This window comes from Lolium perenne, chromosome 7 (genome assembly GCF_019359855.2).
Source record: "Lolium perenne isolate Kyuss_39 chromosome 7, Kyuss_2.0, whole genome shotgun sequence".
In the NCBI taxonomy this organism is placed as follows: domain Eukaryota; kingdom Viridiplantae; phylum Streptophyta; class Magnoliopsida; order Poales; family Poaceae; genus Lolium; species Lolium perenne.
The window spans coordinates 153,814,822-153,886,910 of NC_067250.2; the positions used below are offsets into that span (position 1 = coordinate 153,814,822).

At 42.1% G+C, this 72,089-nt stretch overlaps 2 protein-coding genes and 2 long non-coding RNA genes across 4 annotated transcripts; all 4 read right to left on the reverse strand.

Moving 5' to 3' along the window:
• Nucleotides 1–26,357: 26,357 nt before the first annotated feature.
• LOC139833093 (uncharacterized) lies at nucleotides 26,358–34,876 on the reverse strand. The gene is made up of 3 exons (XM_071823249.1): nucleotides 33,511–34,876; nucleotides 27,943–28,026; nucleotides 26,358–26,630 (listed from the first exon to the last, which is right to left on the reverse strand). The coding sequence occupies exons 1-3, from the start codon at nucleotides 34,682–34,684 to the stop codon at nucleotides 26,560–26,562; spliced, it is 1,329 nt and encodes a 442-aa protein (XP_071679350.1). The 5' UTR covers nucleotides 34,685–34,876; the 3' UTR covers nucleotides 26,358–26,559.
• Nucleotides 34,877–46,501: 11,625 nt separating this feature from the next.
• On the reverse strand, nucleotides 46,502–48,206 carry LOC127300932 (uncharacterized). Its single transcript, XR_007851691.2, has 3 exons — nucleotides 47,751–48,206; nucleotides 47,534–47,649; nucleotides 46,502–46,584 (listed from the first exon to the last, which is right to left on the reverse strand). It is a non-coding gene; the product is annotated as an uncharacterized lncRNA (long non-coding RNA).
• Nucleotides 48,207–51,456: 3,250 nt separating this feature from the next.
• Nucleotides 51,457–52,183, reverse strand: LOC139833739 (uncharacterized). Its single transcript, XM_071824084.1, has 2 exons — nucleotides 51,905–52,183; nucleotides 51,457–51,729 (listed from the first exon to the last, which is right to left on the reverse strand). Exons 1-2 carry the CDS (start codon nucleotides 52,181–52,183, stop codon nucleotides 51,457–51,459), a joined length of 552 nt encoding a protein of 183 aa, XP_071680185.1.
• Nucleotides 52,184–53,150: 967 nt separating this feature from the next.
• On the reverse strand, nucleotides 53,151–57,463 carry LOC127300930 (uncharacterized). The gene is made up of 4 exons (XR_007851690.2): nucleotides 57,008–57,463; nucleotides 56,791–56,906; nucleotides 55,759–55,842; nucleotides 53,151–53,212 (listed from the first exon to the last, which is right to left on the reverse strand). It is a non-coding gene; the product is annotated as an uncharacterized lncRNA (long non-coding RNA).
• Between the last annotated feature and the right edge of the window lie 14,626 nt (nucleotides 57,464–72,089).

Sequence of the window (72,089 nt, forward strand, 5' to 3'; positions counted from 1 at the left end):
TATGAAGTTAACCATGAAGAGAAGTGGTTTGGGTTTCAAACATTGAGATTTCTAAGAACCCCCCAATAGCTTCATTTTAGAATGACTAATAAGGATCTAGGCTTACCTTTTCATTTTATGTTTTAAACTTGTTTAAATCACTGTCAAACCTAGGATTTGACCAAGATTCAAATGGGCATAAAAAATCAAAAAAATCAAAAATAAAAACAAAGCACATAGCCTTTTTATGTTATATAATGAGAATTCAAGTTGATAAACATGGTCTAGACATATTAAAACAACAAAAATCATGTATCTACCCTGGCCCTAACCCTAAACTCGATCTGTCTTATGAAGTCAAACATGAAGAGAAGTGGTTTTGGGTTTCAAACATGGAAATTTCAAAAACCTGCCAAAAACTTCATCTTAGAGTGACTTAGAAGGTTCCATGCTTACCTTTTCATTTTCATGTTTTAAATTAACTTGTTTAAATCTTGGTCAAACATAGGGTTTAAGGTTTAGGGATCATCGATCGAGTGCACACACACATTATTAGAGGCACCTGCGCCTTTGCGCATAAAGTGCATGCGTATATATATAAGTGTGTTTCTTGGCCACCAACGATATATAGATCTAGAGAGAGAGATTGAAATATATTTAGGGTTTAGGGTTTAGGGTCTAGGGTTAGGGTTTAGGGTTTAGTGTTTAGGCTTTAGGGCTTAGGGTGTAGTGTTTAGGGTTCAGGGTCTAGGGTTTAGGTTTTAGTGTTTAGGGTGTTTAGGGTGTACGTTTAGGGTATAATTAGGGATTAGGGATTAGGGTTTTAGGGTTTAAGGTTTAGGGATCATCGATCAAGTGCACACACACATTATTGGAGGCACCCACGCCTTTGCGCATAAAGTGCATGCGTATATATATAAGTGTGTTTCTTGGGCACCAACGATATATAGATCGAGAGAGAGAGAGAGAGATTGAAATATATATATATATATATATCCCCAAGAATATGTTCAAATATATATTGAAATATATGCACGAATGATATGCAAGGTATGCCATGCGTGCATAGCATGAAGAGAAGTCGTATTGGTTTCAAACATTGAAATTTCTAGAACCTCCCAAAAGCTTCATTTTAGAGTGACTAAAAAAGATCTAGGCTTGCTTTTTCATTTTCATGTTTTTAAATTGTTTAAATCTTGGTCAAACCTAGCTAGTATTTGACCAAGATTCAAATGGGCATAAAATTAAAAAAAACATAAAAATGAAAAACCTAAGCACATATATAGCCTTCTTATGTCATATAAAATAAGCATTCAACAAGTTGATAAACAAGGTCTAGACATATTCAAAATAGAAAAAGCATGTATCTACCACCCCTAACACTTAACTCTGTCTTATGAAGTCAAGCATGAAGAGAAGTGGTTTTGGGTTTCAAACATTATATTGAGATTTCAAGAACCCCCAAAAGATGACTAAGAAGGATCCAGGCTTGCCTTTTCATTTTCATGTGTTTTAAACTTGCTAAAATCTTGGTCAAACCTAGGACTTGACCAAGATTCAAATGGCATTAAACATTCAAAAAAAATCAAAAAATGAAAACCAAAGCACATAGCCTTCTTATGTCATATATATATATATTAAGCATTCAAGTTGATCGATATGAACAAGGTTGAGACATATTCAAAACAGAAAAAGCATGTATCTACCCCCTAGCCCTTAACTATGTCTTATGAAGTCAAGCATGAAGAGAAGTGGTTTTGGGTTTCAAACATGGAAATTTCAAAAACTTCCCGAAAGCTTAATTTTAGAGTGAATAAGAAGGATCCAAGCTTACCTTTTCATTTTCAGGATTTATGCTTGTTTAAATCTTTGTCAAACATAGGATTTGACCAACACACATATAGTCTTATTATATCATATAGTAAGCATTCAAGTTGATAAACAAGCATATGCATGTCTAGACATATTCAAATTAACCCGACAAATCATGTATGTACCCCTAACCCTAAACTCTGTCTTATGAAGTTAACCATGAAGAGAAGTGGTTTGGGTTTCAAACATTGAGATTTCTAAGAACCCCCCAATAGCTTCATTTTAGAATGACTAATAAGGATCCAGGCTTACCTTTTCATTTTATGTTTTAAACTTGTTTAAATCACTGTCAAACCTAGGATTTGACCAAGATTCAAATGGGCATAAAAAATCAAAAAAATCAAAAAAAAAACAAAGCACATAGCCTTTTTATGTTATATAATGAGCATTCAAGTTGATAAACATGGTCTAGACATATTAAAACAAGAAAAATCATGTATCTACCCTGGCCCTAACCCTAAACTCGATCTGTCTTATGAAGTCAAACATGAAGAGAAGTGGTTTTGGGTTTCAAACATGGAAATTTCAAAAACCTGCCAAAAACTTCATCTTAGAGTGACTAAGAAGGTTCCATGCTTACCTTTTCATTTTCATGTTTTAAATTAACTTGTTTAAATCTTGGTCAAACATAGGATTTGACCAATAAGATTCAAATGGGCATAAACATTCAGAAAAAAATTAAAGATAAGAAACCAACGCACATATATTCTTCTTATGTCATATAGTAAGCATTCAAGTTGATAAACAAGCATGTCTAGACATACTCAAACCTGACAAATCATGTATCGATCTACCCCCTAACCCTAAACTCTGTCTTATGAAGTCAACCATATGAAGGGAAGTGGTTTTGGGTTTCAAACATTAAGATTTCAAGAACCCCCCAAAAGCTTCATTTTTGAATGACTAAGAAGGATCCATGCTTACCTTTTCATTTTCATGTTTTAAACTTGTTTAAATCTTGGTCAAACCTAGGATTTGACCAAGATTCAAATGGACATAAAAAATAAAAAAAATAAAAAAACAAAGCACATAGCCTTTTTATGTCATATAATGAGCATTCAAGTTGATAAACATGGTCTAGACATATTAAAACAAGAAAAATCATGTATCTACCCTGGCCCTAACCCTAAACTCGATCTGTCTTATGAAGTCAAACATGAAGAGAAGTGGTTTTGGGTTTCAAACATGGAAATTTCAAAAACCTCCCAAAAACTTCATCTTAGAGTGACTAAGAAGGTTCCATGCTTACCTTTTCATTTTCATGTTTTAAATTAACTTGTTTAAATCTTGGTCAAACATAGGATTTGACCAAGATTCAAATGGGCATAAACATTCAGAAAAAAATTAAAAATAAGAAGCCAACGCACATATAGTCTTCTTATGTCATATAGTAAGCATTCAAGTTGATAAACAAGCATGTCTAGACATATTCAAACCCGTCAAATCATGTATCTACCCCCTAACCCTAAACTAGATTGGTCATCTTAGAGTGACTAAAAAGGATCCAAGCTTACCTTTTCATTTTCATGTTTATGCTTGTTTAAATCTTGGTCAAACATAGGATTTGACCAAGATTCAAATGGGCATTAACATTCTGTATAAATTAATAAACCAACGCACATTAGTAGCCCAAAATCGAACCATTCAAGTGGATATTTTTGAACTTGATCTGTAGTAGTGGGCAAAACCCTAGATTAACCTATATTTAATCATAGATTCGTAGGTCGATTTTTCTACTTTTTTATTATTACTATGCAGCACATGTGTGTTTGCCCGTCGCGTGAAACTCGGAGGAAGAGGGATCACTCGGAAGGAGAGAAGAAGGGAGTGCATTATGGTGTCTCCCCTTTTTCGGGTGATGATGTTGACTGTTGTGCAGGTTTTGTCAGTGAGCAGGAGGTGCGAGCGAGCGAGCGAGTCGAAGCGAGGCCGAGAATGAGAGAGATTTTTTTTTGTGAGAGGGACAACCGAAGGATCCTGAAGGACCCACAGACTTCCAATACGCATCCTGATGCGTCTTCTCTTGAAAAAGAAGATGGCTGGGAGTTTGCGTACCTACTGCACGTGACTTGTGCTCACTGAAGTGTGGGACCTCACGCATGGGCACCACACGTAAGTGACAGACCTGTTGGTGTGAAAACACAGTTGATTATTATAGTGCATTAGAACAAAGTTTCCTATGGATTCAAGGGTAGGAAATCCAAGTTAAAACTCATTTACATGACATTAATTTTTCCATGAAGCAAAGTTAACACATCTATCAATTGGTACATTTTGGAGTGACTAAGAAGGATCCATGCTTAATTATTCGTTTTCACGTGTTAAACTTGTTTAAATCTTGCTCAAACCTAGGATTTCACCAAGATTCAAATGGGCATGAAAATGAAACAATGAAATACCAATGCACATAGTCTTCTTATGTCATACAGTAAGCATTCAAGATGATAAAAAGGTCTAGACATATTCAAACCAGGCAAATCATGTATGTACTCCCTAACGACCCTAAACTCTGTCTTATGAAGTAAGGCATGAAGAGAAGTGGTTTTGGGTTTCAAACATGGAAATTTCAAAAACCTCCCAAAAGCTTCATTTTAGATCTTGGTCAAACCTAGCTAGTATTTGACCAAGATTCAAATGGGCATAAAATTCAAAAAAATTAGAAAATGAAAAACCAAAGCACATAGCCTTCTTATGTCATAAAGTAAGAATTCAAGTTGATAAACAAGGTCTAGACATATCCAAACCCGACAAATCATGTATCTACCCCTAACCCTAAACTCTGTCTTATGAAGTCAACCATGAAGAGAAGTGGTTTTGGGTTTCAAACATGGAAATTTCAAAAACCCCCCAAAAGATTCATTTTAGAGTGACTAAGAAGGATCCATGGTTACCTTTTCATTTTCATATTTTAAACTTGTTTAAATCTTTGTCGAACCCAAGATTTAACCAAGATTCAAATGGGCATAAAAATTCAGGAAAAAATCAAAAGAATGATAAACCAAAGCACATAGCATTCTTATGTCATATAGTAAGCATTAAAGTTGATAAACAAGGTCTAGACATATTCAAACCAGATAATCATGTATATATCAGCCCCTAACCTTAAACTCTGTCTTAATTATGAAGTCAATCATGAAGAGAAGTGGTTTTGGGTTTCAAACATGAAAATTTCAAAAACTTCCCAAAAAATGGTACATATTAGGGTGACTAAGAAGGATCCAGGCTTACCTTTTCGTTTTCATATTTTATACTTGTTTAAATCCTGGTCAAACCTAGGATTTGACCAAGATTCAAATGGGCATAAAATTCAAAAAAAATAGAAGAATGAAAAACAAAAGCACATAGTCTTCTTATGTCATATAGAAAGCATTCAAGTTGGTAAACAAGGTTTAGACATGTGTTCAAACCAGACAAATCATGTATCTACCCCCTAACCATAAACTCGGTCGATCTTATGAAGTCTAGCATGAAGAGAAGTCGTATTGGTTTCAAACATTGAAATTTCAAGAACCTCCCAAAAGTTTCATTTTAGAATGACTAAAAAAGATCCAGGCTTGCCTTTTCCTTTTCATGTTATAAAATTGTTTAAATCTTGGTCAAACCTAGCTAGCTAGTATTTGACCAAGATTCAAATGGGCATAAAATAAAAAAAAACCAGAAAAAAAATGAAAAACCAAAGCACATAGCCTTCTTATATAGTAAGTAATATGAATCTAAAAATGATTTTGGGGGATTTCTATGACCAAGTTATAACACACCTACATTTCAAATTTGAATTACTTCCAATAAATCAGCATATAGTCATTTAAATGTGTGAAACTGGCTAAAAACACTAAAAATCGTAAAGAGTTGGGAATTGGCACTAAAATATGTCATAGTTTATCTTAAAAATGTAGAGGCGCCATTTTGACCCGTATCTTATGTACCCCATTCGTTAAATGATAAACTATCACGAATTACCTTTTATTTTAGGCATTACTTTTCACGGTAAAATGATAAAATATATCACGAAGTTCCATTTCTGTCAAAATAGTCAGCGTTACTTTTTTGTTGAGATAGAAACCCCCACAACGGCCATCTCCTCCTTAATTTATTGTGTAAAACCCCCACAACGGTCACCTCCTCCTTAATTTATTGTGTTAACCCCTACAGCGGTCATCTCTTCCTTATAAACAACCACAACGGCCATCCCTTGTGTCAATAGGTTCTTCCTCTCTCTTCTTCGTTCACATACACTTGATCCCATTGCCATGGCTTCCACGTCTCATACGCCGACCAGAAGGGGAAGGGGAAGGGGAAGGGGCGGTCGGGGTGATGGATCATCATCATTGCCACCACCACCGTCAACACTGCCTTTGATCATAGAGGAGTTCTTCATCGTCGTCTATGAAGACCCTTTGGTCAAGAAGGTACGTACGCGTTCCCACATATATGATGCATGTGATTGATTATGGGCATGTTCTAAAAAACCTTTACTTTCAAACGATTGGCGCTCGATCTCTTTGCAGGCTCTCCCAAAAAAGTTTGCGGACTATCTTGACGGGCAGGAGCCAGCTAAGGTGTATCTGCGAGCAGCTGACTGCGGTCCTCGTCTCTGGACCGTGGAGGTCCTATTTGACGGACAAGGCCGGATGTACCTCGACAAGGGCTGGGAGAATTTCGCCATCGCGCACGGTGTGGATTTCGGCTGCTTCGTACACTTCAAATATGAAGGCGATGATGTGCTCACAGTGAAGGTGTTCGACGGAACAATGTGCAGGAAGTACTACTACTCGGACGACGAAGATAATGACGATGAAAGCGACGATGACGTGAAGCCATGCATCCATCATCTTTAGATAAGGGGATTATGACCAAGAATATATATGTAGCCGCTACATATGCATCGATTTTAGAGGTGGATAACTGGAGAGAGAGAGAGAGGGAGAGAGAGAGTCTTGATGCGTCTTCTCTTGACAAAGAAGATGGGAGTTTGCCTACCTACCTCACATGACTTGTGCTCACTGAAGTGTGGGACCTCACGCATGGGAACCACACGTAAGTGACAGACCTGATGGTGTAATAACTCAGGTGATCATTATACTGTATTAGTACAAAGTTTCCTATGGATTCAAGGGTAGGAAAGCCAAGTTAACTCATTTACATGACATTATTTTTTCCATGAAGCCAAGTTAACTCATCTATCAATTGGTACATTCTGGTTATATTCGAAATTTTACTAGAAACTTGTTGGTCATGCCATTTTACTACTCGCCTAACACTTTTTCCGCGCGTGAAGGGAGGGGGTGGGCAGTATGCTACCCTGAATTTGTGTGACCCCCAAAAACTAGCAAATACGAGAGAGGCATCGAAAGAAACACACTCGTCCCCTACCCCCCCCCCCCCTCCCCACTAAATTTGAAATCAAGCCAAACAAAAAAGGCAATCGAAAAGCATGGATTGTTCATCTTTTTCTATATAGTTAGGGTTAGGGTTTAGGGTTTATAGAGATGTACATACTTTCATTTTACATTTGTGATGTACCATAATACATAGGTAAGATACCAAGCATGACCTTTGTTAGAATAACCATTAACGTGTTCTCTCACCTTTAGATTCAAATGGGCATAAACATTCAGAAAAAATCAAAAAACAATGAAAAACCAAAAGCGCACATAGTCTTCTTATGTCATATAGTAGGAATTGAAGTTAATAAAAAAGGTCTAGACATATTCAAACCAAACAAATCATGTATCTACACCTAACCCTAAACTTTGTCTTATGAAGTCAAGCATGGAGAGAAATGGTTTTGGGTTTCAAACATGGAAATTTCAAAAACCTCCCAACAAAAGCTTCATTTTAGAGTGACTAAGAAGGATACACGCTTACCTTTTCATTTTCATGTTTTAAACTTGTTTAAATCTAGGCCAAACCTAGGATTTGACCAAGATTCAAATGGGCATAAACATTCAGAAAAACAAAAAATGAAAAACCAATGCACATATAGTCTTCTTATGTCATATAGCTAGTAAGCATTCAAGTTGATAAATAAGCATGTATAGACAAATTCAAACCTGACAAATCATGTATATACCCCCTAACCCTAAACTATTTCTTATGAAGTCAACCATGAAGAGAAGTGGTTTTGGGTTTCAAACATTATATTGAGATTCAAGAACCCCCCAAAAGCTTCATTTTAGAATGACTAAGAAGGATCCAGGCTTACCTTTTCATTTTATGTTTTAAACTTGTTTAAATCTTGGTCAAACCTAGGATTTGACCAAGATTCAAATGGGCATAAACATTAATTCTAAAAAAACAAAAAATTAAAAACCAACGCGCATATATTCTTCTTATGTCATATAGTAAGCATTCAAGTTGATAAACAAGCATGTCTAGACATATTCAAACCCGACAAATCATGTATCGATCTACTATACCCCCTAACCCTAAACTCTGTCTTATGAAGTCAACCAAATGAAGAGAAGTGGTTTTGGATTTCAAACATTGAGATTTCAAGAACCCGCCAAAAGCTTCATTTTTGAATGACTAAGAAGGATCCATGCTTACCTTTAAACTTGTTTAAATCTTGGTCAAACCTAGGATTTGACCAAGATTCAAATGGGCATAAAAATTCAAAAAAATCAAAAAAAAAAAAAAAAAAAAACCAAAGCACATAGCCTTTTTATGTCATATAATGAGCATTCAAGTTGATAAACATGGTCTACACATATTAAAACAAGAAAAATCATGTATCTACCCTCGCCCTAACCCTAAACTCGATCTGTCTTATGAAGTCAAACATGAAGAGAAGTGGTTTTGGGTTTCAAACATTGAAATTTCAAAAACCTCCCAAAAACTTCATCTTAGAGTGACTAAGAAGGTTCCGTGCTTACCTTTTCATTTTCATGTTTTAAATTAACTTGTTTAAATCTTGGTCAAACATAGGATTTGACCAATAAGATTCAAATGGGCATAAACATTCAGAAAAAATTAAAAATAAGAAACCAACGCACATATATTCTTCTTATGTCATATAGTAAGCATTCAAGTTGATAAACAAGCATGTCTAGACATACTCAAACCTGACAAATCATGTATCGATCTACCCCCTAACCCTAAACTCTGTCTTATGAAGTCAACCATATGAAGAGAAGTGGTTTTGGGTTTCAAACATTGAGATTTCAAGAAATCCCCAAAAGCTTCATTTTTGAATGACTAAGAAGGATCCATGCTTACCTTTTCATTTTCATGTTTTAAACTTGTTTAAATCTTGGTCAAACCTAGGATTTGACCAAGATTCAAATGGGCATAAAAAATCAAAAAAAAAACAAAGCACATGGCCTTTTTATGTCATATAATGAGCATTCAAGTTGATAAACATGGTCTAGACATATTAAAACAAGAAAAATCATGTATCTACCCTGTCCCTAACCCTAAACTCGATCTGTCTTATGAAGTCAAACATGAAGAGAAGTGGTTTTGGGTTTCAAACATGGAAATTTCAAAAACCTCCCAAAAACTTCATCTTAGAGTGACTAAGAAGGTTCCATGCTTACCTTTTCATTTTCATGTTTTAAATTAACTTGTTTAAATCTTGGTCAAACATAGGATTTGACCAAGATTCAAATGGGCATAAACATTCAGAAAAAAATTAAAAATAAGAAGCCAACGCACATATAGTCTTCTTATGTCATATAGTAAGCATTCAAGTTGATAAACAAGCATGTCTAGACATATTCAAACCCACCAAATCATGTATCTACCCCCTAACCCTAAACTAGATTGGTCATCTTAGAGTGACTAAAAAGGATCCAAGCTTACCTTTTCATTTTCATGTTTATGCTTGTTTAAATCTTGGTCAAACATAGGATTTGACCAAGATTCAAATGGGCATAAACATTCAGAAAAAATTAAAAAACCAACGCACATTAGTAGCCCAAAATCGAACCATTCAAGTGGATATTTTTGAACTTGATCTGTAGTAGTGGGCAAAACCCTAGATTAACCTATATTTAATCATAGATTCGTAGGTCGATTTTTCTACTTTTTTATTATTACTATGCAGCACATGTGTGTTTGCCCGTCGCGTGAAACTCGGAGGAAGAGGGATCACTCGGAAGGAGAGAAGAAGGGAGTGCATTATGGTGTCTCCCCTTTTTCGGGTGATGATGTTGACTGTTGTGCAGGTTTTGTCAGTGAGCAGGAGGTGCAAGCGAGCGAGCGAGTCGAAGCGAGGCCGAGAATGAGAGAGATTTTTTTTTGTGAGAGGGACAACCGAAGGATCCTGAAGGACCCACAGACTTCCAATACGCATCCTGATCCGTCTTCTCTTGACAAAGAAGATGGCTGGGAGTTTGCGTACCTACTGCACGTGACTTGTGCTCACTGAAGTGTGGGACCTCACGCATGGGCACCACACGTAAGTGACAGACCTATTGGTGTAAAAACTCAGTTGATTATTATAGTGCATTAGAACAAACTTTCCTATGGATTCAAGGGTAGGAAATCCAAGTTAAAACTCATTTACATGACATTAATTTTTCCATGAAGCAAAGTTAACACATCTATCAATTGGTACATTTTTGAGTGACTAAGAAGGATCCATGCTTAATTATTCGTTTTCACGTGTTAAACTTGTTTAAATCTTGCTCAAACCTAGGATTTCACCAAGATTCAAATGGGCATGAAAATGAAAAAATGAAATACCAATGCACATAGTCTTCTTATGTCATATAGTAAGCATTCAAGATGATAAATAAGGTCTAGACATATTCAAACCAGGCAAATCATGTATCTACTCCCTAACCCTAAACTCGGTCTTATGAAGTCTAGCATGAAGAGAAGTCGTTTTGGGTTTCAAACGTTTAAAGCAAAAGCCCCATTTCAAATATTTCAAACTTATTCAAATTTGGTTCAAATTTGAAAGACATACAAGTTATAGCACACATAGTGCATACATGTTCACACATACTGCACTAGATGCTAACCCTATAGTTTGAGGCCATTGGATGAGGTCAAAAAAATTCTTGGATTAGAAATGGGGTTGTTCGAACCCTGTAGTTGGATTTTTTTGAACCTTGATCTGTAGTACTGGGCAAAACCCTAGTTTAACCTATTTAATTATAGATTCGTAGGTCGATTTTTCTACTCACCTTTTTATTATTACTATGCAGCACATGTGTGTTTGCCCGTCTAGCTAGTGAAACTCGGAGGAAGAGGGATCACTCGGAAGGACAGAAGAAGGGAGAGCATTATGGTGTCTCCCCTTTTTCGGGTGACGATGTTGACTATTGTGCATGGTTTGTCAGTGAGCAGGGAGGTGCGAGCGAGCGAGCGAGCAAGTCGAGCGAGGCCGAGAATGAGAGAGATTTGTTTTTTTTTGTGAGAGGGACAACCGAAGGATCCAGAAGGACCCACAGACTCCAAATACGCATCCTGAATCCTGATGCGTCTTCTCTTGACAAAGAAAATGGCTGGGAGTTTGCGTACCTATTGCATGTGACTTGTGCTCACTGAAGTGTGGGACCTCACGCATGGGCACCACACGTAAGTGACAGACCCGTTGGTGTAAAAACTCGGTTGATTATTATAGTGCATTAGAACAAAGTTTCCTATGGATTCAAGGGTAGGAAATCCAAGTTAACTCATTTACATGACATTATTTTTTCCATGAAGCAGAGTTAACACACCTATCAATTGGTACATTTTGGAGTGATTAAGAAGGAACCAGGCTTACTTATTCGTTTTCACGTGTAAAACTTGTCTAAATCTTGGTCAAACCAAATTGGCAGAAAATTCAAAAAAAATAAAATCAAAAACCAAAGCACATAGTCTTGTATGTCATATAGTAAGCATTAAAGTTGATAAATAATGTCTAGACATATTCAAACCATACAAATCATGTATCTACCCCCTAACCCCTAAACTATGTCTTATGAAGTCAAGCATGAAGAGAAGTGGTTTTGGGTTTCAAACATGGAAATTTCAAAAACCTCCCAAAAACTTTATTTTAGAGTGACTAAGAAGTATACATGCTTCCTTTTTCATTTTGATGTTTTAAGCTTGTTTAAATCTTGGTCAAACCTAGGATTTGACCAAGATACAAATGGGCACAAAAAATAAAATAAAAAAAGAAAAACAAAAGCACATAGTCTTCTTATGTCATGTCGTAAGCATTCAAGTTGATAAACAAGGTCTAGATATATCCAAACCAGACAAATCATGTATCGATCTACCCCCTATCGATCTTATGAAGTCTAGCATGAAGAAAGATCGTTTTGGGTTTCAAACATGGAAATTTCAAGAACATCCCAAAAGCTTCATTTTAGAGCGACTAAGAAGGATATAGGCTTCCCTTTTCATTTTCATGTTCTATACTTGTTTAAATCTTGGTAAAACCTAGGATTTGACCAAGATTCAAATGTGCATCAAAATTCAAAAAAAAATAAGAAAAATGAAAAACCAAAGCGCACATAGTCTTCTTATGTCATATATATAGTAAGCATTAAAGTTGGTAATTAAACAAGGTCTAGACATATTCAAACTAGACAAATCATGTATCTACCCCCTAACCCCTCAACTCTGTCTTATGAAGTCAAGCATGAAGAGAAGTGGTTTTGGGTTTCAAACATGGAAATTTCAAAAACCTCCCAAAAACATCATTTTAGGGTGACTAAGAAGGATACAGGCTTCCCTTTTCATTTTCACGTTCTATACTTGTTTAAATCTTGGTCAAACCTAGGATTTGACCAAGATTCAAATGTGCATCAAAATTCCAAAAAAAATCAGAAAAATGAAAAACCAAAGCACATAGTTTTCTTATGTCATATAGTAAGCATTCAAGTTGATAAACAAGGTCTAGACATATTCAAACCAGACAAATCATGTATCTACCCCCTATCGACCCTAAACTTCGTCTTATGAAGTCAAGCATGAAGAGAAGTGGTTTTTGGTTTCAAACATGGAAATTTCAAAAACCTCCCAAAAGCTTCATTTTAGAGTGACTAAGAAGGGTCCAGCCTTACCTTTTCATTTTCATGTTTTAAACTTGTTTAAATCTTGGACAAACCTAGGATTTGACCAAGATTCAAATGTGCATCAAAATTCAAAAAAAAAATTTAAAAACCAAAGCACATAGTCTTCTTATGTCATATAGTAAACATTCAAGTTCATAAACAAGATCTAGACATATTCAAACCAGACAAATCATGTACCCCCTAACCCTAAACTCTGTCTTAATTGTATATGAAGTCAAGCATGAAGCAGAGAAGTGTGGTTTTGGGTTTCAAACATGGAAATTTCAAAAACCTCCCAAAAGCTTCATTTTAATTAGACTGACTGGTTAATTAAGAAGGATCCATGATTAATTACCTTTTCATTGTCATGTTTAAACTTATTGAAATCTTGGTCAAACCTAGGATTTGACCAAGATTCAAATGGGCATAAAGATTTAGAAAATATCGAAAGAATGAAAAACCAAAGCACATAGCCTTCTCATGTCATATAGTAATTATTCAAATTGATAAACATGGTCTAGACATATTCAAACCAGAAAAATCATGTATCTACCCCTAACCCTAAACTCTGTCTTATGAAGTCAAGCATGAACATAAGTGGTTTTGGGTTTCAAACATGGTAATTTCAAGAACCTCCCAAAAGCTTCATTTTAGAGTTTCTAAGAGAAGGATCCAGACTTACCTTTTCATTTTCACATGTTAAACTTGTTTAAATCTTGCTCAAACCTAAGATTTACCAAGATTCAAATGGGCATAGAAATCAAAAAATGAAATACCAATGCACATAGTCCTCTTATGTCATATAGTAAGCATTCAAGTTGATAAACAAGGTCTAGACATATTCAAACCAGACAAATCAAGTATCTACCCCCCTATCGACCCTAAACTCTGTCTTATGAAGTCAAGCATGAAGATAAGTGGTTTTGGGTTTCAAACATGGAAATTTCAAAAACCTTCCAAAAACTTCATTTAGGGTGACTAAGAAGGATACAGGCTTCCCTTTTCATTTTCATGTTCTATACTTGTTTAAATCTTGGTCAAACCTAGGATTTGACCAAGATTCAAATGTGCATCAAAATTCCAAAAAAATCAGAAAAATGAAAAACCAAAGCACATAGTTTTCTTATGTCATATAGTAAGCATTCAAGTTGATAAACAAGGTCTAGACATATTCAAACCAGACAAATCATGTATCTACCCCCTATCGACCCTAAACTTCGTCTTATGAAGTCAAGCATGAAGAGATGTGGTTTTTGGTTTCAAACATGGAAATTTCAAAAACCTCCAAAAAGCTTCATTTTAGAGTGACTAAGAAGGATCCATGCTTACCTTTTCATTTTCATGTTTTAAACTTGTTTAAATCTTGCTCAAACCTAGGATTTGACCAATATTCAAATGGGCATAAAATAAAAAATAAAAAAGCACATAGTCTTCTCATGTCATATATATAGTAAGCATTCAAGTTAATAAACAAGGTCTAGACATATTCAAACCAGGCAAATCATGTACCCCTTAACCCTAAACTCTGTCTTAATTATATATGAAGTCAAGCATGAATTGAAGCAGAGAAGTGTGGTTTTGGGTTTCAAACATGGAAATTTCAAAAACCTCCCAAAAGCTTCATTTTAATTAGACTGACTGGTTAATTAAGAAGGATCCAGGATTAATTACCTTTTCATTGTCATGTTTTAAACTTGTTTAAATCTTGGTCGAATCTAGGACTTGACCAAGATTCAAATCTGCATAAAATAAAAAAATAGAAAAATGAAAACCCAAAGCGCACATAGTCTTCTTATGTCATATAGTAAGCATTACAGTTGATAAACAAGGTTTAGACATATTCTAACCAGACAAATCATGTAACTACCCCCTAACCCTAAACTCGGTCTTATGAAGTCTAGCATGAAGAGAAGTCGTTTTGGGTTTCAAACGTTTAAAGCAAAAGCCCCATTTCAAATATTTCAAACTTATTCAAATTTGGTTCAAATTTGAAAGACATACAAGTTATAGCACACATAGTGCATACATGTTCACACATACTGCACTAGATGCTAACCCTATAATTTGAGGCCATTGGATGAGGTCGAAAAAATTCTTGGATTAGAAATGGGGTTGTTCGAACCCCGTAGTTGGATTTTTTTGAACCTTGATCTGTAGTACTGGGCAAAACCCTAGTTTAACCTATTTAATTATAGATTCGTAGGTCGATTTTTCTACTCACCTTTTTATTATTACTATGCAGCACATGTGTGTTTGCCCGTCTAGCTAGTGAAACTCGGAGGAAGAGGGATCACTCGGAAGGACAGAAGAAGGGAGAGCATTATGGTGTCTCCCCTTTTTCGGGTGACGATGTTGACTATTGTGCAGGGTTTGTCAGTGAGCAGGGAGGTGCGAGCGAGCGAGCGAGTCGAGCGAGGCCGAGAATGAGAGAGATTTATTTTTTTTGTGAGAGGGACAACCGAAGGATCCAGAAGGACCCACAGACTCCCAATACGCATCCTGAATCCTGATGCGTCTTCTCTTGACAAAGAAAATGGCTGGGAGTTTGGGTACCTATTGCACGTGACTTGTGCTCACTGAAGTGTGGGACCTCACGCATGGGCACCACACGTAAGTGACAGATCCGTTGGTGTAAAAACTCGGTTGATTATTATAGTGCATTAGAACAAAGTTTCCTATGGATTCAAGGGTAGGAAATCCAAGTTAACTCATTTACATGACATTATTTTTTCCATGAAGCAGAGTTAACACACCTATCAATTGGTACATTTTGGAGTGACTAAGAAGGAACCAGGCTTACTTATTCGTTTTCACGTGTAAAACTTGTCTAAATCTTGGTCAAACCAAATTGGCAGAAAATTAAAAAAAAAATCAAAAACCAAAGCACATAGTCTTGTATGTCATATAGTAAGCATTAAAGTTGATAAACAATGTCTAGACATATTTAAACCATACAAATCATGTATCTACCCCCTAACCCCTAAACTATGTCTTATGAAGTCAAGCATGAAGAGAAGTGGTTTTGGGTTTCAAACATGGAAATTTCAAAAACCTCCCAAAAACTTTATTTTAGAGTGACTAAGAAGTATACATGCTTCCTATTTCATTTTGATGTTTTAAACTTGTTTAAATCTTGGTCAAACCTAGGATTGACCAAGATACAAATGGGCACAAAAAATAAAATAAAAAAAGAAAAACAAAAGCACATAGTCTTCTTATGTCATGTCGTAAGCATTCAAGTTGATAAACAAGGTCTAGATATATCCAAACCAGACAAATCATGTATCGATCTACCCCCTGTCGATCTTATGAAGTCTAGCATGAAGAAAGATCGTTTTGGGTTTCAAACATGGAAATTTCAAGAACATCCCAAAAGCTTCATTTTAGAGCGACTAAGAAGGATATAGGCTTCCCTTTTCATTTTCATGTTATATACTTGTTTAAATCTTGGTCAAACCTAGGATTTGACCAAGATTCAAATGTGCATCAAAATTCAAAAAAAATAAGAAAAATGAAAAACCAAAGCGCACATAGTCTTCTTATGTCATATATATAGTAAGCATTAAAGTTGGTAATTAAACAAGGTCTAGACATATTCAAACTAGACAAATCATGTATCTACCCCCTAACTCCTAAACTATGTCTTATGAAGTCAAGCATGAAGAGAAGTGGTTTTGGGTTTCAAACATGGAAATTTCAAAAACCTCCCAAAAACTTGATTTTAGGGTGACTAAGAAGGATACAGGCTTCCCTTTTCATTTTCATGTTCTATACTTGTTTAAATCTTGGTCAAACCTAGGATTTGACCAAGATTCAAATGTGCATCAAAATTCCAAAAAAATCAGAAAAATGAAAAACCAAAGCACATAGTTTTCTTATGTCATATAGTAAGCATTCAAGTTGATAAACAAGGTCTAGACATATTCAAACCAGACAAATCATGTATCTACCCCCTATCGACCCTAAACTTCGTCTTATGAAGTCAAGCATGAAGAGAAGTGGTTTTTGGTTTCAAACATGGAAATTTCAAAAACCTCCCAAAAGCTTCATTTTAGAGTGACTAAGAAGGATCCAGCCTTACCTTTTCATTTTCATGTTTTAAACTTGTTTAAATCTTGGTCAAACCTAGGATTTGACCAAGATTCAAATGTGCATCAAAATTCAAAAAAAAAATTAAAAACCAAAGCACATAGTCTTCTTATGTCATATAGTAAACATTCAAGTTCATAAACAAGATCTAGACATATTCAAACCAGACAAATCATGTACCCCCTAACCCTAAACTCTGTCTTAATTGTATATGAAGTCAAGCATGAAGCAGAGAAGTGTGGTTTTGGGTTTCAAACATGGAAATTTCAAAAACCTCCTAAAAGCTTCATTTTAATTAGACTGACTGGTTAATTAAGAAAGATCCATGATTAATTACCTTTTCATTGTCATGTTTAAACTTATTGAAATCTTGGTGAAACCTAGGATTTGACCAAGATTCAAATGGGCATAAAAATTTAGAAAAAATCGAAAGAATGAAAAACCAAAGCACATAGCCTTCTCATGTCATATAGTAATTATTCAAATTGATAAACATGGTCTAGACATATTCAAACCAGAAAAATCATGTATCTACCCCTAAACTCTATCTTACGAAGTCAAGCATGAACATAAGCGGTTTTGGGTTTCAAACATGGTAATTTCAAGAACCTCCCAAAAGCTTTATTTTAGAGTTTCTAAGAGAAGGATCCAGACTTACCTTTTCATTTTCACATGTTAAAATTGTTTAAATCTTGCTCAAACCTAGGATTTGCCAAGATTCAAATGGGCATAGAAATCAAAAAATGAAATACCAATGCACATAGTCCTCTGATGACGCGTAAAGCACACGCTCGTTGGGAACCCCAAGTGGAAGGTGTGATGCGTACAGCAGCAAGTTTCCCTCAGTAAGAAACCAAGGTTTATCGAACCAGTAGGAGTCAAGAAGCACGTTGAAGGTTGATGGCGGCGGGATGTAGTGCGGCGCAACACCAGGGATTCCGGCGCCAACGTGGAACCTGCACAACACAACCAAAGTACTTTGCCCCAACGAAACAGTGAGGTTGTCAATCTCACTGGCTTCTTTGTAACAAAAGGATTAACCGTATTGTGTGGAAGATGATTGTTTGCGTAAAACGATGAGAACAAGTATTGCGATGGGTGTATTTCAGTAAAGAGAATTGGACCGGGGTCCACAGTTCACTAGAGGTGTCTCTCCCATAAGATAAACAGCATGTTGGGTGAACAAATTACAGTTGGGCAATTGACAAATAAAGAGAGCATGACCATGCACATACATATCATGATGAGTATAGTGAGATTTAATTGGGCATTACGACAAAGTACATAGACCGCCATCCAACTGCATCTATGCCTAAAAAGTCCACCTTCAGGTTATCATCCGAACCCCCTCCAGTATTAAGTTGCAAAGCAACAGACAATTGCATTAAGTATGGTGCGTAATGTAATCAACAACTACATCCTTATAATTAGCATCAAGGTTTTATCCCTAGTGGCAACAGCACAACACAACCTTAGAACTTTTACATCCTTGTCCCCGGTGTCAATGCGGGCATGAACCCACTATCGAGCATAAATACTCCCTCTTGGAGTTACAAGCATCTACTTGGCCAGAGCATCTACTAGTAACGGAGAGCATGCAAGATCATAAACAACACGTAGATATAACTTTGATAATCAACATAACAAGTATTCTCTATTCATCGGATCCCAACAAACGCAACATATAGAATTACAGATAGATGATCTTGATCATGTTAGGTAGCTCACAAGATCCGACAATGATAGCACAATGGGGAGAAGACAACCATCTAGCTACTGCTATGGACCCATAGTCCAGGGGTAGACTACTCACACATCACACCGGAGGCGACCATGGCGGCGTAGAGTCCTCCGGGAGATGATTCCCCTCTCCGGCAGGATGCCGGAGGCGATCTCCTGGATCCCCCAAGATGGGATCGGCGTTGGCGGCGTCTCTGGAAGGTTTTCCGTATCGTGGCTCTCGGTACTGGGGGTTTCGTCACGGAGGCTTTAAGTAGGCGGAAGGGTAGGTCAAGAGGCGGCGCGAGGGGCCCAAACCATAGGCCGGCGCGGCCAGGGGTGGGGCCGCGCCGCCCTAGGGTTTGGCCACCCCGTGGCCCCTCTTCGTTTCGTCTTCGGACTTCTGGAAGCTTCGTGGAAAAATAGGCCCCTGGGCGTTGATTTCGTCCAATTCCGAGAATATTTCGTTACTAGGATTTCTGAAACCAAAAACAGCAGAAAACAAGCGGCACTTCGGCATCTTGTTAATAGGTTAGTTCCAGAAAATGCACGAATATGACATAAAGTGTGCATAAAACATGTAGATAACATCAATAATGTGGCATGGAACATAAGAAATTATCGATACGTCGGAGACGTATCATCCTCTTATGTCATATAGTAAGCATTCAAGTTGATAAACAAGGTCTAGACATATTCAAACCAGACAAATCATGTATCTACCCCCCTATCGACCCTAAACTCTGTCTTATGAAGTCAAGCATGAAGATAAGTGGTTTTGGGTTTCAAACATGGAAATTTCAAAAACCTTCCAAAAACTTCATTTAGGGTGACTAAGAAGGATACAGGCTTCCCTTTTCATTTTCATGTTCTATACTTGTTTAAATCTTGGTCAAACCTAGGATTTGACCAAGATTCAAATGTGCATCAAAATTCCAAAAAAATCAGAAAAATGAAAAACCAAAGCACATAGTTTTCTTATGTCATATAGTAAGCATTCAAGTTGATAAACAAGGTCTAGACATATTCAAACCAGACAAATCATGTATCTACCCCCTATCGACCCTAAACTTCGTCTTATGAAGTCAAGCATGAAGAGAAGTGGTTTTTGGTTTCAAACATGGAAATTTCAAAAACCTCCCAAAAGCTTCATTTTAGAGTGACTAAGAAGGATCCATGCTTACCTTTTCATTTTCATGTTTTAAACTTGTTTAAATCTTGCTCAAACCTAGGATTTGACCAATATTCAAATGGGCATAAAATAAAAAATAAAACAAAGCACATAGTCTTCTCATGTCATATATATAGTAAGCATTCAAGTTCATAAACAAGGTCTAGACATATTCAAACCAGGCAAATCATGTACCCCCTAACCCTAAACTCTGTCTTAATTATATATGAAGTCAAGCATGATTGAAGCAGAGAAGTGTGGTTTTGCGTTTCAAACATGGAAATTTCAAAAACCTCCCAAAAGCTTCATTTTAATTAGACTGACTGGTTAATTAAGAAGGATCCAGGATTAATTACCTTTTCATTGTCATGTTTTAAACTTGTTTAAATCTTGGGTCGAATCTAGGACTTGACCAAGATTCAAATCTGCATAAAATAAAAAAATAGAAAAATGAAAACCCAAAGCGCACATAGTCTTCTTATGTCATATAGTAAGCATTCAAGTTGATAAACAAGGTTTAGACATATTCTAACCAGACAAATCATATAACTACCCCCTAACCCTAAACTCGGTCTTATGAAGTCTAGCATGAAGAGAAGTCGTTTTGGGTTTCAAACGTTTAAAGCAAAAGCCCCATTTCAAATATTTCAAAGTTATTCAAATTTGGTTCAAATTTGAAAGACATACAAGTTATAGCACACATAGTGCATACATGTTCACACATACTGCACTAGATGCTAACCCTATAGTTTGAGGCCATTGGATGAGGTCGAAAAAATTCTTGGATTATAAATGGGGTTGTTCGAACCCCGTAGTTGGATTTTTTTGAACCTTGATCTGTAGTACTGGGCAAAACCCTAGTTTAACCTATTTAATTATAGATTCATAGGTCGATTTTTCTACTCACCTTTTTATTATTACTATGCAGCATATGTGTGTTTGCCCGTCTAGCTAGTGAAACTCGGAGGAAGAGGGATCACTCGGAAGGACAGAAGAAGGGAGAGCATTATGGTGTCTCCCCTTTTTCGGGTGACGATGTTGACTATTGTGCAGGGTTTGTCAGTGAGCAGGGAGGTGCGAGCGAGCGAGCGAGTAGAGCGAGGCCGAGAATGAGAGAGATTTGTTTTTTTTTGTGAGAGGGACAACCGAAGGATCCTGAAGGACCCACAGACTTCCAATACGCATCCTGATGCATCTTCTCTTGAAAAAGAAGATGGCTGGGAGTTTGCGTACCTACTGCACGTGACTTGTGCTCACTGAAGTGTGGGACCTCACGCATGGGCACCACACGTAAGTGACAGACCTGTTGGTGTGAAAACACAGTTGATTATTATAGTGCATTAGAACAAAGTTTCCTATGGATTCAAGGGTAGGAAATCTATCAATTGGTACATTTTGGAGTGACTAAGAAGGATCCATGCTTACTTATTCGTTTTCACGTGTTAAACTTGTTTAAATCTTGCTCAAACCTAGGATTTCACCAAGATTCAAATGGGCATGAAAATGAAAAAATGAAATACCAATGCACATAGTCTTCTTATGTCATATAGTAAGCATTCAAGATGATAAAAAAGGTCTAGACATATTCAAACCAGGCAAATCATGTATCTACTCCCTAACCCTAAACTTTGTCTTAATTATGAAGTAAGGCATGAAGAGAAGTGGTTTTGGGTTTCAAACATGGAAATTTCAAAAACCTCCCAAAAGCTTCATTTTTAGATCTTGGTCAAACCTAGCTAGTATTTGACCAAGATTCAAATGGGCATAAAATTCAAAAAAATCAGAAAATGAAAAACCAAAGCACATAACCTTCTTATGTCATAAAGTAAGAATTCAAGTTGATAAACAAGGTCTAGACATATCCAAACCCGACAAATCATGTATCTAACCCCTAACCCTAAACTCTGTCTTATGAAGTCAACCATGAAGAGAAGTGGTTTTGGGTTTCAAACATTGAGATTTCAAGAACCCCCCAAAAGATTCATTTTAGAGTGACTAAGAAGAATCCATGGTTACCTTTTCATTTTCATATTTTAAACTTGTTTAAATCTTTGTCAAACCTAGGATTTAACCAAGATTCAAATGGGCATAAAAATTCAGGAAAAAACCAAAAGAATGATAAACCAAAGCACATAGCATTCTTATGTCATATATATAGTAAGCATTAAAGTTGATAAACAAGATCTAGACATATTCAAACTAGATAATCATGTATATATCTGCCCCTAACCTTAAACTCTGTCTTAATTATGAAGTCAATCATGAAGAGAAGTGGTTTTGGGTTTCAAACATGAAAATTTCAAAAACTTCCCAAAAGATGGTACATATTAGGGTGACTAAGAAGGATCCAGGCTTACCTTTTCGTTTTCATATTTTATACTTGTTTAAATCCTGGTCAAACCTAGGATTTGACCAAGATTCAAATGGGCATAAAATTCAAAAAAATAGAAGAATGAAAAACAAAAGCACATAGTCTTCTTATGTCATATAGTAAGCATTCAAGTTGGTAAAAAAGGTTTAGACATGTGTTCAAACCAGACAAATCATGTATCTACCCCCTAACCATCAACTCGGTCGATCTTATGAAGTTTAGCATGAAGAGAAGTCGTATTGGTTTCAAACATTGAAATTTCAAGAACCTCCCAAAAGCTTCATTTTAGAGTGACTAAAAAAGATCCAGGCTTGCTTTTTCATTTTCATGTTTTAAAATTGTTTAAATCTTGGTCAAACCTAGCTAGCAAGTATTTGACCAAGATTCAAATGGGCATAAAATTCAAAAAAAAAACCAGAAAAATGAAAAACCAAAGCACATAGCCTTCTTATGTCATATATAGTAAGCCTTCAAGTTGATAAACAAGGTCTAGACATATTCAAAATAGAAAAAAGCATGTATCTACCCCTAACCCTTAACTCTGTCGTATGAAGTCAACCATGAAGAGAAAGTGGTTTTGGGTTTCAAACATGGAAATTTCAAAAACTTCCCAAAAGCTTAATTTTAGAGTGACTAGGAAGGATCCAGGCTTACCTTTTCATTTTCATGTTTTAAGTTTGTTTAAATCATGGTCAAACCTAGGATTTGACCAACAACAAGATTCAAATGAGCATAAAAATTCATAAAAAATCAAAAAAAAAAGAAAAGAAAAACCAAAGCACATAGTATTCTTACGTCATATATATAGTAAGCATTCAAGTTGATAAACAAGGTCTAGACATATTCAAACCGACAAATCATGTATCTACCCCTAACCCTAAACTCTGTCTTATGAAGTCAACCATGAAGAGAAGTGGTTTTGGGTTTCAAACATTGAGATTTCAAGAACCCCCCAAAAGCTTCATTCTAGAATGACTAATAAGGATCCAAGCTTACCTTTTCATTTTCATGTGTTTTAAACTTGCTTAAATCTTGGTCAAACCTAGGATTTGACCAAGATTCAAATGGGCATAAACATTCAGAAAAAATCAAAAAATGAAAACCAAAGCACATGAATCTTCATACACACGATAGTCCGTCTTGTGAAGACATTTTGTTTTTACTACCCTATCACATGTTTCTGTATATAGTAAGTAATATGTATCCAAAAATGATTTTTGGGGATTTATAGGACGAAGTTATAACACACCTACATTTCAAATTGGAATTACTTTCAATAAATCAGCATAAAGTCATTTAAATGTGTGAAACTAGCTAGAAAGCACTAAAAAACGTAAAGAGTTGGGAATTTTCACAAATATGTGGCCTTATTTATCTTAAAAATATAGAGGTGCCATTCTGAGCCGTATCTTATGTACCCCATTCACAAAATAAACCTATTTTGTCATCTAGAAATTGAAAAATGAGTTTTATATACCGAAAAGTTGAAAAGTCTAGTCAGCAACATTGTTGGGAATGTCAAGATGCACCACCATTCCCAATTTGGGCACATTGTAACAAACTATGCCACAAATATGGCCATAACTATATCATTTAGCTTGCAAACTAGGAATCTTCATACACGATAGTCCGCTTTGTGAAGACATTTTGTTTTTCACTACCCTATCACATGTTTATTATTTTCCCTGTCAACTAACACATACAAGCACACTCCATGTAGAAGGGTTTCATTTTTGAGGGTTTCTTCATTTTCATTTATTTATTTCAAAACCAGGTCAAAATGGTCGACATGATTATCTTTGCAAAGGGGTTGAATATTTTTGTACTATCACTGGTTTCTATATATAGTAAGTAATATGTATCTAAATATGATTTGTGGGGACTTGTATGACCAAGTTATAACACACCTACAATTCAAATTTGAATTACTTTCAATAAATCAGCATAAAGTCATTTAAATGTGCGAGACTAGCTAGAAAGCACTAAAAACCGTAAATTTGGGAATTGGCATTAAAATATGGCCTAATTTATTTTAAAAATGTAGATGCGCCATTTTGACCCATATCTTATCTACCCCATGCACAAAATAAACAATTTTTTATCATCTAGAAAATGAAAAACGATTTTTTATACCGAAAACTTGAAAAGTCTAGTCATCAACAGTGTTAGAAATGGCAAGATGCACCACCATGCCCAATTAGGGAACACTATAACAAACAATGCTGTCCAGGGAGAATCAAACTTGGTAATATTAACTATGAGATTGAACAAAATGTTATATTTGGTTTACCCTTTGAACCTCCTAACTTACCACAACATTGACTTCTTATTTTTATTTACAAATAGATATTTTAATATCCCATTGTTGTGCAATAATATATGTTTTTTTCTCAAATCAATTAGCATTTGATTTTCAGAAACTACCATAATAATTTATGAGAAAGCGTTGAACAAGTTTCAGAATGTAATTTTATACTTGATATGACCAATAATAGACTTAAATTAAATTGGATTTCAAAGATCAGATTTTATAAGCGAATAGAGTTTCATGTTGCAGACTATGTATTAGCTTGACGGGCACCCTAGAATAAAGTAGGTCGGTCACTTACGTGTGGTTCCCATGCGTGTAGGTCCCACACATCAGTGAGCACAAGTCACGTGCGGTAGGTAGGCAAACTCCCAGCAATCTTCTTTGTCAAGTAAAGACGCATCGTCAAGACTCTCTCTCTCTCTCTCCCATTTGTCGCTGAAAAAAAAGAATATTAGATGGGCGCGTAGCCTGCACCTGAGTCTACGGAACTGAAACCCATGTGCCAGTCAACATCACTCACCAAAAAAAGTGAAGCATTTCTTTTCACCATAAATAACAGCGGCCCCGTGAGGCACTGCTCTCCCTTTCTCTTTCTCCTTCCGTGTGATCCCTTTTGCACCTTTTATCCTTTGCACGAAACTCCACTTATTGTTGTCATTGTTGCACAGAACACTCACTTAACATGTTCTTTTGCACATATCACCAACTCATGTATTTGTTGCACAAAGGTCTAAATCTCTGGCTAAGCTACTTTTCTCTAAGGGCTCCTTTGATTCAAAGGATAGAAAAAGCATAGGAATAGGAAAGTCATAGGATGAGAATGGCATGTCTATTTGAATCCCATAGGAAGGTGAAGTGTGTTTGATTGAAGCAAAGGAATTTTTCATGAGGTATGAGCTAATGTTTTTTTCCTATAGGAATTACACTACAAGATTTCCATAGGTATTTTTCCTATAGGATATATTCCTATGAATCAAACAACATGCATAGGAATTTTTCCATAGGAACCAAATCCTACACAATTCCTATGCAAATCCTATGAATCAAAGGAGCCCTAAATCTGATGGCCGGGACCTAGAAGGTAGTGGTAATATCCATTGTCATTGTGTAGTGTGTTTTTTAGAACTCTAAAAGAATATGCAAATATTTTAGCAATTGAAATAATATAAATTAACTAATATGGGAAGTCATGAAATATATTTTCTACTATCCGGCCAATAGCAAGTGTCATGAAATATATTCATTGTAAACTTAGTGATAATCACTCGAGTTTGATATGAATGGCCTAGCTAGCTATGGGCATCTCCCATATATATGTTGTCCACACGACCAACCAACAAGCAAAAGGTATTCCATGAGGAAAGTTTCTTATGGGTGACTTTCATCTCTGCCGCAAAACACGCGCTGAAATTGTTGGCGCGTCCCATTTTCAAGCTACCCCAAAACCTGCGGTTTGCCCGTCGGCCTATAAAACATCGGTCAACAGAGGATATTTCCCTTTAGAGCACAATATTAACACCACATCTTTCTCATGCTTCTACCAGGCACACTCCCACGACGACGGCCGTGCCTCACCGCCCTCCTCACCATCACTGCTGTCGGCCCCCGAAGTTAGATACGCATCACGGAGCTAGTACCCCTCGTGACTACGTATCCGTGTCGGGGTACCAAGCTGTTGACCCTAGGAGTAGGAATACGGACGCGGAACTAGTGCCCCTCGCGTACACGCATCCAGGCCTAGGTGTCTCGCCTTCCCGTGCACTCGATATGAAACACGCACGGTGCACAGGTTACAAGGGCATAGCATCACAGATGATATCACAACATTAACTCTACGACACAAAAGAGTTAAAAAGTATATAGCAACGCTCATAGAGCAAGATAGCAAATGACACTCAGAGGACACATGTCCACAATACATCAATACATCATGCGGAAGCGAATATACGTCTGAGTACAGACAAGATGCAAAAGGGACTAAGAGTCCATAAATAAAGCAGTCGGATCCATATCCAGCAAGCCCCAGGCTGCTGCCTTAGGAGCGTCCCCTCTACTCGATGTAGTCGTCCTCGGCGTGATCAACAAAGTAGTGTCCAGGTGGATACTCATAACCTGTCGTACCTGCAAACATCGGGCCAACGGTTGCCGGAAAAAGAGAGGAAAAGCGAGGGTGAGTACCAAGGCGCGTACCCAGCGAGACTTAGAATATTGGCTGCGCTCGCCGGCTATATGGTGGGGTTTAGCGGCAGCAAAGCTTGCACTAAAACCTATAGAGACACACTCAACTTTCCGTCTGCAAGATATAGATAAGAGAGCGTGCATATAACAGTTCTAAAACTCTGCAAATATAACTCAGCCGATGCATTCCCCCTTCTACATGCTACAGGAAGAAGATGCAAAGGCACTCACACGGTGTACAGTTTTAACCAGTTTTATTATAGTTACGCTAATTACTACGCAAGTTAATTAGCGAGATAAAGGTGAAAGTTGTCTATGAACAAGCAACACTTCTCCACGTCATCCATAACCGCGGACACGGCTTTTCGAAAAGATTGTAACCTGCGGGGGTGCACTCTACGGTCTCATACGCTCGATCAACCCTCTTTGGATCAAAGCGAGTATCACGACACTACCTCTCCCTTCACCACGAGACCAAGTCCAAGAGCCACCTAACTAAGTTAAACCCGTTACGGAGTTCGGCCGAGTCTCCGAGGCGGACCTAGCCGTTGCGAGGACGGCTTCAGAGGGTCAAAACACACACAGGGGCGAATGACCCGCTTCAGCATGCGATAGACGCACGTGCCGCACCTATACATGCATACCAGAAACAAGGGATACAAGGCTCACTGGGCTTCCCAAAATAAAGAAGTAACAGGCTGGCATGCACGCGATAAAAGAGTAAACACACCAAAAACTAATTGTGGCACTTGGACAATGGAAGTAGTTCAGGAATTGGTCGAGGAGGCCCCACTGAACCCCACGTATGGTTAGTGCGCTCAGTCTTGGATCAGATAACAAGAACTCGGGATCCTAAGATATTACTGGACACAAGTGAGCCTTCTTCAAAACGAAAAAATCAGCTGACCCACCGATGCCTCTACTTAACAATTTTATTATTAGCATGAATAAGTAAGGTGTGATCTTATCGAACAGATATAACCATAACCATGTATCTCGGAACCCCCCAACAGATATAACCCAACTAGATAACAGTGGCGATAGCGATAATAGTAGCAATGTAATAACGGTACTAAGCAAGCCTACGACTCGCATGGCTGACCCTGTAACCAAACAACAGTTGTAGGTCATATGTATGGGTCTATGGCTTGCAATAGGTGACATGCGATAGGATACGTGACAAGAACGGCACACTAGGATAGCAGTAAGGTAAAGAGGCAAAAGCAGAAAATAGGTAGCAGGGATAAGTGCTCGCCTGTCAAGTCAGAAGAAGAGAAACCGACACGATCCTCCTCAAGGTAGTAGTCGTACTCCTCGCCGTACTCCTCGGTACCGACGTCTAACGAGAAGAACCAAACACACATACAAGAGAGAGTACACAATCAATACAAGAAATGAAATGCGACAATATGATGCATGGCATGTGATATGCAAGAAGGACCATGCTTAGCAAAATTAAGTGGGGCAATCTGCTAGACAAGATAATTAATAATTGCCCGCACATATCATTTAGTTTTCGTGTAATTAACCATCTGGCAGAGATAGAAAGGTCTATGATGCATGACAAGTTCATAGTTGGATTCATCTCGGAAAAACGATTGATTTTGATATAAAGTTCATCGTCATCGGAGACACGGTACTCAAGATATGATTTGGCAAACTTTTAATTATATGAAGCACTTATTTCAATTAGTCAAATTACTTGTTCCAAGAAATAGCTGTCACAGGTTCAGATTTGAAATAGGATTCAAATCCTTGTAAGTTAATAGAACTACACAGTTTAAAAGAATTTGGGAAAACAAAATGTTAAAACAGTTGACTGTACCAGAGAACAAAGGAGTAAAGGAGTGATCTTTTTATACTTGGACCAGAGGTATGGAACAACGATCCCAGGAGTAGCAGGAAAACAAAGACAAACTGGATAGATCACGTTCTGGGTGAAACTACAGGCAGCAGAAAAGAAGTTGTGTGCATCTACCGTAACTGAAGAGAGGATACTGAACTGATACGTGAGACTGTGTTCTGAAACCGAACCAGAGACGGAACAACAACACTACAGCTACAGATGCCAGATAGTTTTCGATCTCCAGGCTTCCCAGGGAATCGGCCAAGTGCTCCAACTAGCTGGGATAGATATCGTTTTGAAGAAACAAATTAATAGCAGGGAAGCAGCTAACTAGAAGCTAACTGAAGAATTGACAGCAGCTAACTGAACACGATTTAGAACTGCACAGGAATAAAAGGGGCGCCTTGCGCGCTGGCGACAACGAACGAACTTGAGTCTCACCTATGGTGCAGATGTAACCAGCCAGCCAACTGAAGAGAGGGGCTCGGTCCTTTGAAGGAAACTGCGAAACTCGACCAAGATCGACGCTGCTGCGCCTCTGGTGGCACAACGACGAACTGCAGCGACGAACAGCGGAAAGATACGCAGATGACGGCGTCAGCTCAAGAAGCGGAAAAGAGGTACGGGAGAACGACAGGGAACTCGGACGGAGGCTCACCACGTCAAGGGAGAAAAGTTGGGGAGGATGGAGACGACGGCGGGGCGAAGCGGAGGTCGTCGGCGTGCACGGCGGCGCACCAGGTACGTCTTGGCGGCGGCGGCGTTCTTGAGCAGCTCCGGCTCCGGTTCAGCGAGGAGGAAGAGGGCACCACAGCGGCTCCATCCCCGCGCTCGCCGCAGCGAGCAGCGGCGAACAACGACGGCAAGGACGGCGATCTCCGGCAGGATTTCTTAGCGGTTTTGTCTGATGAAACTGAAGACTTTCCCTCAATGTCCCTCTCTGATTTTTGTGGAGCAGCAGAAAGGAGCAGAGGGGCGGCGCAGAGGAAGAGGTCTAGGGTTTGTGGCTTGATTTGGAGGAAGGGTAGAAGGATAGAGGAGCTGGGCAGGTGACCGTGAGAAGAAAGATTGGAAGATGCTCACGTCGTCTGGTTTCTGACGGAAAGAAGACAGATGAACAGGAGCTGCGCTGGGCGTCCAAGCAGAAAAAGGATCAGACTAGGCTGCTCTCTTTTCCATTTTATTTCAAATTCTTTTCTGGTTTTTACTCAACCAAAACCAAAACCATTTTGAATTAGGATAAGAGAAAGATTTGTAAATAATTTTAATTCACTGTTGGTTTGGATTAAACCAGGCAAAGTATTTTAGTAAACCAAAAAGTTGATTATTATGTTGAATAATTACAAAATAAGAGATTAAGGAGAGGGTATAATATTAACCCATATTTACTAGAAGTTTTGGCATGACCTTTTTAAAAAGTGGTCAAGTATAGGAGTAGGATAGGTAGGCTTGAAGGTTGGAACATCTCAAGTGAGATGGAGGTAAAACGAAGAGAGAGAAACCAACACATCAAAGATGAAAGGCAAAATAAATCCAAATGCAATTTTTATAAGAACCAAAAGTGACATTATGAGATGCATGAATGCAAGATGATGCACAAACTTGCAAAAATAAAAGGGTAGCTCACTTGGGATGTTACAACTCGCCCCCCCTTGAAGGAATCGCGCCCCGAGATTCCTAAGGAGATGTGAAGAGAGCGGGATACTCGGATCTGAGAAGATCTTCGCGTTCCCAAGTTGCTTCTTTCTCGGAATGATTAGACCAAAGGACCTTGAGAAACTTGATAGAACTGTTCCTTGTCTTCCTTTCGGCTTCATCAAGAATGCGAACTGGATGCTCACGATAGGAAAGATCCTCTTGAAGGTCAATAGACTCGTGATCAACTGCACGGCCTGGATCTTTGAAACATTGCTTGAGTTGTGACACGTGAAACACATCGTGCACTTTGGAGAGATTTGGTGGAAGCTCTAGCATGTAGGAAACTTGACCACGCCTTGCAAGAACCTTGAAGGGACCGATGTATCTTGGAGCCAACTTGCCCTTGATACCGAAGCGATGTGTACCCCTCATGGGAGTCACACGGAGGTAAGCCAGATCATCAGGCTTATAGACCATATCACGATGCTTGCTATCATAATAGCTTTTCTGACGAGACTGAGCTATCTTCAGATTGTCACGAATGATTCTGACTTGTTCTTCAGCTTCTTTGACAATGTCAGGACCAAAGAGTTTCCTTTCACCGGGACCTGACCAGTTTAGAGGCGTTCTGCACTTGCGACCATATTGAACTTCAAATGGTGCCATGCCAAGACTGGATTGATAGCTGTTGTTGTAGGAGAACTCAGCATATGGAAGACATTCTTCCCATTTCATGCCGAAGGAGATCACACAAGCACGAAGCATATCTTCAAGGATTTGATTTACCCTTTCAACTTGTCCACTAGTTTGAGGGTGATAAGCCGTGCTGAACAGAAGAGTTGTTCCCATAGCTTTCTGAAAGCTTGCCCAAAATCTGGAAGTGAAGATGCTTCCACGATCAGAGCTTATTTCCAAGGGAACACCATGAAGAGAGACAATTCTAGTGGTGTAGAGCTCAGCCAACTGACTAGCAGAGATTGTCTCTTTGACAGGAAGGAAGTGAGCAACCTTAGAGAGAGACGGTCAATCACAACGAAGATTGCATCATTGCCCTTGCGGGACTTTGGAAGGCCAGTGATGAAGTCCATCTCGACTTTATCCCATTTCCACTCCGGAACTTTCAAGGGTTGGAGAACACCGGCCGGTCTCTTACATTCAGCTTTGACTCGGCGGCAAACATCACATTCGGAGACATACTTTGCTATCTCACGCTTCATTCTTGTCCACCAGAATGTTGACCTTAGATCGTGATACATTTTGGTGCTTCCAGGATGGATAGACAAGGGAGTATCATGAGCTTCTTTCATTATCAACGCTCGTAAGCTTTCGACTTTAGGAACGACCATGCGCCCTTCAAAGAACACGGTGCCTTGATCATCAAGAGAGAAAGCCTTGTACTTTGATTGATGCATATTCTCCTTGATTTTCTCGATTAAGGCATCACCCAACTGTGCCTTTCTTATCTTTTCTTCAAGTGTAGGCTCAACTACCAAGGTTGCAACAAAACCTTGGGGAACGATTTGAAGATTCAACTTCTGGAATTCTTCATGAAGAAGAGGTTGTGCTTCTTTAACCATGAGATTATTGCAATACTCCTTGCGACTCAGCGCATCAGCCATCACATTTGCTTTGCCAGGAGTGTAGGAGATAGACAAGTCAAAGTCTTTGATGGTCTCCATCCATCTCGTTTGACGCATATTCAAGTTTGGTTGAGTGAAGATATATTTGAGGCTTTTGTGGTCGGTGAAGATTTCACAACGGTTGCCCAACAAGTAGGGACGCCAAGTTGTCAAAGCATGTATAACCGCGGCAAGCTCGAGATCATGAGTGGGATAGTTCAATTCGTGCCTGCGCAACTGATGAGAAGCATACGCCACAACTTGACGTTCTTGCATGAGAACTGCACCCAAACCTTGAAGAGAGGCATCACAGAATATCTGGAAAGGCTTGGAAGTATCTGGAGCAACAAGAACTGGAGTTGAAGTGAGTTTCTGTTTCAAGAGTTCAAAGCTTTCTTGACACATTGGAGTCCAAAGGAACTTCTTGTCTTTCTTCAGAAGATCCGTGAGAGGCTTGGCAATTTTGGAGAAGTTCTCAACAAAGCGGCGGCAATAACTAGCCAAACCGAGGAAGCTTCTCACTTGCTTGACATTCTTCGGAGGAAGCCATTCAACAATTGCCTTGACTGTTTCAGGATTGACGGCTATGCCTTTTGCAGAAATGACATGCCCAAGATAGACGACTTCTGGAAGCCAAAACTCGCACTTGGAGAACTTGGCATAAAGGCGATGCTCGCGGAGCTTGGTGAGGACGAGGCGAAGATGCTCTTCATGTTCTTCATTAGACTTGGAATAGACAAGAATATCATCAAGGTAGACCACCACAAACTTGTCAAGATACTCCATGAAGACTGAGTTCATGAGGCGAGAGAACGTTGCTGGAGCATTAGTGAGGCCAAAGGACATGACTGTGTACTCATACAAGCCATAGCGAGTGGTGAAAGCTGTTTTTGGAATATCCTCCTTGCGGATTTTTATTTGGTGATAGCCGCTTCTCAAGTCCATCTTAGAGAACACAACGGCACCCGCAAGTTGGTCGAAGAGATCAATGATGCGAGGAAGAGGATATTTATTCTTGATCGTCTTCTCATTCAGAGGGCGGTAGTCAACCACCAAGCGATCAGTTTTATCCTTCTTCTTGACAAAGATGGTGGGGCAACCCCACGGGGAAGTGCTAGGCTGAATGAAACCAAGCTTTTCCAACTCATCAAGTTGTTTCTTGAGTTCAGCTAACTCATTTGGACCCATCTTGTATGGCCTCTTGGAGATAGGAGCTGTACCAGGTTCTAGCTCAATGACAAACTCAACAGCCCTGTCAGGTGGCATTCCTGGAAGCTCATTTGGAAAGACATCGGGGAAGTCACAAACCACCGGAACATCTTCAATTGAAGGTAGAGGATTTGCTTCAAGAGAGAACACTTGCACTGTTGAAGTTGGAGAATAGACTATCTGGCCAGAAGGATGAACAAGAGTGACAGACTTTGTGGCGCAATCAATCTTTGCCTTGTTAGCTTTCAACCAATTCATGCCAAGGATCACATCAATGCTAGCACTGTTGAGGAGTATGAGTGAAGCAAAGAACACATAGCCCCCAATTATAATTTGGTTGCCATGGCTCACCTTGGAAGATTGCATCCTAGCTCCAGGAGAAAGAACCACAAGATCGCTGCCTAGGGATGATAGTAAAAACCCATGCATTTGTGCAAAACTTGTGGACACGAAAGAATGTGATGCACCAGTATCAAACAGAACTTTAGCAGGAATAGAGTTCACAAGGTACCAAGCACAACGTCTGATGCCTTCTCAGCTTCCTCTGCGGTGATGTTGTTGACAGTGGCAGGTCTAGGCTTATTGTTATAGTTGAAAGCCTTGCCTGTAGAAGGAGCACGCACCATCGTCTGAGTCGAGGAAGGACGAGGTGGTGGTGGTGGAAGTTGCTGCTTTTGAGAACAAGTACGAGAAGTGTGCCCGGGCTGACCACAAGAGTAGCAAGTGACTGAAGAAGGACGAGGAGCAAACTGTCTCTGAGGAGGACCAAAAGCTGGCCTCTGCTGCTGAACAAAACCTCCGTGCTGCTGAGGAGCGAAAGCTGGCCTGTGCTGAAACTGTGCTGGCCTGTGAGCAAACTGAGGGGTGGGTGGGCGGGGAGCAAACCCAGGCGGTCTCGAGTGAAAAAACCGTGGAGCTGGTGGAGCAGTGTCAGGAAACCAAACTCTGCGCTTCTGAGGTGGCATAGCTAGTGTCGAAGAAGAGCCATTGTCACGAGAGTGCTTCCTTGACTGCTCAAACTCCTGTCTACCAGTCTCAGCCTTGATAGCTGTATCAACAAGCTCATCGAAGTTTCTGCACTTGATCAGGTTGATAGCGAACTTGACTGTAGGGTTGAGGCCTCTGCGAAACTTGTCTTGCTTCCTCTCATCGGTGGAGATCTCATCACCTGCATAGCGAGCAAGGTTGGTGAAGGCTCTGCTGTAGGTTTCCACATCCATATCAGCCTGTGTGAGCCTACGAAACTCCTCACGCATCTTGTCCATGGCACCATCACGAATGTGATGACGCCTGAAAAGCGCCTGGAACTCATCCCAACCAGTCTCAACATCTGGATCTCTCCTCTCCAGGTAGCTGTCCCGCCACGCAGCAGACTCACCTCTCAGGAGGAAGGTCACAAAGGAAACTCTGTCTGCTGGAGCTACACGCGCGATGTTGAGGGTGCGGTTCATCTCACGCAGCCAATCATCTGCATCTAGTGGCTTCAGAGGAGTGTCGAAGGTGCGCGGGTTGAGGTTAAGGAACTCTCTGATAGTGACCCGACCATTCCCTTCATTGTTCTGCGCCTGGTTCTGGGCCAGCTGCGCTAGAATCTGAGTCACATTCAGCAGAGCTTGCCCAATTTCCAGAGGTGGAGGTGGAGGAGGCGGAGGTGCGCGCCTTGGAGGCATCCTGATGACAAACATCAAGATTGCAGATTAGTACACAGTAGGATAAAAATCCAACATAAGTACATTAGAAGAAACTGCAACTTGCAAGATAGAAACATGAATATGACATAGGTATCATCAAGGTACATGAATTCAAGTACACAAGAGCTAGCCATAACATATTGAAGATTAGAACGATAGCAAAACAATACTTCACAAATCTCGCAAGACAGTGGTATGTAGCTATACTGAAAATTTTAACATTGGCAAGTGTCAACACGACCCAAGTTATGTTTATTGGAAGGTGAACAACACAAACATGAACTTGATAGGAACAACTCCATAGAGGAAAAGAACTCGATATTAGCACCGGAATCAACAACCAGTTAACATGATCATGCCAACAAGCCAGAAAAGAATTTCAACCGAAACATGATTGATGAAGTAACAAAGGAATTGGGTCGAAGCAACATTTTCTCAACACAAAACTACACAAAAATCTATGGTACTACGGAAACCCGAAGACGTGAAATCCTAGATGAAATTTAGGTAAGAAGAGAGTAAAATTCGTTACACTTCCTTACCAGAGGGAGGGTGGTTGGGTAAGAAATAAAAAGAATTCCTACTCTCGCACATAAAGTTTTCCTACATAGCTACTAAAGTATTAGTTCTAGACACGACTACGTCCGCTGCAAGGGCTCCTAAAGGCAGTCCATGGCTCTGATACCAAGTCTGTCGGCCCCCGAAGTTAGATACGCATCACGGAGCTAGTACCCCTCGTGACTACGTATCCGTGTCGGGGTACCAAGCTGTTGACCCTAGGAGTAGGAATACGGACGCGGAACTAGTGCCCCTCGCGTACACGCATCCAGGCCTAGGTGTCTCGCCTTCCCGTGCACTCGATATGAAACACGCACGGTGCACAGGTTACAAGGGCATAGCATCACAGATGATATCACAACATTAACTCTACGACACAAAAGAGTTAAAAAGTATATAGCAACGCTCATAGAGCAAGATAGCAAATGACACTCAGAGGACACATGTCCACAATACATCAATACATCATGCGGAAGCGAATATACGTCTGAGTACAGACAAGATGCAAAAGGGACTAAGAGTCCATAAATAAAGCAGTCGGATCCATATCCAGCAAGCCCCAGGCTGCTGCCTTAGGAGCGTCCCCTCTACTCGATGTAGTCGTCCTCGGCGTGATCAACAAAGTAGTGTCCAGGTGGATACTCATAACCTGTCGTACCTGCAAACATCGGGCCAACGGTTGCCGGAAAAAGAGAGGAAAAGCGAGGGTGAGTACCAAGGCGCGTACCCAGCGAGACTTAGAATATTGGCTGCGCTCGCCGGCTATATGGTGGGGTTTAGCGGCAGCAAAGCTTGCACTAAAACCTATAGAGACACACTCAACTTTCCGTCTGCAAGATATAGATAAGAGAGCGTGCATATAACAGTTCTAAAACTCTGCAAATATAACTCAGCCGATGCATTCCCCCTTCTACATGCTACAGGAAGAAGATGCAAAGGCACTCACACGGTGTACAGTTTTAACCAGTTTTTATTATAGTTCTGCTAATTACTACGCAAGTTAATTAGCAGATAAAGGGTGAAAGTTGTCTATGATCAAGCAACACTTCTCCAAGTCATCCATAACCGCGGACACGGCTTTTTGAAAAGATTGTAACCTGCAGGGGTGCACTCTGGTCTCATACGCTCGATCAACCCTCTTTGGATCAAAGCAGAGTATCACGACACTACCTCTCCCTTCACCACAGACCAAGTCCAAGAGCCACCTAACTAAGTTAAACCCGTTACGGAGTTCGGCCGAGTCTCCGAGGCGGACCTAGCTGTTGCGAGGACGGCTTCAGAGGGTCAAAACACACACAGGGGCGAATGACCCGCTTCAGCATGCGATAGACGCACGTGCCGCACCTATACGTGCATACCAGAAACAAGGGATACAAGGCTCACTGGGCTTCCCAAAATAAAGAAGTAACAGGCTGGCATGCACGCGATAAAAGAGTAAACACACCAAAAACTAATTGTGGCACTTGGACAATGGAAGTAGTTCGGGGAATTGGTCGAGGAGGCCCCAGAACCCCACGTATGGTTAGTGCGCTCAGTCTTGGATCAGATAACAAGAACTCGGGATCCTAAGATATTACTGGACACAAGTGAGCCTTCTTCAAAACGAAAAAATCAGCTGACCCACCGATGCCTCTACTTAACAATTTTATTATTAGCATGAATAAGTAAGGTGTGATCTTATCGAACAGATATAACCATAACCATGTATCTCGGAACCCCCCAACAGATATAACCCAACTAGATAACAGTGGCGATAGCGATAATAGTAGCAATGTAATAACGGTACTAAGCAAGCCTACGACTCGCATGGCTGACCCTGTAACCAAACAACAGTTGTAGGTCATATGTATGGGTCTATGGCTTGCAATAGGTGACATGCGATAGGATACGTGACAAGAACGGCACACTAGGATAGCAGTAAGGTAAAGAGGCAAAAGCAGAAAATAGGTAGCAGGGATAAGTGCTACTTTGTCAAGTCAGAAGAAGAGAAACCGACACGATCCTCCTCAAGGTAGTAGTCGTACTCCTCGCCGTACTCCTCGGTACCGACGTCTAACGAGAAGAACCAAACACACATACAAGAGAGAGTACACAATCAATACAAGAAATGAAATGCGACAATATGATGCATGGCATGTGATATGCAAGAAGGACCATGCTTAGCAAAATTAAGTGGGGCAATCTGCTAGACAAGATAATTAATAATTGCCCGCACATATCATTTAGTTTTCGTGTAATTAACCATCTGGCAGAGATAGAAAGGTCTATGATGCATGACAAGTTCATAGTTGGATTCATCTCGGAAAAACGATTGATTTTGATATAAAGTTCATCGTCATCGGAGACACGGTACTCAAGATATGATTTGGCAAACTTTTAATTATATGAAGCACTTATTTCAATTAGTCAAATTACTTGTTCCAAGAAATAGCTGTCACAGGTTCAGATTTGAAATAGGATTCAAATCCTTGTAAGTTAATAGAACTACACAGTTTAAAAGAATTTGGGAAAACAAAATGTTAAAACAGTTGACTGTACCAGAGAACAAAGGAGTAAAGGAGTGATCTTTTTATACTTGGACCAGAGGTATGGAACAACGATCCCAGGAGTAGCAGGAAAACAAAGACAAACTGGATAGATCACGTTCTGGGTGAAACTACAGGCAGCAGAAAAGAAGTTGTGTGCATCTACCGTAACTGAAGAGAGGATACTGAACTGATACGTGAGACTGTGTTCTGAAACCGAACCAGAGACGGAACAACAACACTACAGCTACAGATGCCAGATAGTTTTCGATCTCCAGGCTTCCCAGGGAATCGGCCAAGTGCTCCAACTAGCTGGGATAGATATCGTTTTGAAGAAACAAATTAATAGCAGGGAAGCAGCTAACTAGAAGCTAACTGAAGAATTGACAGCAGCTAACTGAACACGATTTAGAACTGCACAGGAATAAAAGGGGCGCCTTGCGCGCTGGCGACAACGAACGAACTTGAGTCTCACCTATGGTGCAGATGTAACCAGCCAGCCAACTGAAGAGAGGGGCTCGGCCCTTTGAAGGAAACTGCGAAACTCGACCAAGATCGACGCTGCTGCGCCTCTGGTGGCACAACGACGAACTGCAGCGACGAACAGCGGAAAGATACGCAGATGACGGCGTCAGCTCAAGAAGCGGAAAAGAGGTACGGGAGAACGACAGGGAACTCGGACGGAGGCTCACCACGTCAAGGGAGAAAAGTTGGGGAGGATGGAGACGACGGCGGGCGAAGCGGAGGTCGTCGGCGTGCACGGCGGCGCACCAGGTACGTCTTGGCGGCGGCGGCGTTCTTGAGCAGCTCCGGCTCCGGTTCAGCGAGGAGGAAGAGGGCACCACGGCGGCTCCATCCCCGCGCTCGGCGCAGCGAGCAGCGGCGAACAACGACGGCAAGGACGGCGATCTCCGGCAGGATTTCTTAGCGGTTTTGTCTAATGAAACTGAAGACTTTCTCTCAATGTCCCTCTCTGATTTTTGTGGAGCAGCAGAAAGGAAGCGAGAGGCGGCGCAGAGGAAGAGGTCTAGGGTTTGTGGCTTGATTTGGAGGAAGGGTAGAAGGATAGAGGAGCTGGGCAGGTGACCGTGAGAAGAAAGATTGGAAGATGCTCACGTCGTGCAGTTTCGACGGAAGAAGACAGATGAACGGGAGCTGCGCTGGGCGTCCAAGCGAAAAAGGATCGGACTAGGCTGCTCTCTTTTCCATTTTATTTCAAATTCTTTTCTGGTTTTACTCAACCAAAACCAAAACCATTTTGAATTAGGATAAGAGAAAGATTTGTAAATAATTTTAATTCAACTTTGTTGGTTTGGATTAAACCAGGCAAAGTATTTTAGTAAACCAAAAAGTTGATTATTATGTTGAATAATTACAAAATAAGAGATTAAGGAGAGGGTATAATATTAACCCATATTTACTAGAAGTTTTGGCATGACCTTTTTAAAAAGTGGTCAAGTGTAGGAGTAGGATAGGTAGGCTTGAAGGTTGGAACATCTCAAGTGAGATGGAGGTAAAACGAAGAGAGAGAAACCAACACATCAAAGATGAAAGGCAAAATAAATCCAAATGCAATTTTTATAAGAACCAAAAGTGACATTATGAGATGCATGAATGCAAGATGATGCACAAACTTGCAAAAATAAAAGGGTAGCTCACTTGGGATGTTACAACTCGCCCCCCCTTGAAGGAATCGCGCCCCGAGATTCCTAAGGAGATGTGAAGAGAGCGGGATACTCGGATCTGAGAAGATCTTCGCGTTCCCAAGTTGCTTCTTTCTCGGAATGATTAGACCAAAGGACCTTGAGAAACTTGATAGAAGCTGTTCCTTGTCTTCCTTTCGGCTTCATCAAGAATGCGGCTGGATGCTCACGATAGGAAAGATCCTCTTGAAGGTCAATAGACTCGTGATCAACTGCACGGCCTGGATCTTTGAAACATTGCTTGAGTTGTGACACGTGAAACACATCGTGCACTTTGGAGAGATTTGGTGGAAGCTCTAGCATGTAGGAAACTTGACCACGCCTTGCAAGAACCTTGAAGGGACCGATGTATCTTGGAGCCAACTTGCCCTTGATACTGAAGCGATGTGTACCCCTCATGGGAGTCACACGGAGGTAAGCGGATCATCGGGCTTATAGACCATATCACGATGCTTGCTATCATAATAGCTTTTACGACGAGAGGCTGAGCTATCTTGATTGTCACGAATGATTCGACTTGTTCTTCGACTTCTTTGACAATGTCGGGACCAAAGAGTTTCCTTTCACCGGGACCTGACCAGTTTAGAGGCGTTCTGCACTTGCGACCATATTGAACTTCAAATGGTGCCATGCCAAGACTGGATTGATAGCTGTTGTTGTAGGAGAACTCAGCATATGGAAGACATTCTTCCCATTTCATGCCGAAGGAGATCACACAAGCACGAAGCATATCTTCAAGGATTTGATTTACCCTTTCAACTTGTCCACTAGTTTGAGGGTGATAAGCCGTCTTTGAACGAGAAGAGTTGTTCCCATAGCTTTACGAAAGCTTGCCCAAAATACGGAAGTGAAGATGCTTCCACGATCGGAAGCTTATTTCCAAGGGAACACCATGAAGAGAGACAATTCTAGTGGTGTAGAGCTCAGCCAACTGACTAGCAGAGATTGTCTCTTTGACAGGAAGGAAGTGAGCAACCTTAGAGAGACGGTCAATCACAACGAAGATTGCATCATTGCCCTTGCGGGACTTTGGAAGGCCAGTGATGAAGTCCATCTCGACTTTATCCCATTTCCACTCCGGAACTTTCAAGGGTTGGAGAACACCGGCCGGTCTCTTACATTCAGCTTTGACTCGGCGGCAAACATCACATTCGGAGACATACTTTGCTATATCACGCTTCATTCTTGTCCACCAGAATGTTGACCTTAGATCGTGATACATTTTGGTGCTTCCAGGATGGATAGACAAGGGAGTATCATGAGCTTCTTTCATTATCAACGCTCGTAAGCTTTCGACTTTAGGAACGACCATGCGCCCTTCAAAGAACACGGTGCCTTGATCATCAAGAGAGAAAGCCTTGTACTTTGATTGATGCATATTCTCCTTGATTTTCTCGATTAAGGCATCACCCAACTGTGCCTTTCTTATCTTTTCTTCAAGTGTAGGCTCAACTACCAAGGTTGCAACAAAACCTTGGGGAACGATTTGAAGATTCAACTTCTGGAATTCTTCATGAAGAAGAGGTTGTGCTTCTTTAACCATGAGATTATCGCAATACTCCTTGCGACTCAGCGCATCAGCCATCACATTTGCTTTGCCAGGAGTGTAGGAGATAGACAAGTCAAAGTCTTTGATGGTCTCCATCCATCTCGTTTGACGCATATTCAAGTTTGGTTGAGTGAAGATATATTTGAGGCTTTTGTGGTCGGTGAAGATTTCACAACGGTTGCCCAACAAGTAGGGACGCCAAGTTGTCAAAGCATGTATAACCGCGGCAAGCTCGAGATCATGAGTGGGATAGTTCAATTCGTGCCTGCGCAACTGACGAGAAGCATACGCCACAACTTGACGTTCTTGCATGAGAACTGCACCCAAACCTTGAAGAGAGGCATCACGAATATGCGGAAAGGCTTGGAAGTATCAGGAGCAACAAGAACTGGAGTTGAAGTGAGTTTCTGTTTCAAGAGTTCAAAGCTTTCTTGACACATTGGAGTCCAAAGGAACTTCTTGTCTTTCTTCAGAAGATCCGTGAGAGGCTTGGCAATTTTGGAGAAGTTCTCAACAAAGCGGCGGCAATAACTAGCCAAACCGAGGAAGCTTCTCACTTGCTTGACATTCTTCGGAGGAAGCCATTCAACAATTGCCTTGACTGTTTCAGGATTGACGGCTATGCCTTTTGCAGAAATGACATGCCCAAGATAGACGACTTCTGGAAGCCAAAACTCGCACTTGGAGAACTTGGCATAAATGCGATGCTCGCGGAGCTTGGTGAGGACGAGGCGAAGATGCTCTTCATGTTCTTCATTAGACTTGGAATAGACAAGAATATCATCAAGGTAGACCACCACAAACTTGTCAAGATACTCCATGAAGACTGAGTTCATGAGGCGAGAGAACGTTCTTTGGAGCATTAGTGAGGCCAAAGGACATGAGCGTGTACTCATACAAGCCATAGCGAGTGGTGAAAGCTGTTTTTGGAATATCCTCCTTGCGGATTTTTATTTGGTGATAGCCGCTTCTCAAGTCCATCTTAGAGAACACAACGGCACCCGCAAGTTGGTCGAAGAGATCAATGATGCGAGGAAGAGGATATTTATTCTTGATCGTCTTCTCATTCGGAGGCGGTAGTCAACCACCAAGCGATCGGTTTATCCTTCTTCTTGACAAAGATGGTGGGGCAACCCCACGGGAAGTGCTAGGCTGAATGAAACCAAGCTTTTCCAACTCATCAAGTTGTTTCTTGAGTTCGACTAACTCATTTGGACCCATCTTGTATGGCCTCTTGGAGATAGGAGGCTGTGCCGAGTTCTAGCTCAATGACAAACTCAACGGTATTTGTCGAGGTGGCATTCCTGGAAGCTCATTTGGAAAGACATCGGGGAAGTCACAAACCACCGGAACATCTTCAATTGAAGGTAGAGGATTTGCTTCAAGAGAGAACACTTGCACTGTTGAAGTTGGAGAATAGACTATCTGGCCAGAAGGATGAACAAGAGTGACAGACTTTGTGGCGCAATCAATCTTTGCCTTGTTAGCTTTCAACCAATTCATGCCAAGGATCACATCAATGCTAGCACTGTTGAGGAGTATGAGTGAAGCAAAGAACACATAGCCCCCAATTATAATTTGGTTGCCATGGCTCACCTTGGAAGATTGCATCCTAGCTCCAGGAGAAAGAACCACAAGATCGCTGCCTAGGGATGATAGTAAAAACCCATGCATTTGTGCAAAACTTGTGGACACGAAAGAATGTGATGCACCAGTATCAAACAGAACTTTAGCAGGAATAGAGTTCACAAGTAAGGTACCAAGCACAACGTCTGATGCCTTCTCAGCTTCCTCTGCGGTGATGTTGTTGACAGTGGCAGGTCTAGGCTTATTGTTATAGTTGAAAGCCTTGCCTGTAGAAGGAGCACGCACCATCGTCTGAGTCGAGGAAGGACGAGGTGGTGGTGGTGGAAGTTCTTTGCTTTTGAGAACAAGTACGAGAAGTGTGCCGGGCTGACCACAAGAGTAGCAAGTAGTGAAGAAGGACGAGGAGCAAGCTTGTCTACGAGGAGGACCAAAAGGCTGGCCTCTGCTGCTGAACAAAACCTCCGTCTTCTTGAGGAGCGAAAGCTGGCACTTTGTCTTTGGCTTGTCTTTCTTTGTGAGCAAGCGAGGGGTGGGTGGGCGGGGAGCAAACCCAGGCGGTCTCGAGTGAAAAAAACCGTGGAGAGTTTGGTGGAGCAGTGTCAGGAAACCAAACTCTGCGCTTCTGAGGTGGCATAGCTAGTGTCGAAGAAGAGCCATTGTCACGAGAGTGCTTCCTTGACTGCTCAAACTCCTGTCTACCAGTCTCAGCCTTGATAGCTGTATCAACAAGCTCATCGAAGTTTCTGCACTTGATCAGGTTGATAGCGAACTTGACTGTAGGGTTGAGGCCTCTGCGAAACTTGTCTTGCTTCCTCTCATCGGTGGAGATCTCATCACCTGCATAGCGAGCAAGGTTGGTGAAGGCTCTGCTGTAGGTTTCCACATCCATATCAGCCTGTGTGAGCCTACGAAACTCCTCACGCATCTTGTCCATGGCACCATCACGAATGTGATGACGCACGAAAAGTGCTGGAACTCATCCCAACCCGGTCTCAACATACGGATCTCTCCTCTCCAGGTAGCTGTCCCGCCACGCAGCAGACTCACCTCTCAGGAGGAAGGTCACAAAGGAAACTCTGTCTGCTGGAGCTACACGCGCGATGTTGAGGGTGCGGTTCATCTCACGCAGCCAATCATCTGCATCTAGTGGCTTCAGAGGAGTGTCGAAGGTGCGCGGGTTGAGGTTAAGGAACTCTCTGATAGTGACCCGACCATTCCCTTCATTGTTCTGCGCACAGTTGGGCCGGCTGCGCTAGAATACGAGTCACATTCAGCGAGCTTGCCCAATTTCAGAGGTGGAGGTGGAGGAGGCGGAGGTGCGCGCCTTGGAGGCATCACGATGACAAACATCAAGATTGCAGATTAGTACACAGTAGGATAAAAATCCAACATAAGTACATTAGAAGAAACTGCAACTTGCAAGATAGAAACATGAATATGACATAGGTATCATCAAGGTACATGAATTCAAGTACACAAGAGCTAGCCATAACATATTGAAGATTAGAACGATAGCAAAACAATACTTCACAAATCTCGCAAGACAGTGGTATGTAGCTATACTGAAAATTTTAACATTGGCAAGTGTCAACACGACCCAAGTTATGTTTATTGGAAGGTGAACAACACAAACATGAACTTGATAGGAACAACTCCATAGAGGAAAAGAACTCGATATTAGCACCGAAATCAACAACCAGTTAACATGATCATGCCAACAAGCCAGAAAAGAATTTCAACCGAAACATGATTGATGAAGTAACAAAGGAATTGGATCGAAGCAACATTTTCTCAACACAAAACTACACAAAAATCTATGGTACTACGGAAACCCGAAGACGTGAAATCCTAGATGAAATTTAGGTAAGAAGAGAGTAAAATTCGTTACACTTCCTTACCAGAGGGAGGGTGGTTGGGTAAGAAATAAAAAGAATTCCTACTCTCGCGCATAAAGTTTTCCTACATAGCTACTAAAGTATTAGTTCTAGACACGACTACGTCCGCTGCAAGGGCTCCTAAAGGCAGTCCATGGCTCTGATACCAAGTCTGTCGGCCCCCGAAGTTAGATACGCATCACGGAGCTAGTACCCCTCGTGACTACGTATCCGTGTCGGGGTACCAAGCTGTTGACCCTAGGAGTAGGAATACGGACGCGGAACTAGTGCCCCTCGCGTACACGCATCCAGGCCTAGGTGTCTCGCCTTCCCGTGCACTCGATATGAAACACGCACGGTGCACAGGTTACAAGGGCATAGCATCACAGATGATATCACAACATTAACTCTACGACACAAAAGAGTTAAAAAGTATATAGCAACGCTCATAGAGCAAGATAGCAAATGACACTCAGAGGACACATGTCCACAATACATCAATACATCATGCGGAAGCGAATATACGTCTGAGTACAGACAAGATGCAAAAGGGACTAAGAGTCCATAAATAAAGCAGTCGGATCCATATCCAGCAAGCCCCAGGCTGCTGCCTTAGGAGTGTCCCCTCTACTCGATGTAGTCGTCCTCGGCGTGATCAACAAAGTAGTGTCCAGGTGGATACTCATAACCTGTCGTACCTGCAAACATCGGGCCAACGGTTGCCGGAAAAAGAGAGGAAAAGCGAGGGTGAGTACCAAGGCGCGTACCCAGCGAGACTTAGAGACTTAGAATATTGGCTGCGCTCGCCGGCTATATGGTGGGGTTTAGCGGCAGCAAAGCTTGCACTAAAACCTATAGAGACACACTCAACTTTCCGTCTGCAAGATATAGATAAGAGAGCGTGCATATAACAGTTCTAAAACTACTGCAAATATAACTCAGCCGATGCATTCCCCCTTCTACATGCTACGGGAAGAAGATGCAAAGGCACTCACACGGTGTACGGATTTTAACCGAGTTTTTATTATAGTTACGCTAATTACTACGCAAGTTAATTAGCGAGATAAAGGTGAAAGTTGTCTATGATCAAGCAACACTTCTCCAAGTCATCCATAACCGCGGACACGGCTTTTTGAAAAGATTGTAACCTGCGGGGTGCACTACGGTCTCATACGCTCGATCAACCCTCTTTGGATCAAAGCGAGTATCACGACACTACCTCTCCCTTCACCACGGACCAAGTCCAAGAGCCACCTAACTAAGTTAAACCCGTTACGGAGTTCGGCCGAGTCTCCCGAGGCGGACCTAGGCTGTTGCGAGGACGGACGAGAGGGTCAAAACACACACGGGCGAATGACCCGCTTCGACATGCGATAGACGCACGTGCCGCACCTATACGTGCATACCGAAACAAGGGATACAAGGCTCAGGGCTTCCCAAAATAAAGAAGTAACGGTGGCATGCACGCGATAAAAGAGTAAACACACCAAAAACTAATTGTGGCACTTGGACAATGGAAGTAGTTCGGGGAATTGGTCGAGGAGGCCCCACCAGACCCCACGTATGGTTAGTGCGCTCGGTCTTGGATCGGATAACAAGAACTCGGGATCCTAAGATATTCTTTGGACACAAGTGAGCCTTCTTCAAAACGAAAAAATCAGTGACCCACCGATGCCTCTACTTAACAATTTTATTATTAGCATGAATAAGTAAGGTGTGATCTTATCGAACAGATATAACCATAACCATGTATCTCGGAACCCCCCAACAGATATAACCCAACTAGATAACAGTGGCGATAGCGATAATAGTAGCAATGTAATAACGGTACTAAGCAAGCCTACGACTCGCATGGTGACCACTGTAACCAAACAACGGTTGTAGGTCATATGTATGGGTCTATGGCTTGCAATAGGTGACATGCGATAGGATACGTGACAAGAACGGCACACTAGGATAGCGATGAGGTAAAGAGGCAAAGCGAGAAAATAGGTAAGCGGGGATAAGTGCTACTTTGTCAAGTCAGAAGAAGAGAAACCGACACGATCCTCCTCAAGGTAGTAGTCGTACTCCTCGCCGTACTCCTCGGTACCGACGTCTAACGAGAAGAACCAAACACACATACAAGAGAGAGTACAAAATCAATACAAGAAATGAAATGCGACAATATGATGCATGGCATGTGATATGCAAGAAGGACCATGCTTAGCAAAATTAAGTGGGGCAATCTGCTAGACAAGATAATTAATAATTGCCCGCACATATCATTTAGTTTTCGTGTAATTAACCATACTGGCAGAGATAGAAAGGTCTATGATGCATGACAAGTTCATAGTTGGATTCATCTCGGAAAAACGATTGATTTTGATATAAAGTTCATCGTCATCGGAGACACGGTACTCAAGATATGATTTGGCAAACTTTTAATTATATGAAGCACTTATTTCAATTAGTCAAATTACTTGTTCCAAGAAATAGCTGTCACAGGTTCAGATTTGAAATAGGATTCAAATCCTTGTAAGTTAATAGAACTACACAGTTTAAAAGAATTTGGGAAAACAAAATGTTAAAACAGTTGACTGTACCAGAGAACAAAGGAGTAAAGGAGTGATCTTTTTATACTTGGACCAGAGGTATGGAACAACGATCCCAGGAGTAGCAGGAAAACAAAGACAAACTGGATAGATCACGTTCTGGGTGAAACTACAGGCAGCAGAAAAGAAGTTGTGTGCATCTACCGTAACTGAAGAGAGGATACTGAACTGATACGTGAGACTGTGTTCTGAAACCGAACCAGAGACGGAACAACAACACTACAGCTACAGATGCCAGATAGTTTTCGATCTCCAGGCTTCCCAGGGAATCGGCCAAGTGCTCCAACTAGCTGGGATAGATATCGTTTTGAAGAAACAAATTAACAGCAGGGAAGCAGCTAACTAGAAGCTAACTGAAGAATTGACAGCAGCTAACTGAACACGATTTAGAACTGCACAGGAATAAAAGGGGCGCCTTGCGCGCTGGCGACAACGAACGAACTTGAGTCTCACCTATGGTGCAGATGTAACCAGCCAGCCAACTGAAGAGAGGGGCTCGGTCCTTTGAAGGAAACTGCGAAACTCGACCAAGATCGACGCTGCTGCGCCTCTGGTGGCACAACGACGAACTGCAGCGACGAACAGCGGAAAGATACGCAGATGACGGCGTCAGCTCAAGAAGCGGAAAAGAGGTACGGGAGAACGACAGGGAACTCGGACGGAGGCTCACCACGTCAAGGGAGAAAAGTTGGGGAGGATGGAGACGACGGCGGGGCGAAGCGGAGGTCGTCGGCGTGCACGGCGGCGCACCAGGTACGTCTTGGCGGCGGCGGCGTTCTTGAGCAGCTCCGGCTCCGGTTCAGCGAGGAGGAAGAGGGCACCACGGCGGCTCCATCCCCGCGCTCGGCGCAGCGAGCAGCGGCGAACAACGATGGCAAGGACGGCGATCTCCGGCAGGATTTCTTAGCGGTTTTGTCTGATGAAACTGAAGACTTTCTCTCAATGTCCCTCTCTGATTTTTGTGGAGCAGCAGAAAGGAGCAGAGGGGTGGCGCAGAAGAAGAGGTCTAGGGTTTGTGGCTTGATTTGGAGGAAGGGTAGAAGGATAGAGGAGCTGGGCAGGTGACCGTGAGAAGAAAGATTGGAAGATGCTCACGTCGTCTGGTTTCTGACGGAAAGAAGACAGATGAACAGGAGCTGCTGGGCGTCCAAGCGAGAAAAAGGATCGGACTAGGATGCTCACTTTTCCATTTTATTTCAAAATCTTTTATGGTTTTTACTCAACCAAAACCAAAACCATTTTGAATTAGGATAAGAGAAAGATTTGTAAATAATTTTAATTCACTGTTGGTTTGGATTAAACCAGGCAAAGTATTTTAGTAAACCAAAAAGTTGATTATTATGTTGAATAATTATAAAATAAGAGATTAAGGAGAGGGTATAATATTAACCCATATTTACTAGAAGTTTTGGCATGACCTTTTTAAAAAGTGGTCAAGTGTAGGAGTAGGATAGGTAGGCTTGAAGGTTGGAACATCTCAAGTGAGATGGAGGTAAAACGAAGAGAGAGAAACCAACACATCAAAGATGAAAGGAAAAATAAATCCAAATGCAATTTTTATAAGAACCAAAAGTGACATTATGAGATGCATGAATGCAAGATGATGCACAAACTTGCAAAAATAAAAGGGTAGCTCACTTGGGATGTTACAACTCGCCCCCCCTTGAAGGAATCGCGCCCCGAGATTCCTAAGGAGATGTGAAGAGAGCGGGATACTCGGATCTGAGAAGATCTTCGCGTTCCCAAGTTGCTTCTTTCTCGGAATGATTAGACCAAAGGACCTTGAGAAACTTGATAGAACTGTTCCTTGTCTTCCTTTCGGCTTCATCAAGAATGCGAACTGGATGCTCACGATAGGAAAGATCCTCTTGAAGGTCAATAGACTCGTGATCAACTGCACGGCCTGGATCTTTGAAACATTGCTTGAGTTGTGACACGTGAAACACATCGTGCACTTTGGAGAGATTTGGTGGAAGCTCTAGCATGTAGGAAACTTGACCACGCCTTGCAAGAACCTTGAAGGGACCGATGTATCTTGGAGCCAACTTGCCCTTGATACCGAAGTGATGTGTACCCCTCATGGGAGTCACACGGAGGTAAGCCAGATCATCAGGCTTATAGACCATATCACGATGCTTGCTATCATAATAGCTTTTTACGAGGCCGAGCTATCTTCTTGATTGTCACGAATGATTCGACTTGTTCTTCGACTTCTTTGACAATGTCGGGACCAAAGAGTTTCCTTTCACGGGACCTGACCAGTTTAGAGGCGTTCTGCACTTGCGACCATATTGAACTTCAAATGGTGCCATGCCAAGACTGGATTGATAGCTGTTGTTGTAGGAGAACTCAGCATATGGAAGACATTCTTCCCATTTCATGCCGAAGGAGATCACACAAGCACGAAGCATATCTTCAAGGATTTGATTTACCCTTTCAACTTGTCCACTAGTTTGAGGGTGATAAGCCGTCTTTGAGCAGAAGAGTTGTTCCCATAGCTTTGAAAGCTTGCCCAAAATCTGGAAGTGAAGATGCTTCCACGATCAGAGCTTATTTCCAAGGGAACACCATGAAGAGAGACAATTCTAGTGGTGTAGAGCTCAGCCAACTGACTAGCAGAGATTGTCTCTTTGACAGGAAGGAAGTGAGCAACCTTAGAGAGACGGTCAATCACAACGAAGATTGCATCATTGCCCTTGCGGGACTTTGGAAGGCCAGTGATGAAGTCCATCTCGACTTTATCCCATTTCCACTCCGGAACTTTCAAGGGTTGGAGAACACCGGGTCTCTTACATTCAGCTTTGACTCGGCGGCAAACATCACATTCGGAGACATACTTTGCTATCTCACGCTTCATTCTTGTCCACCAGAATGTTGACCTTAGATCGTGATACATTTTGGTGCTTCCAGGATGGATAGACAAGGGAGTATCATGAGCTTTTTTCATTATCAACGCTCGTAAGCTTTCGACTTTAGGAACGACCATGCGCCCTTCAAAGAACACGGTGCCTTGATCATCAAGAGAGAAAGCCTTGTACTTTGATTGATGCATATTCTCCTTGATTTTCTCGATTAAGGCATCACCCAACTGTGCCTTTCTTATCTTTTCTTCAAGTGTAGGCTCAACTACCAAGGTTGCAACAAGACCTTGGGGAACGATTTGAAGATTCAACTTCTGGAATTCTTCATGAAGAAGAGGTTGTGCTTCTTTAACCATGAGATTATTGCAATACTCCTTGCGACTCAGCGCATCAGCCATCACATTTGCTTTGCCAGGAGTGTAGGAGATAGACAAGTCAAAGTCTTTGATGGTCTCCATCCATCTCGTTTGACGCATATTCAAGTTTGGTTGAGTGAAGATATATTTGAGGCTTTTGTGGTCGGTGAAGATTTCACAACGGTTGCCCAACAAGTAGGGACGCCAAGTTGTCAAAGCATGTATAACCGCGGCAAGCTCGAGATCATGAGTGGGATAGTTCAATTCGTGCCTGCGCAACTGACGAGAAGCATACGCCACAACTTGACGTTCTTGCATGAGAACTGCACCCAAACCTTGAAGAGAGGCATCACAGAATATCTGGAAAGGCTTGGAAGTATCTGGAGCAACAAGAACTGGAGTTGAAGTGAGTTTCTGTTTCAAGAGTTCAAAGCTTTCTTGACACATTGGAGTCCAAAGGAACTTCTTGTCTTTCTTCAGAAGATCCGTGAGAGGCTTGGCAATTTTGGAGAAGTTCTCAACAAAGCGGCGGCAATAACTAGCCAAACCGAGGAAGCTTCTCACTTGCTTGACATTCTTCGGAGGAAGCCATTCAACAATTGCCTTGAGCTGTTTCAGGATTGACGGCTATGCCTTTTGCAGAAATGACATGCCCAAGATAGACGACTTCTGGAAGCCAAAACTCGCACTTGGAGAACTTGGCATAAAGGCGATGCTCGCGGAGCTTGGTGAGGACGAGGCGAAGATGCTCTTCATGTTCTTCATTAGACTTGGAATAGACAAGAATATCATCAAGGTAGACCACCACAAACTTGTCAAGATACTCCATGAAGGCGAGTTCATGAGGCGAGAGAACGTTCTTTGGAGCATTAGTGAGGCCAAAGGACATGATTTGTGTACTCATACAAGCCATAGCGAGTGGTGAAAGGCTGTTTTTGGAATATCCTCCTTGCGGATTTTTATTTGGTGATAGCCGCTTCTCAAGTCCATCTTAGAGAACACAACGGCACCCGCAAGTTGGTCGAAGAGATCAATGATGCGAGGAAGAGGATATTTATTCTTGATCGTCTTCTCATTCAGAGGGCGGTAGTCAACCACCAAGCGATCAGTTTTATCCTTCTTCTTGACAAAGATGGTGGGGCAACCCCACGGGGAAGTGCTAAATTTGAATGAAACCAAGCTTTTCCAACTCATCAAGTTGTTTCTTGAGTTCAGCTAACTCATTTGGACCCATCTTGTATGGCCTCTTGGAGATAGGAGCTGTACCAGGTTCTAGCTCAATGACAAACTCAACAGCCCTGTCAGGTGGCATTCCTGGAAGCTCATTTGGAAAGACATCGGGGAAGTCACAAACCACCGGAACATCTTCAATTGAAGGTAGAGGATTTGCTTCAAGAGAGAACACTTGCCTTTGTTGAAGTTGGAGAATAGACTATACGGCGAGAAGGATGAACAAGAGTGACGGACTTTGTGGCGCAATCAATCTTTGCCTTGTTAGCTTTCAACCAATTCATGCCAAGGATCACATCAATGCTAGCACTGTTGAGGAGTATGAGTGAAGCAAAGAACACATAGCCCCCAATTATAATTTGGTTGCCATGGCTCACCTTGGAAGATTGCATCCTAGCTCCAGGAGAAAGAACCACAAGATCGCTGCCTAGGGATGATAGTAAAAACCCATGCATTTGTGCAAAACTTGTGGACACGAAAGAATGTGATGCACCAGTATCAAACAGAACTTTAGCAGGAATAGAGTTCACAAGTAAGGTACCAAGCACAACGTCTGATGCCTTCTCAGCTTCCTCTGCGGTGATGTTGTTGACAGTGGCAGGTCTAGGCTTATTGTTATAGTTGAAAGCCTTGCACATAGAAGGAGCACGCACCATCGTGCGAGTCGAGGAAGGACGAGGTGGTGGTGGTGGAAGTTGCTTTTGAGAACAAGTACGAGAAGTGTGCCGGGTGACCACAAGAGTAGCAAGTGAGCGAAGAAGGACGAGGAGCAAAGCTTGTCTCTGAGGAGGACCAAAGCTGGCCTCTCGCTTGAACAAAACCTCGCGGCTATTTGAGGAGCGAAAAGCTGGCTTTGTCTTTGGCTTGTCTTTGCTGTGAGCAAAGCGAGGGTGGGTGGGCGGGGAGCAAACCCAGGCGGTCTCGAGTGAAAAAACCGTGGAGTTTGGTGGAGCGGTGTCGGGAAACCAAACTCTGCGCTTACGAGGTGGCATAGCTAGTGTCGAAGAAGAGCCATTGTCACGAGTGCTTCCTTGGCTGCTCAAACTCCTGTCTACCGGTCTCGGCCTTGATAGTGTATCAACAAGCTCATCGAAGTTTACGCACTTGATCGGGTTGATAGCGAACTTGGCGTAGGGTTGAGGCCTCTGCGAAACTTGTCTTGCTTCCTCTCATCGGTGGAGATCTCATCACACATAGCGAGCAAGGTTGGTGAAGGCTCTGCTGTAGGTTTCCACATCCATATCGGCTGTGTGAGCCTACGAAACTCCTCACGCATCTTGTCCATGGCACCATCACGAATGTGATGACGCTGGCGCACAGAACTCATCCCAACCGGTCTCAACATCTGGATCTCTCCTCTCCGGAGTAGCCGTCCCGCCACGCGACGGACTCACCTCTCGGGAGGAAGGTCACAAAGGAAACTGCGTGCTGCTGGAGCTACACGCGCGATGTTGAGGGTGCGGTTCATCTCACGCAGCCAATCATCTGCATCTAGTGGCTTCAGAGGAGTGTCGAAGGTGCGCGGGTTGAGGTTAAGGAACTCTCTGATAGTGACCCGACCATTCCCTTCATTGTTACGCACAGTTTACGGGCCGGTGCGCTAGAATACGAGTCACATTCGTGGAGCTTGCCCAATTTCCAGAGGTGGAGGTGGAGGAGGCGGAGGTGCGCGCCTTGGAGGCATCCTGATTACAAACATCAAGATTGCAGATTAGTACACAGTAGGATAAAAATCCAACATAAGTACATTAGAAGAAACTGCAACTTGCAAGATAGAAACATGAATATGACATAGGTATCATCAAGGTACATGAATTCAAGTACACAAGAGCTAGCCATAACATATTGAAGATTAGAACGATAGCAAAACAATACTTCACAAATCTCGCAAGACAGTGGTATGTAGCTATACTGAAAATTTTAACATTGGCAAGTGTCAACACGACCCAAGTTATGTTTATTGGAAGGTGAACAACACAAACATGAACTTGATAGGAACAACTCCATAGAGGAAAAGAACTCGATATTAGCACCGGAATCAACAACCAGTTAACATGATCATGCCAACAAGCCAGAAAAGAATTTCAACCGAAACATGATTGATGAAGTAACAAAGGAATTGGATCGAAGCAACATTTTCTCAACACAAAACTACACAAAAATCTATGGTACTACGGAAACCCGAAGACGTGAAATCCTAGATGAAATTTAGGTAAGAAGAGAGTAAAATTCGTTACACTTCCTTACCAGAGGGAGGGTGGTTGGGTAAGAAATAAAAAGAATTCCTACTCTCGCGCATAAAGTTTTCCTACATAGCTACTAAAGTATTAGTTCTAGACACGACTACGTCCGCTGCAAGGGCTCCTAAAGGCAGTCCATGGCTCTGATACCAAGTGCAGCCGGCCCAGAAGTTAGATACGCATCACGGAGCTAGTACCCCTCGTGACTACGTATCCGTGTCGGGGTACCAAGCTGTTGACCCTAGGAGTAGGAATACGGACGCGGAACTAGTGCCCCTCGCGTACACGCATCCAGGCCTAGGTGTCTCGCCTTCCCGTGCACTCGATATGAAACACGCACGGTGCACAGGTTACAAGGGCATAGCATCACAGATGATATCACAACATTAACTCTACGACACAAAAGAGTTAAAAAGTATATAGCAACGCTCATAGAGCAAGATAGCAAATGACACTCAGAGGACACATGTCCACAATACATCAATACATCATGCGGAAGCGAATATACGTCTGAGTACAGACAAGATGCAAAAGGGACTAAGAGTCCATAAATAAAGCAGTCGGATCCATATCCAGCAAGCCCCAGGCTGCTGCCTTAGGAGCGTCCCCTCTACTCGATGTAGTCGTCCTCGGCGTGATCAACAAAGTAGTGTCCAGGTGGATACTCATAACCTGTCGTACACCTGCAAACATCGGGCCAACGGTTCTTAGGAAAAAGAGAGGAAAAGCGAGGGTGAGTACCAAGGCGAGTACCAAGCGAGACTTAGAATATTGGCTGCGCTCGCCGGCTATATGGTGGGGTTTAGCGGCAGCAAAGATTGCACTAAAACCTATAGAGACACACTCAACTTTCCGTCTGCAAGATATAGATAAGAGAGCGTGCATATAACGGTTCTAAAACTACTGCCAAATATAACTCAGCCGATGCATTCCCCCTTCTACATGCTACGGGAAGAAGATGCAAAGGCACTCACACGGTGTACGATTTTAACCGATTTTTATTATAGTTACGCTAATTACTACGCAAGTTAATTAGCGAGATAAAGTGAAAGTTGTCTATGATCAAGCAACACTTCTCCAAGTCATCCATAACCGCGGACACGGCTTTTTGAAAAGATTGTAACCTGCAGGTGCACTCTGGTCTCATACGCTCGATCAACCCTCTTTGGATCAAAGCGAGTATCACGACACTACCTCTCCCTTCACCACGGACCAAGTCCAAGAGCCACCTAACTAAGTTAAACCCGTTACGGAGTTCGGCCGAGTCTCCGAGGCGGACCTAGGCTGTTGCGAGACGGCTTCAGAGGGTCAAAACACACACGGGGGCGAATGACCCGCTTCGACATGCGATAGACGCACGTGCCGCACCTATACGTGCATACCGAAACAAGGGATACAAGGCTCATGGGCTTCCCAAAATAAAGAAGTAACGGTGGCATGCACGCGATAAAAGAGTAAACACACCAAAAACTAATTGTGGCACTTGGACAATGGAAGTAGTTCGGGGAATTGGTCGAGGAGGCCCCAGAACCCCACGTATGGTTAGTGCGCTCGGTCTTGGATCGAGATAACAAGAACTCGGGATCCTAAGATATTCTTTGGACACAAGTGAGCCTTCTTCAAAACGAAAAAATCGGTGACCCATAGTGCCTCTACTTAACAATTTTATTATTAGCATGAATAAGTAAGGTGTGATCTTATCGAACGAGATATAACCATAACCATGTATCTCGGAACCCCCAACGAGATATAACCCAACTAGATAACGGTGGCGATAGCGATAATAGTAGCAATGTAATAACGGTACTAAGCAAGCCTACGACTCGCATGGGTGACCACCGTAACCAAACAACGGTTGTAGGTCATATGTATGGGTCTATGGCTTGCAATAGGTGACATGCGATAGGATACGTGACAAGAACGGCACACTAGGATAGCGATGAGGTAAAGAGGCAAAAGCGAGAAAATAGGTAGCAGGGATAAGTGCTCGCCTGTCAAGTCAGAAGAAGAGAAACCGACACGATCCTCCTCAAGGTAGTAGTCGTACTCCTCGCCGTACTCCTCGGTACCGACGTCTAACGAGAAGAACCAAACACACATACAAGAGAGAGTACACAATCAATACAAGAAATGAAATGCGACAATATGATGCATGGCATGTGATATGCAAGAAGGACCATGCTTAGCAAAATTAAGTGGGGCAATCTGCTAGACAAGATAATTAATAATTGCCCGCACATATCATTTAGTTTTCGTGTAATTAACCATCTGGCAGAGATAGAAAGGTCTATGATGCATGACAAGTTCATAGTTGGATTCATCTTGGAAAAACGATTGATTTTGATATAAAGTTCATCGTCATCGGAGACACGGTACTCAAGATATGATTTGGCAAACTTTTAATTATATGAAGCACTTATTTCAATTAGTCAAATTACTTGTTCCAAGAAATAGCTGTCACAGGTTCAGATTTGAAATAGGATTCAAATCCTTGTAAGTTAATAGAACTACACAGTTTAAAAGAATTTGGGAAAACAAAATGTTAAAACAGTTGACTGTACCAGAGAACAAAGGAGTAAAGGAGTGATCTTTTTATACTTGGACCAGAGGTATGGAACAACGATCCCAGGAGTAGCAGGAAAACAAAGACAAACTGGATAGATCACGTTCTGGGTGAAACTACAGGCAGCAGAAAAGAAGTTGTGTGCATCTACCGTAACTGAAGAGAGGATACTGAACTGATAAGTGAGACTGTGTTCTGAAACCGAACCAGAGACGGAACAACAACACTACAGCTACAGATGCCAGATAGTTTTCGATCTCCAGGCTTCCCAGGGAATCGGCCAAGTGCTCCAACTAGCTGGGATAGATATCGTTTTGAAGAAACAAATTAACAGCAGGGAAGCAGCTAACTAGAAGCTAACTGAAGAATTGACAGCAGCTAACTGAACACGATTTAGAACTGCACAGGAATAAAAGGGGCGCCTTGCGCGCTGGCGACAACGAACGAACTTGAGTCTCACCTATGGTGCAGATGTAACCAGCCAGCCAACTGAAGAGAGGGGCTCGGTCCTTTGAAGGAAACTGCGAAACTCGACCAAGATCGACGCTGCTGCGCCTCTGGTGGCACAACGACGAACTGCAGCGACGAACAGCGGAAAGATACGCAGATGACGGCGTCAGCTCAAGAAGCGGAAAAGAGGTACGGGAGAACGACAGGGAACTCGGACGGAGGCTCACCACGTCAAGGGAGAAAAGTTGGGGAGGATGGAGACGACGGCGGGGCGAAGCGGAGGTCGTCGGCGTGCACGGCGGCACACCAGGTACGTCTTGGCGGCGGCGGCGTTCTTGAGCAGCTCCGGCTCCGGTTCAGCGAGGAGGAAGAGGGCACCACGGCGGCTCCATCCCCGCGCTCGGCGCAGCGAGCAGCGGCGAACAACGACGGCAAGGACGGCGATCTCCGGCAGGATTTCTTAGCGGTTTTGTCTGATGAAACTGAAGACTTTCTCTCAATGTCCCTCTCTGATTTTTGTGGAGCAGCAGAAAGGAGCAGAGGGGCGGCGCAGAGGAAGAGGTCTAGGGTTTGTGGCTTGATTTGGAGGAAGGGTAGAAGGATAGAGGAGCTGGGCAGGTGACCGTGAGAAGAAAGATTGGAAGATGCTCACGTCGTCTGGTTTCTGACGGAAAGAAGACAGATGAACAGGAGGCTGCGATTTGGGCGTCCAAGCAGAAAAAGGATCAGACTAGGCTGCTCTCTTTTCCATTTTATTTCAAATTCTTTTCTGGTTTTTACTCAACCAAAACCAAAACCATTTTGAATTAGGATAAGAGAAAGATTTGTAAATAATTTTAATTCACTGTTGGTTTGGATTAAACCAGGCAAAGTATTTTAGTAAACCAAAAAGTTGATTATTATGTTGAATAATTACGAAATAAGAGATTAAGGAGAGGGTATAATATTAATCCATATTTACTAGAAGTTTTGGCATGACCTTTTTAAAAAGTGGTCAAGTGTAGGAGTAGGATAGGTAGGCTTGAAGGTTGGAACATCTCAAGTGAGATGGAGGTAAAACGAAGAGAGAGAAACCAACACATCAAAGATGAAAGGCAAAATAAATCCAAATGCAATTTTTATAAGAACCAAAAGTGACATTATGAGATGCATGAATGCAAGATGATGCACAAACTTGCAAAAATAAAAGGGTAGCTCACATGGGATGTTACAACTGCCTCCTCACCGGCCACCGTAGTGACCGACCACGTTTTACCGCCGGACCTCCCTTGCTGTCTAGCAAGCCGGATTAGCTTCCTCGACGCCGACGTTGACCGCGCCATATCTGCTCCGGATCTGCTTCCCCGACTCTGTAGTCCACCTCACCGGAGATCGAGATGGGCAAAAAACGCGGCCCCAAAGTCGACCACCCCCAACCAAAGAGTAAATCCGCCCTGGCCTTAGACGATGGTTGATGAATACTTTACATGTCCGCTTTTGTTATATGCATTTGATTTCTGACACTAGTTTTCGTTGCTTTCTTGCAATGCATTCTTGCTGATATTAGATCAGTGTAGATAGTTGTTTGCCGCGTAGCTATATGAGATCTCAACCTTACATCTGCTGATCGAGAGGAAGATCGAGGTTATGTCCGCTTTCGCTATGCATTTTTCTGAGAATCACTTACGTGTGATATGTTTTGGGGGTTTGAAGTATGCATTTTACAAAGGTTATGATAGCGATCAAGCTAGCGAGCAATTTGTTGATCGTATTAATCTTTGTATTTTTTATCTCGGAACTCTGCTTGATCGTAACCTTACATCTGCTGATGGAGAGAAGCGAGCTTATGTCCGCTTTCGTTACGCTTTTCTTTTCCAAATATCACTTTTGTGCGGTACTTTTTGGGGTTTGAATACTTGTCTCGATCAACTGAGAATTTCTAAAGTCTCGATCACTCACAAAAAGCACTTGAGCTGCACTTTTACTGTCAAAAAGTGCAATTGCACTTTTCTACTAGAAAAGTGCAAGCGATCCGAGTTGCACATTTTTTGAGCTGATTTGCACTTTTACGAAGTGACTGAGACTTAAGAATTTATCGGTTGACTGAGACATAGACACACCCAGACACGAAGGCTTATTTATAAAAGTCAAACCAAGTAAAGTTTGACCAAACTTTGAAACAATCTATCAAGAAATATAATATTTCGTAGATACAAATCTGAAAATATATTCGTTATCTATTTAATGATGTTAAATTTGTATTTTGCATGTTAATAATGATTTTTGGTAAAAACTTCGGGATGGTGGTAGTACGTTTTACAAAGGTTATGATAGCGATCAAGCTAGCAGAGCAATTTATTGATAGTATTAAAGCACTGTATTTTTTCTATTTGCAACTACGTGTGCGCCATGTGGAATTGCATGCTCTAGCCAGTTCATCCAATGAGGTTTTATATCACTTAACACCAGAAGTTCGGGATTTTATTTTATCACAGAACCACAACCCTAGAAATTTGTATCACAAAACACCAACATTTGGGGTAATTGTTTCGCAGAATACATGATCTCTGTTTGATAGCCCATTAGTGACTTCGAGGCCACCGTCGGTTTAAGAGTGACGAGGTGAAAGACAATTAGACTTTATTTTGTGGTATTTCTTTGTTAAACGCTAAATACAAAGCTGTTTGTCAACACTAGTTGTTAAATCTTATGTCCATACGAGTTCAAAAAAATCTTATGTCCAGGGTAGTTGTATTGGTACACATTATCAAAACCTTATCTTTGAGTACGAATATATTACCCAAATCTCATGTTCTTGTGTGGTTATAATTTCAATGGATATTTGTCATATGGTAATTCATTTTGTGTGTAGCATATGTAACAAGTGTGACTCATATTCTCATTTCCACAGAGTGTCTACAAAATTTCACACCAAAATTCATTTGTTTGTAGCAAACATGCTCACGTCTTGTAAATTGGTGTCATATTTGTAGGGTGATGCTCTTGTCAAGCCAACTAATGACAAATAATGTGTTATGTGAAATAATTTCCCCAAATGTTGGTGTTTTGTGATAAAAATTCCCAACTTGTGGTGCTAAGTGATAAAACCGCTCATTCAATAGACCGAGCCTTAGGCATGTATCATTAGATATTTTTTTAGGAAGGCTGCAAGTATTTATTTTGAATATTGCGTTGCTACTTGCTAGGATTTGAACTCAGGACCTTGTAGGTCTGATACCATTTCGAATTGCATGCTCTAGCAAGTTCATCCAATAGACCGATCTGTTGGAACTTGGAAGACCCTAGGCAATTATATTAAGCACACGCCATTCCATATGGTTAACCATGGGCATGAAATGACACTTATGTGTTTGAGTCTATATGTGGATTGCTTAGCCCTTTCCATCAGTTCCGACTTTTGGTTGCGTTGGCTACTGCATGAAGCTTGACATTCGTACTTATCCTAAAAATTGTTGCTGCTGCCCTCTGTTGCCCAACATAAATTATTTTTGAGCCATAATTTGTTTGCCCTTTCCATCAGTCCGGACTTCCGGTTGCGTTGGCTAGTGCATGAAGCTTGACAATATGAACATCAATTATTTTTGAGCCATAGTTTGTTTGTCATTACACCTTTTGAGCAGTCTCACTGCTACTATTAATTTGTTCTTATATGCACAGTTCCATGATAAATCTCATCTGCATTTCTCGCTAATGCATGTTAGGTCTTCCACTCGAGAATGAGTACGAAGAGCAACGGAGGCAAACTATCCTGCATAATAGCCGAGTTGCAGCCTCGTTGGACCTAACACTACATCCTTCTACAAGGTCTAGTGCAAAAACGCCACCCACCTCCATCACAAAGGATACGGAACATTCCTCTGATTCAGAATTTGATCCTGCTGATTGTGATGGCGAGCTGACTCATGAAGATGCCCTGGTCGACTATCCTCTGCAACACAACAAGGTGAGTTTTCTCTGTCCTGTCATCGAATTATTTGTCCCAACTTCCATTTGTTGTATCCCAGTCCTACCTAATATGTTACCCATGCCATGTTCAATCTCATTACTACAATTTTTCCTGCTTAGTTAACGCATCATATATGTTTTGGCATATGTTGCCTTACTGTTTTTCCATTCCATCTGCATATCATCATCATATAATATTGTACATTGAAATATCATTTATGTGTGACGAGCATCTGCGAGATTCGGGCAAGAACTTTTCAAGAACGAACGGGAGGAAGAACACTCAACGGGAACCTCGAGTGATACCGAGAGGATGGGTGACGGTGCGTAATAAAAAAAGGGTTAAGCACGATGCTCGTCTTTGCTCCTCCTATTACAAGGTCTAACAAAAGACCGACACGAGGTGGCGAACAGGCCGAGAATGATAACGATAAAGGTCTCGTAAAAACCACAAACCATCAAATCGGACGAAGTAGCCCCGGCATGTACCAGCCCACACATTCCACAACCACCGATTTGCCAATCATTTCTCGGCAACAATTGCCAACGAACCGGTTTCCACGGCAAATTCGAGCCAACAATTGGCACCATCGGGAGTGGTGGTAGGTAATAATGGCCAAGGACACATGATGCTAGTCCCGGATGATACAGACCTCAAATGTCCAAACAGTCTTTGCCACAACACCGACAAAGCGGTGAAGATCTCCCTCCGACCCTTAGTCCTGCGAAAGACAACTCCTCTCCCGATGATGAGACCCACGCCAAAAAAGGTAATACTTTTTTCAAGACTTGTAGTTTAATGCTCCCTTATGTATCTATATACCATGATAGCTTGATGTAATGCTTAACTTGGTAGGTTCGCCACGATCAATAAAAACGAGGGGGCCAACGGTAGGAAGAAAACTTGCAGCTAAGATTTCCGGAATGGGTTCAAGATTTCGCATCACATCTATTGTAGGTGGCAGAAGGCCACTTCATCCGCATGAATCTTCATATCTTGTATCACATATTGGCTATTTTATCAGGAATGAACTTCCTACCTTCCCATTGTGGAAGCAGCATGTTGACACCCCTTCACAGTTCGAGAGTTTAGTGCATAATTTACATGTAAGTCATGCTTCTCCTGGTAATGATAAATTATTCCACATTGATCTGTCCCATTTCATTCAACCGTTGTGAGCAGTTAAGGTTTGAATTCGATGAGGATAATGAGGATGTAAAGTTTGTCATCGCTTCCATATTCAAAGAATTGTTGCGCCAGCACCGCTATAAGCTTAAGGCGACATACTTCACTGGCCAGATTACTGCCAATGTTCAAACAAAGTCTCCTGCACCCTATATGACTGACGAGCAGTGGGGAGATCTTGTCAAGCACTGGTCTGATCCAAAGAATGTGGTATGGCTTATGAGGACCGTGAAACCAGATTAAATTCCGAATACTTATTTTGCGCCAGTGTCTCACTAGTCTCCTTTTGCAGACGTTGTCTAAAAGGAACCAGGCTAACCGCTTGAAACAACGTTTACCAAGCCGTACAGGATCTCGTCACTTGGTTGGGCATCTCTGGCAAAAAGTAATGCCCCGCTGGTCTGTACTGCTACATATGTTACTCGTAAATTGTGTAGAACTCCATGTGCATGTTATATTTGCATCCTCCATTTTAACCACGTTATTTGATTTCTATATGATTGTACAAAAATGCAGAAAGTAGATCATGCAAACAACATGCAACCAGACAAAGAGATGACTGCGGCGGAAGCGATTCGAGGCATGCCGGAAGAACAAAACATAATGTGATAGGAGAACTCATGAGAAAGTGTTATTGTAAGTCTTCTTTATGATTTAAATTTTTTAACGACACACTTGCTAATTTGTAGGAGCAATAATGGGCATGTCAATATGATCTTGTAGATGTTTTTGTGAAAATGCATTTGATGTGTAATCAGGCATACCAACTTGTAGGATTAAAAGTAGTTCATACACATTAAATCTACCGTTTGCATGTTTCTCTGTAATAACTTTAATTTTTACACGACTGAAAACTTTTCAGGCAAATATGAAATTGGAGATGGCAAAACCCGGGAAAGACGGTATGGAAAAAACTCTAGAAGAATGTATGGAGACATTTACCATGGTACTTAAAAATAAAGATATCACCAAAAACACTTTCCTGCGAAATGCTTTGGGTTTTTGCGGTCAAGTCCAAGTCCAAGTCTTTCTCTGCACAAGTTACGGAGGAACAACTCCAAATAGAACGAGCTGCAGCAGATGTGTTAAGAAACCAAGTTGACATGTTGAGATCGAGATCGAAGCATGTGATGCCCTCTTGCGGGAGGCCAATCAAGTTCCTTATAATCTCTCAAAGACTAATAAAATGGCATAGATAATTGGAGATGAACACTGACATTGACATGTGAGTACCTTGGTATTGTGAAATTTTTCCTGAGATTGAGGCAATGTTCCTATTTTGTTGGTGGATGCATTTTATCTGCGGCTGGGATCAACTTGGTAGTTGTTCCTGTGGATGTTTTATAAATTGGTTGCCTAGCCTTTTCAATCAGTTTGAACTTAAATGGTATTAGAGCCAAGGTCTCGAGTTTCAATTGTTGACGGTGTGGTTCAATTCATCCATAATTTGTTGGTGCCCCATTGGCCCTTGTAAAGCTTCATGTGCCTACCTCCGAATCCAGTGTTGAATTTCTCTTGTCACACACGAGGATGGCTGTTAATGTGTGTATAAGTGGGTTGCATAGCCCCTTTTATGTAAGTTTGCAAGTTTCCGTATTGTGTTGTGCCTTTGGGACTCGAGGCTTGCTTCGGTGTCCCCCCCTCACCAAAACTTGAAGGGGTAATTTTTGCCATGGGCCTTCATTTTTTAGCCCGTAAAAACCCATATCAAGCCCTATATACCATCGTATAGATATACTAGGTGTACTTAATGTTCCTAACAGCCAATGTGGCTGGCGAAATATTTTACCCACGAACGTTTTGGTTTTCAATGTACAACGTTGTCTGCGTGTCGACTCTTGAACAATATAGACTCAAATGGACCGTGCAGCTACTTGAGAGCTTACACTTATGTCTTTTTATTCACTTTTAATCATTACGCCCTTGGTTACGAAGAGTTAAAAAGATATCTTTGCCATTCATATGTTTTAGTTCACTACAGTTTGAACGAAGGGGGGGGACACCGAAGCAAATGTGTTGGGACTCAGCCTGCACTTCTGAATTTTGGTTGCGTTGGCTACTGCATAAGTTTAATATAGTTCCATGTGGTTTTTGTTGAGATCTATAAGTGGATTGCCTAGCCCTTTCCATCATTTCGGACCTGTGGTGTGCTATTCTGTTTTCCACGTGTTAGACCTCCTCTTCTTAACAAGACTCCATGAGTAAGAGGCACTATGATTTTATTTTTTTGCGCAAGAAATTACTCAATTAGATACTAGCTTAATCCCATTTGTTGACTCTCTGTTGACCAGCCACTTGAGGGTAAAACTGAGTATATTGCACTAGCCAGTATTAGTACTCGAGGGGAAAACTGAGTACATATATTTTTCTAGTGTAAGGCTCGACGGTAGAACTGAGTACACGTAACGGTGCAGACGTGCAGTACCACGGACGCGTGTCGTGGTGCGCAGCGGTTAGGCGGTGCGCGTGTTGAGACCAAACGTCTAGCTTTTTGGAGAAACTGCTGAGACCAACCGTCACGTTGCCTGTACAGAGCCCCTCTGTCCCTCCCTCTGCATACAGTCTCATTCTCACTCACGCACGCAACCACGCCTCTCACGTCCCATCAACTTCTCCAAATCGAATGAAAAAACACCAACCGCCCTACGCGCGTTCCCTGCCGGCGATGGACAAGAAGAATGCGCCGGCGGCCATCGCCCCCGAGACCGTGGACTGGGCCTCTCTCAGGGCTGACGGACCACTTCACAAGATCGGGGACTGCTTACTGGCGAACGAGGAGTACATGGACACCTACTCTGCTTTGAGGCAAGTTTGTAGAAATTGGCGCTCAGGTTTACCTGAGCCCGACGTGCACCTGCACGAATGGATTATGGTAGAACACGCCCTTCCACGCGCTGCTGATTTCACCTTCCTCCACCTCCGCACATCCCGCTACGTCACCATCAATCTAACGGAAGTTCATGCAAGGTTCAAATTCCTCCATATCTATAGAGTTAATCTATTTTTATTTTCAATAGTAAACATCTTAGTGCTGAATGTTATCTTCATCAATATATTTTAGATACTACTTCGTAGGCTTTTGCCGTGGCATCATCGTGCTTGCCCAGAAGAACCAGCCGCACAAGATATGGCTTCTGAACCCACTCACAAAGACATTGAATACTAGGTTTGAGGCACATATGCCATATGTTATTCTGAAGTCAGTCGCTGTAATGAAGTCCCCGACTATGGTCTTCGTTTCCAAAGATTACCCGGCGGAAATTGCTTGGGTCGATGAGAGCACTCCAACTAAGGGTATAGATGAAGATTGGGGAGAAGGAAGATTTTTGACCGAGCACCATTCTCTGCGTTGCATTACCCCGTTCAATGGTGAATTGTATGCAATAGCTGTGAACAATTTTGAGTTCGGAAAATTAGTGTGCACCAACAATGTCCAGTTGGAGCAGCGCGCGAGCACAGTCAACATGGATACACTATTTTCATTTCCAAAACTTGGAAATAACAAGTTCTACCTTGTGAAGTCGGATGGTGCTCTACTGCTTGTGTTGTTGGACAACAAGCATTTGGAGGAAGGTCAATCATTGGTCCACTGTGTGGACACTGAGAGCCGCTCTCTCCATGCTGTCAATAACATTGGCAGTCGTGCCTTCTTCGTCCATTATATCCGGTGTATCTCCGTCGACACCAGAGTGCACCCGACACTTCGACCTGGCTGCATCTACTACGCAGATTTGGGTTATATCAGAGAGTACTTTGATGATATAAAGGCCTGGGATGAGTGGCCAATACGTGTGGATAGATTAGGAAACTACGGTATGAGAAATGAACAAAGGCCATACCGTTTGGAGGATGTATTGGCTGCACACTGCAGACGGAAGGAGTTCAATGAATATTTCCTTCAGATCAGAGAATGGAGTGACGAAGAAATATATGCTGAATGAAGATCGATTCATTCATCCTGGGGTATCCTAATCTTCATGTTGGCCATACATTGCGTCTTGTATTATTTTCAGATTAGTTTGTCGTGAACATTAACATTGTTATTGGCTGCTTTTGGCTATTGTATGCAGTTTATGTATTATACTCCGTACTTAGTTTTCTGGATTTATTATGCTGCTGTGAATTTTTCCTATACTAGCTTCTAGATTTGACTGATTTTGTTTGTAATGATGATGGATTGATGTGGCTGTTGGCCTTGACTGCCAGAGCAGAGCAATTAGTATTGTACTTAACCAGGTGTACCGTCTTTATATTAGTATTATATTATATTACTTGACCATAGCCATATTCAAAATCAAATCTCAGTCGGGCGGCAAAATCTCCCGCCAATCCTGAAATATTTCAGACGGGTTTTTGAATGGTATAAGAAGATAGATCACGATGATAGTAACCGGTATTCAAGGTGATGATGATTTGATTTTGCACTCGGCCTTGAACAGAGGTACTAGTACGGTCTCACAATTTTTTATCATTATAGTTGGACCTTAGCCAAATTCAAAATCTCATAGCGACAAAACTTCCCGCCCACAAAATACAAAAATTTCACACGCTTCCAAATTCCCACTCTACCCCTGTGGAGATGACAGCAAAGTCGGTTGGTGGGGGGGTATGACCGTCATTTTTTGGATCACCACCTCCCTAGCCCGGAAACCCTCCCAAAAAAAATTCATTTCCCTCAGACCACCCACCGGAACTTCCCAAGTCCCTCTCCCACCTCCACGACCACCGCACCGGAACATCCCCGCCGGACTTCCCTGGCCTACCCGAGCCCTCGCGATCCTCGTCATCCGGCTGCCTGCCGGAGCCGCTTCATCGATGCCGTCATCAACCGGACCGGATCATCCCCGCCGAACCTCGAAACCATATGCTCATCCAGCAGTCTACCGCAGTCGCTTCAGCTGCGGTATCGTCCACCCCACCGGAGCCGCTTCACCGGATCCGTCATGCACCGCATCGAATCTTGCTCACCGACACCGCTGTGCATGAACCGGATCTGCTTCACCGGCGCCGTGCATGATCTAAACTCTTCTACTGTCGCTTTTCTATTGCTTGCCTGCAAGTTCTTGTTTAGTCTTGCGGGAACCTGTTTGTGCTAACGACGCGCCGTTACGTTTTTGCAGATGAGATGAGTAACCATGAAGTGTAATGGCCGTCTCTCCAACCCCAAGTAGCACATGTAGCGTACTTCATCACCAGATCTATCAACCCCAGGAAGATCTGTTGTGACTCCCACAGAGTGCTTCTCCTAATGTAAGTCCCTTGTTTTAGCGCCATGTTCTGGGTTCAGATGCTTGTTTGTCTGAAGCTCTTTTAGTTCATTCCTAGCTATGACCGTAACACCTTGCTATTTTCTAGTTCATTGCTAACTTTAAGCGATTGAACATTTTGGTTTGCATTCCCTGCTCTGTAGATGTAGCCATCATAACTTCTATCTTGCTCAGTCGTTGTTACAAAAATTATAGGTATTATAGTAACATCCTGCTATTATTTAGTTCATGACCAATTTTAAGTAATTGCACATGTTGGTTTGCATTCCCTGCTCTATAGCTTTTGGCATCGTAACTTCTATATTTGGTTTACATTCCATGCTGTGTAGATCTAGCCATCATAACTTTATCTTGCTCAGTCGTTGTTACAAAACTTATGGCCTGCTACTATGTTGTTTGCGCCAATTTTTTACTCCATGAACATGTTGGCTTGCATTCCCTGTACTACAGGTGATGCCATTGTTTTGTATCTAGTTCATTGTAAGCTAACAAAGTAAGGACTTAGTTTGGCATGCTATCACTCTGCTATCTAGCATGTAGTACAAATAAACTTGTCATACTACTAGATAATAATTTTGCGTGCCATCTTGTTCTTCAAAAGCTGCATTATTGACATGTTTCTCTGACTTGGCATGACTCTCACATATGGAATGCTGAACATATTGGTTTGCATTCCCTCTTATACAAGTTCACAGGTGATCCCACTATATTCTGTATCTGGTCCATCCTAAGCTCCAGCATTAACTATCCTCTATGTGTTACTCATTACAAGTTTATATCCTGAAACATCTTGATTTGCATCCCCTTCACTATAAGTTCAGGAGTATTATTTAGTTCACGGCCAAAATGAAGTAATTGCACTTGGCACATGTTGGTTCACATTCCCTCCTCTTTAGCTTTTGCCATCGTAACTTCTATTTTTGGTTTACATTCCCTACTCTGTAGATGTAGCCATCATAACTTCATCTTGCCCAGTCGTTGTTACAAAATTTATAGCCTGCTACTATGTTGTTCATGCCAATTTTGTACTCCCTGAACATGTTGGTTTGCATGGGACTCGACAGTAGTAAGTCTGCTATTTCATTCTAACATGCTCTGTTATATTGGCTGTTGGTATGCGGCATGCACTCTTTGTTTGCTTATTGTGCGCATTACAATGATCTTGTTATAACGACGAAATGATGAGTTCCAAATTCTTTGGCAAACAATATTGTAGTGTCTTTGCCTTTCCATTGTTCTTTGTCTTAACTTGTAATGTCTTTGTTTCGGATATAGGTGCTTTGCATGGACAACTTAAAAGATTGCCGGATCGCTTCATTGTATTGCTAGGTTTAATTACCATTCAATTTCTCTGGGTTCTCGTAATATTTTTTCAAAGCCGTCTGATGTAATATTTTGTTAGTTTTTATAGTTCTTTCGCGCATTTTTTCTTTGTTGCTTGTGGTAAGTGAGGCTATCCGACAGAAATCATTGCTGCGTAAATATTCTCAGTATCTAAAACACGAATTCCCATCCCTTAAACGGCCCAATTAACCGAAATCACATATGTGCCGGCCCGCAAAATCCTAAAGCGCCTATTATGCCGGCATATAAACAGCAACTAAACGGGCTGGCCCACTTACTTATTGGGCCAGCCCACTTGATTTACGGTGGACCACACACTCTAATTGGGCCGGCCCACTTGCTTTAAGGTGGACCCCACCCACTACTAGGCCGGCCCACTAACTAGTTAGGCCAGCCAATTGCTTTTGTGGTGGATCCCACATACTAAATGGGCCGGCCCTTTAAGAGGAAAGTGGGACCCACCTGTGTTTTTGGCCCAGCCCACTATCTTGTTGGGCCGGCCCACTTGCTATAAGGTGGACCCTACATACTAAATGGGCCGGCCCTTTAATAGGAAAGTGGGACCCACCTTTGCTTTTGGCCCGGCCCACTATCTTGTTGGGCCGGCCCACTTGCTACATGGTGGACCCCACATACTAAATGGGCCGGCCCTTTAAGAGGAAAGGGGGACCCACCTGTGATTTTGGCCCGGCCCACTAGCGTGTTGGGCCGGCCCACTTGCTATATGGTGGACCCCACATACTAAATGGGTCGGCCCTTTAACTAGAAAGTGGGACCCACCTGTGTTTTTGGCCCGGCCTACTATCTTGTTGGGCCGGCCCACTTGCTATATGGTGGACCCCACATTCTAAATGGGCTGGCCCATTAACAGGAAAGTGGGACCCACATGTGCTTTTGGCCCGGCCCACTGGCTTGGTGGGCCGGCCCATTTGATCTAATGTGGACCCCACGTACTAAATGGGCCGGCCCGATAGCAGGAAAGTGGGACCCACATGCTAATTGGGCCGGCCCAATAACTTCTTGGGTCGGCCCTCTTGCTTTTAGGTGGACCCCACTTGGTAAATGGGCCGGCCCGATAACATGAAAGTGGGTCCCACATGTTTTGTGGGCCGGCCCTTTTGCCTGTTGACCAGTCAAACGAGTGCATTCGGCCCGGCCCACATGCTTAGTGGGCCGGTCCATTAATCTTTTGACCAGTCAACCTTAGAGGTTAGGCCCGGCCCACGTAACTAATGGACCAGCCCAGCTATATAGTTGACCGGTCAAACTAAGTCAGCTGGCCCGGCCCGCAAACTTAATGGGCCGGCCCGCTTAAGACGTGGCAGGCCTCGTGTGGGCCTACCATCTACCACGGGGTTTCAGCGGTTAACGCCGTTAGCGCGATTAACGGCGTACGCCACGTGTCGGTTGCATGACGTCAGCAGTCAACAGGCTCCCGGAAACACTTCTGCAACGGTCCGATTTTCCGTGGCGGAAGGGCGCCCAAGCGCGATGGACCGGAAAAAACGTGGTAGGACTTTGCCTGACGCAGTTTCGACAACAGAACCCATATCGTCGGGTTAGGCCCATAGGCGACGAAAAATACCCCTTAGCGGACGATTTTGAGATGTTGTCTATCAGAACTTTTCTTGTAGTGTTGGCTCTCGGATTCTTGGATGTTGGCTCGCATCATAGTTAGCTCCATCTCCTTGAAGAACTCCTCAACGGTCTTGGTGCCTTGCTTCAACTTTTGGAGCTTGTTGAAGAGGTCGTTCATGTAGTGTGTTGGGACAAAGTGAGCATCCATCTCTTCCTTCATCTCTTCCCAAGTGTCAATTGGAGGTTCACCCTTTTCTTCCCTAGAGTGAGGACTTGCTCCCACCAAGTGTTGGCGTAATCCTCAAACTCAAGAGACGCCATAGCCACTTTCTTGGCACCGGAGTAGTTGTGGATGCGGAATATCTTGTCAACCTTGAGTGCCCATGAGAGGTAGGCCTCGACATCCTCTTCACCCCTGAACTTCGGCATGGTGAACTTGAGCCTTCCAAACATGTTCTCTTCATCCTCCAAGTTTCTTCGGCGAGGACGGATGCCTTCATCTCTTGCGGCTTGAGGTGGGATAGGAGGTCTTCCTCGGCCAACCATAGCATTGGGTTGGCATTGAAGGTGGACACTAGCTTCACTTGGTTCACGGTGATGATGTTGTTGAAGATCTTGTCGAGGTTGTTGACGAGGCTCATTGTTGGCCCTCTCATCTTGATCATGTGTTGGATCTCCTCTTCCACGTTGGTCATGGCGAGGGTGACATCGGAGATCTCGCCGAGGTTGATCTTGAGGACCTTGGTCTTGGGGTTGGTCATCACGCCCATGGTGGGCATGGTGATCCGCTTGGTGACGATCTTGTTGGAGGACTTGATCTTGTGGAGGACGTTCATGTGGACGAGCATGGCGATGGATTTCTCCTCGCCTAGAGTTGGAGCGAGAGTCTTCATGACGAACATGTGGGCGATGAGGTCGATGATGGTCTTTATGCCTTGAGGAAGAGCTTGAGGACGAAAGGCCACCATGGGAGTAGTAATCTTGTGGCGAGCTTGAGGATGATGATGTAGAGCGGTGTCGACGATGACGACCCAAGTTGGTGATGGCGCGCTCGAGGCTATCCATGCGCCGCTCCATGTTTGCATCATTGGCCGCCATTTGGCCATTCAAGTTGTTCGTAGCTTCACGAAGAAGAGCCAAGTCTTGGTTCACGGCGGAGAAGTTGTGTGCCACTTCATCGTATTGCTCATCGATGCGCGTCTCGAAGAGGGTGAGTTGCTCCTTGAATTCTTGGCGTTGTGTCCATAGGTTGTGTTGTGTAGCCAACCTCTCGGTGTTGTGGAGGACTTCTCCATCCCTTGGGTCATCTCCGTTCCTGTCCATGATGGAAAGACAAGAACTATGTTGTGTATGTTAGTGGAAGGAGACTACCTCACACTCTTACCAAGGTAAGATAGTATTGAGGCCATCAACCAAGCCAAAAGCAAGATCAAGTGTATCGGGGACACACGCAAAACCACACGCAAAAGCTAGCAATTATGGTGTTAGGTGAGTGTTGTGGAAAGCCAAAAGACGAAATCCAAGATCGAGTATGTTGTTAAAAGTGGGTGAGGTCCAAAAATCCAAATGTCAATGTGAAGATCACTATGAACACGGAAAAGTTGTGGAACACACACACGGGATAAGCGGGGTTAGTGCAACCAAAAGTGAGCGGAAAAATGTATGTAAAGGTGCTCGGTGTCACACTAACACAAGGAGAGCCAAATCTTTGGTTGCAAATGAAGAGACAACAAGATTCACACGTGGCCTCTCTTCTCTTCTCTCGTTTTCTTAAAAGCTTATGACTCTTTTGTACACGGTGGCACTTGCACTCTTTTGTATCTATGGTGGCATTTGCACTCTTTTGTATGTATGGATGTATGGTGCGACTTGCACTCTTTTTGTGTTTTTGGGGTTTTTTTTCACGCACTATGTTAGCGTTAGCCTCGCTTTTGCTATCTTGCCACACGAGTGTTTGCTTGGATGCTTTACTCCACACGACACACACAC

Coding starts and splice junctions, on each gene's coding strand:
- LOC139833093 (XM_071823249.1), bottom strand. CDS start 34,684: ATGTTTGTCATCAGGATGCCTCCAAGGCGCGCACCTCCGCCTCCTCCA. Junction 28,027..33,510: donor GGCATCAGACGTTGTGCTTG/GTACCTTGTGAA, acceptor TCTTCTCGTTAG/ACGTCGGTACCGAGGAGTAC. Junction 26,631..27,942: donor CTCTTCTTCTGACTTGACAG/GCGAGCACTTAT, acceptor CGATGTTTGCAG/GTACGACAGGTTATGAGTAT.
- LOC139833739 (XM_071824084.1), bottom strand. CDS start 52,183: ATGGTGCGTGCTCCTTCTATGTGCAAGGCTTTCAACTATAACAATAAG. Junction 51,730..51,904: donor CTAGGATGCAATCTTCCAAG/GTGAGCCATGGC, acceptor CTCGCCGTATAG/TCTATTCTCCAACTTCAACA.